The sequence below is a fragment of the Pinus tabuliformis genome, chromosome 4_2 (genome assembly GCF_031772625.1).
Source record: "Pinus tabuliformis cultivar Carrire ecotype Pingquan chromosome 4_2, CPIR1, whole genome shotgun sequence".
Classification (NCBI taxonomy): domain Eukaryota; kingdom Viridiplantae; phylum Streptophyta; class Pinopsida; order Pinales; family Pinaceae; genus Pinus; species Pinus tabuliformis.
This window is the reverse complement of record NC_142304.1, coordinates 393,601,803-393,673,891: the sequence shown is the minus strand read 5'-3', so window position 1 is coordinate 393,673,891 and position 72,089 is coordinate 393,601,803. Positions and strand designations below refer to the sequence as shown.

General features: G+C 36.9%; 1 long non-coding RNA gene and 2 pseudogenes across 2 annotated transcripts; 2 read left to right on the top strand and 1 right to left on the bottom strand.

Moving 5' to 3' along the window:
- The first annotated feature begins 43,245 nt into the window (after window positions 1–43,245).
- On the top strand, window positions 43,246–44,199 carry LOC149169616 (uncharacterized). The gene is made up of 2 exons (XR_016259394.1): window positions 43,246–43,490; window positions 43,592–44,199. It is a non-coding gene; the product is annotated as an uncharacterized LOC149169616 (long non-coding RNA).
- A 4,208-nt stretch (window positions 44,200–48,407) lies between these two features.
- On the top strand, window positions 48,408–49,728 carry LOC149169615 (uncharacterized; annotated as a pseudogene). Its single transcript, XR_016259203.1, has 4 exons — window positions 48,408–48,555; window positions 48,651–48,888; window positions 48,992–49,207; window positions 49,303–49,728. The product of XR_016259203.1 is annotated as an uncharacterized LOC149169615 (transcript).
- A 1,219-nt stretch (window positions 49,729–50,947) lies between these two features.
- LOC149169614 (glycosyltransferase family 92 protein RCOM_0530710-like) lies at window positions 50,948–52,703 on the bottom strand (annotated as a pseudogene).
- Window positions 52,704–72,089: the final 19,386 nt, after the last annotated feature.

The window sequence follows — 72,089 nt, the reverse complement described above, 5'->3', positions numbered from 1 at the left end:
TTGTTGGTCTCTACTAAGAATTATCTAGTGTTTTAAAGGAAAGGGAATTCCATTTTCATCCTTTCCATTTAATTTTTTGTTCCCTAACTCTTTTCCTAGTTCTTTCTGTAGAGTTTCATTTGGTTTTTTCACATTAGTTTTCTTACTCATTCCCAATTTGTGCACTTGGTTGGCCTCTTTGCAAGCATCGTTCATCGAGTACATTCAAGAGGTAAAAGAGGAATAAGATGTAATTTTACTCCCTCTTGCTCATATGCCATGTTATTGGCATAAGGGTTAGTGATTGTATATTTTCATTTTACCCCTCATCATATTTTCCAAGAAATTGCAGATGCAAAATGAGAAGCTAGAATTAAGTGATGATTCATTGCTAATGTTCATAGAGAAGAAGAAGTGAGGTGATAGATGCCAAACACTAGGAATATCAAGAGAAAAGAGACAAGATGCATGATGCCAAACACTAGGAATATCAAGAGAAAGGAGACAAGAAGCATGCAAAGTATGGAAATTTATTGATAGTTGAAAACCATTGTGGGAAAATATTTAGTAAAGTTTTCTTGTCATACCCATGGTGTAATTTATTTTGCAAACATTGTTCTTTATATTTACTTGTAAATATTTTGGAAGTATTAGTCGTGGGGCCAAAACTAAAGCTGTCTGACAGATGTGACAGATGCAAATATTAATTTTAAAGAATGAATATTATTTGTTTTAATTTTTATTCAAAAAAAGAAGAGTCAGAACATGAATAGGAAAACTTCTTAATTGCCAAGAAGCAATTGTGAATTAGTTATAGTCCAAGAAAGCACAATTTCAAAGTAACATTTGTCACAGTTAAAAAAAATAAGAAATCCTTCATATTTAATAAGAATCATACCACCATAACTAACATGACGAGAGAGAATGGCCTTAGCTAGAAATATAGAAAAATATCATGGGAGAAAAAGGAAATCAAGGTAATGATGTTTCAGTGGGAGAGAAACACTATACTTGTACAAAATAAAATATTATAACTTCAGATTTAGCACAACGTTGTTAAGGCTTGACGAGGAAAGATATGAAATTAGTCGATTTGTTTCCAACTAGAAGATCAAAAGCATGAAACAGTCTTGCCTGATATTAAAAGCTTTAGTCTTCCTAAAGCTCAACATGATCTGACAGCAAAGATTAATGAAATATATTTAGAGCCTGCAAACTCTAGAAGAACTTTCAACAATGGTACTCTAAAGTCAGATTTCCAATGGATACAGATGAAAAACATGTCAGATGCGGATCAGAGTGAAACAGAGAAAATGCATAATTATACAAACTATCAGATTCTTTGTATGCTACAAAACATAGATAACATAGCCAAAGATGTGCTAGAAATTAAAGAACATATAAAGAGAATGCACAGTGGTTATAATGAGTGTTTGGGAATACAGAATGAGCATACACAGAAATTGAATGATATCAATTCCAACATGGGAATTATTTCCAGGTCCCTTGAACATTTAAGAGATGCATTACCACAACCTACTTCTCCACCTCATTATAGAGAAGTAGATCTTTCAAGTTCAAAATTAAAGTTTTCCTCCAGTTCAAATGAACCAAAAGATGGTCTTAGAAGTATTTTGTTGAAAATCATTGATAACATAGATACTGCTAAGATTAAGAAAGTACAAAAAGGAATAATGTTGGCCAGGGAAAAAACTGACTTGATGAGAGATAGGTTAATCACTTTTCCTACTGTTTCAAGCTTGAGATTACCAAAAGGTTATGTCATTCTTAAAACCCTTGTAGAAAATGACCAACCATATTCTCCACAAATTTTGGCTATGTCTGGTGTTACCTTTCATACTACGAGAACTCCTAGAGAACCCACTCAAGGAGATACTAGTTCTAAAAGAGATAGAGGTGATACATTTACATTACCACATAAAGGAATCAAAGGTAACAACGATACTTTTGCACATGAAGCATCTGCAGATAGTCCTTTTTCTAGATATAGAGACAATTTGGAAAGTGTCCCTACCAAATTTTAAAATCCATCAGCTAAAGGATTTGGCAATACACTTTTGGTAAATATTGATTGCATGGAAAGTGAAGAAGTTATAACAGTTTTGCATAATGTCCATGCATGGGCACTACAATGAAAAGTTGAAACTAAAGCATCATGGTCTGATATAGTCACACAAATTGTTTGGTCTTTTACTAGTATTTTAAAACAATGGTGGGATAAGTTCTCTGAAGAAGAAATGCACAATATCATTGAACATCCAACAGATCCCCTGAAAGCTATTTTTGATGCCTTAAAACATGAGTTTGTGGGGGTAGTACCAGAAGATTCAGTACATCATGGTCAACTCTTTTTATCTCAAAGATTGTGTAACATAGATTATCTGCATGATTATTATTGTGTTATGCAAAAACTTCTTTATCAAGCAGCAGATCCTCACAATGTTGCTTATTTGAGGTATTACATAGCTTCAATGCCAGGAAAAATTCCAGATTTGATTAATCAGTATATTGAGACCAACAAAGTAAAAATTGAGAATTCTTCATTTGCTGCAGTACATCAGATGATAGTTTCTGTTTTGCAAAGAGAATGTGCATCAGAAAAAGCTAAAAAGAATTTTAAGAAGCAGATGCATTTCAGTACAAAGTTGTGTAATAATTTTGCAGAAACTTATGATTTTGGATGTAGTAGCAAATCTAAAAAGAAAGTGTCAAAAGTTTCATGCTCATGCAAGACAAAGAAATATACTCCTAAGAGAACATATTATCCTTCTAAATTTTCAAAAAAGAAAAGGATAGTATTCAGAAAAAGAGTAAAGCCTTCTAAAAGGGTAACATGTTTTATATGTGGTAAAGAAGGCCATTATGCTAATACTTGCAAAGAGAAAAAGAATAAGAAATAGTTGAAGATCATGGATGTTTTTACTACAGTCCATAATCCAGAAGATTGGGATCTCATTTCCCACTCAGATGGCGAATATTTTGAAATTTCTAGTGATTCCTATACTTCAGATAGTGATGATTTACCTAATATCAAAAGGATAAGTTTGGAATCTGATTCTTCTCACTCTGATGAAACTTTTATTGCTGATATTAAAATGTTTTATTTCAACAAAACAGACAATTTGCAGAATCAGATTGATGAGATCAAGACACAGCTAGCACAGCTTGAACCATCCCAGTTAACAACTAGAAGAAGATTGAAAGAAAAGCTGGAAAGTTTGGAAAAACAATTACCTTCCAAAAGAATAATTGATGATGATGATTTTATCGAAAGAGAGTTTGATTCAATGTTCAAACCATTGCATATTACAAAAGCTTCTCAATGTACAGGTATGGATGAAATCAATACTCTCAAGAAGAAAATTAGCAGTTTGGAATCATCTATTAAACTAACAAGATCAGAAATATTGCAATTATCAGCTAAACTTCAAAGCCTTATTTCTGATTATGATGATGCTAATTCCAAATTGACAAGAATTATAATGAAGGATATTCCAGAAGAAATGCCCATGAAATCTAAGGAAGTAGATTTGGTAAATATCATGGGAATAGGAGATAAAGTGGTAATTCCTTTGAAAATAAAATTGCCAAATTTAAAGGAATACACTTTAGATGCACAAATTGATTATGGAGCTATGTGTAGTTGCTGCAAATTTGGTGCAATTCCTTCTTATTATTGGCAGCCTACTAAATTATCCTTTAGAGCTATGAATAAAGAATTAATGGAGATTAACCATATATCTCCTGATTTTCCAGTTTATTTGAACCATGTACAGACATATGTTACTTTGTATAGTTTTGACACGGGATCAGATGTCCTATTGGGACAATTTTTTTTGAAGAGATTCCTTCCAGCCACCTTTGGCAAAGACTCAATCACATTCACTACTGTTGAAGGACTATTTATGATTCGTGCAAGGAATGATTACCAGCTTAAAGTCAAGCCCAGTGATGAAGGCAATTTGCAGGAAACCATGTAAGATCTTACCAAAATCCAAAAGATTGTCAAGAATGCAGAAATACATGGCCAAAAGATATTGCAAGCAATCTCAGATAAGCTGCACCAAGATTGCACAGCAAGCAAGCCAGACGCTTTCTGGACCAGGGAGAAATATTTTGTAGCATTACCTTATAAAGAAGAGTATGTTCCTAAACCACAGAAAGCAAGTGCTAATCATTTGTGACCTACTGAACAGGCTTTGTGCAAATAGGAGATACAGCAGTTGCTTGAACAGAACCTGATTGAGTCATGCAAAAGCCCTTGGGCATGTCCGGTCTTTTATGTCAACAAACATAGTGAGCAGAAACGTGGAAAGATGTTATGAAACCAGCTCAAGAAAAGATAGAAAAGATAGATCAACGCCTTAGAATTCAGCCTCTTTGAGGGGGCAACCTCCTTTACATTACATAAATGAAAAATTCTTGGATGATACAAATGAAAAGACCTCCTTTCTATATATAGGAGTCTAAGGGGTCATAACATAATCAAAGCCAACATAACAATAATAATGTAGGGGCACAATAATAACACTAGTGGGCTTCTATGGGGCACAATAGTAATAATATGGGCACTACATGGGTACATCAATATAATAAGTGGGTTGTAATAATAACAATAAGGGGTTACACTAGTAGTATAGGGGTCTAACATGCCCCTCTCCTTCAAAAAGCGTTGTCCTCAATGCTTGAGTAGTTCTTGATGCTTCTGTATAAAATTCGTGTCCTCCCATGTGGAATCTTCAGCGGGTAAGTTCTTCCACTTGATGAGATACTATGAAATTGATCGATTTCTTAGCTGTCGGGTTCTTGTTTCTGTGACTGCTCCACGTTCCAATATGATTTTTCCTTCCTTCAATTTCTGGCAATATTGTTTGAATTGGGATCTTTTGCAACTTTTGAATAAGTGGCCATACTTCTTCGTCCTTCTTCCATTCATCCCTTGCTTCCTTTATCCAATCTGGTTGGATAATAGAAATAGCACAAAACAATGCTTCCACATCCTCATCCTTGAAGAGTCTTCCCATTCGATAAGGTCGCCATTTTTTAAGTGCATGTAGTATTGCCAACATTTCCTTCTGATAAATAGCTTGCTTGAGATGTAGCAATAAAAATACCCAATCACCTACATCAAAACATTTTTCACTATGATGTTGATCTACCTGTTGTTTTGTTTGATTTTGCACCGAAGTGGTGTTTTCCTTTAAAAGTTGGAGAACTTGTTGTTAATGCTCGATGTGATCTTTCAGTGCTTGAACGTTTTTCTTCTTGATATGTCCTTCTATCTCTAGAGTTTGAGGAGTGGTAATTTCTTCCAATCCGTTACAAGATAGGGTTGGATTCATTTCTTGATGCTCGATGTGATCTTTCACTTCTTGAACATTTTTCTTCTTGATATGTCCTTCTATCTTGATAGTTTGAGGAGTGGTAATTTTGACCAATGAATTACAAGATATGGTTGGATTCACTTCTTCTTTCTCGATGTAATCTTTCACTTCTTGCACCTTTTTCTTCTTGATATGTCCTTCTATCTTGAGAGTTTAAGGAGTGGTAATTCTTGCCAATGCTTTACAAGATATGGTCTGATTCATTTCTTCTTTCTCTGGGGTGGGGTCCTAGTGTATATCTTCTTCTTTTGATGTTTCTTGATCCTTTTCTTCCTCCTCTTCATAACCTATGTAAAATAATTTCTTCTCAACACACTTATGACCTTTAGTGCATTTGCTATCACAATTGTAACAAAGCCCTTTTTCTCTTTTTTCTTCCAATTGTTGTGGTGTAACCCTTGTAGGTTGCGGAAGGCTAGGAGAAAAACACTTCCATCTTTATAGTTGTCAGGGGTATGCTTCCTGGTTTCCATAATTTTGCTTCCCACTATGTCACAAATCCCTTTTACTCTTTCGAATTGTTGTGGTGTTGCTCTAAAGAGGGTGTTGCTCTTTGTATCCTCATAATGTGTTATCATTTCCTCCGTGAAAATTGACCACGCAAAAAGTTGTTTACGAGAACAAAGCCCTTCATACCATAAAAATTGATCCCATTCTAAATATGAAGATGCAATACATACCTTTTGTAACAGTGTTACACCATGTAGATCAAAATATTGCTCCATCTGAAGTATCCAATTTACCAGATCCTTGCCATCAAACTTCCTCATCTTGCTTTTTCTTGATTTTAGGAGCTCGATCTTGAAACGACTGTAACTCTGTACTTTTCGATCTTTAAGTTCTGAAATTCTAGCTTGTAGTAGCCCTCTGTGTCCTCTTTCCAATCCCACAAGTCTGACCCAAATTAGATTCTCCAAGAAAGAGTTATACACAATCTCCCAAGATGACCTGATTATAGACCTTTCCAGAAGAACGAACTTGTATTAAGTGCCACGTGTCACTGTTTCAACCTTTGGCTTTGAACAATATCTACAAGAAACTAGATTCCGTCCCCTTTCTATAACTTCTTACGAAATTTCAATCCGATGCTTAGAGAGAAAGTTATGACGATTTTCCCCAGGTCACCTGTTTGGAATGTAATTTAGGAGTCTGCAAAAAGACCAACTTCCTCAGATCATATCTCCGCAAATATAGCGTGAAAAGCTCTAAAATTTAGACCCAAGGTTCAGCGTGATTTCTTCTCAAATGGGTTCTTTTTGCAACTTCTGAAACATCACAGAAAAAAAGTTATAGCAAAAATTCCACGATGACCTGTTTGAAGCAGCGAAACCCTAGAATCCAAAGCTCTGATAGCAAATGTTATGAAACCAGCTCAAGGAAATATATGAAAGATAGATCAACGCCTTAGAATTCAGCCTCTTTCAGGGGGCAACCTCCTTTAAATTACATAAATGAACAATTCTTGGATAATACAAATGAAAAGACCTCCTTTCTATATATAGGAGTCTAAGGGGTCATAACATAATCAGAGCCGACATAACAATAATAATGTAAGGGCACAATAATAACACTAGTGGGCTTCTATGGGGCACAATAGTAACAATATGGGCACTACATGGGTACATCAATATAATAAGTGGGTTGTAATAATAACAATAAGGGGTTACACTAGTAGTATAGGGGCCTAACAAAAGAAGAGGTTGGTAATTAACTACAAAGCTTTGAATGAGGCTTTAATGCCTATCAGGTATCCCCTTCCCAATAAAGAATTGTTGCTTGCTAAAATTGCCAATGCCAATGTTTTCAGCAAATTTGATCTTAAAAGCGGTTTCTGGAAAATTGGTATCATTCCAGATGACAGATATAAAACAGCCTTCACAGTTCCACATGGCCAATACCAATGGACAATAATGCCATTTGGTTTGAAGAATGCTCCTTCTGAGTTTCAAAAGCGGATGGAAGATATTTTTGGAGGGGTAGAGTATGTGATTGTATATATTGATGATCTTCTTGTATTTAGTAAGGATGTAAATACTCATAAGCTGCATTTAGAAAAATTCTATGAAATAGTGTACAAGCATGGTTTAGTTCTATCTGACTCAGAGGAAAAGTTCCAAATTGGAAAAGTCAGAATAGACTATTTAGGATTACATATTGAACAGGGTCACATAGAGCTTCAACCTCATATCCTTCTTCATCTTTTGAAATTTCTTGATATTTTCCTTGATGTAAAGATGCTTCAGAGATTTTTAGGTTGCTTGAATTACATCCGTCAGTTCTATGAAAAGCAATCTGAAGATACTAAGATTTTGCAGAAAACGTTGAAGAAAGAAAAAGTTGAATGGTCTAATGGTATGACTATGGCAGTAAAGAACAAGAAAGTAAAATCAAAGAGCTTCCCAAGTTAAGACTACCTGACACTGATCTCCCATTTATTCTTGAAACATATGCATCTAATCATACATGGGTTGTGGTGTTATTACAAAAATATGGAGGGAAGGAACTTGTTTTTGCATATGCCTCTGGTACTTTTGATGACACAGAAGCCAAGTATCCATCTTCCCACAAAGATATACTGGTTGTCAAAAGAGGAATTCAAAGACTCTGATTGTTCTTAAGGAGAGTTAGATTTTTAGTTAGAACTGATCTGAAACATATGAAAGGTATTTTGTCCAACAAGAAATTGTTAGAACAAGGAAATACCAGGGTTCTAAGATGGGCTCTCTGGCTAGAAGGTTTTGATTTTGATATTGTCTATAAATCAGGTGCAGAAAATTATTTAGCAGACATGTTGACAAGAGAAGGAGCTCTAGAAATCAAAGACATCAAGATGTTCAGACCCCTGTACAAAGGAGAAAGTTCTTCAAGTAAAAGTCTAGTCCAGTCTAGTGTCTGTCAGTCTAGAAATTGTTCAGTATTAGTCTGTAGTCAGTGTAAATATGAATTCTATTGGGATTGTTTTGTTTTAAGAGTCAAGTCATTACCTATAGAAGTATTACAAATTGTGTTGCAGAAATGGTTTGATTCAGAGTCATGCATGTTTGCATACAGTAGGGAATTACCTTATAGAGATATGCCATGGAGAGTCTTTTATGCATTATCCCGTGAACCTATTCCCATTTATTTTGGTTTTGTCCAAAGTACAAATTGGACTTGGAAGCATTATTTTACCATTCATCAAAGTGCTAGGATACATGGTTATGTCAGAGTCATTTTTTATGCTACACAGGTAGATAGTGTTGTAAATTGGTGGAGTCCTTGGTTTAAATTGTTTCTGTTCAAATATATGCCTAGAGTCACCTGAATGTGTGAAAGTGGTTTTCCACTTTAAGACTGTAATCTGCTGTAATCTGACTTCTGATGTAATATTTTGAAATCTTGAGAAAATGGTATCAGAGCCATCTGGTTCTTTGTCCAAGTAATTTTCATAATTATCTGGTTCTCCCATTGAGTTGTATTTGTCCCTGCCTTTGTTTACGAGTTGAAGTTGGAGATAAGGCTTTGGTAGAGAGCATTTGAGGCAACGGACTGCTGTGTTTTCTTTCCTGGAGCACAAAGACTTTTTCTCCTCTTTTCAGGTGCATAGTTATATTTAATCTAAATGGATGGTTCTTTGAATGAATTTGTTCTTCAAACACCCAAGGATAAGAAAATTGGTAGGCAAAAGAGATGGTCTTTTCTGAATAAGTATTTGAACAAAACTTCTAAAGAAAAATTATATGATGAAAAAGTTTTAGTTCAGGAATTTGAGCCACAGCCAAATTGGACATTGCCAAAGATAGAAGTAGACAAGTTATATAAGATCCCTGCTTTTCAGTTCAGAGCAACTCAGTTATTTCAATTTACTTCTGTAAACATTCCTATTTCTATTGGTCAGAAAGTCTACCAGGTTCCTTTAATTAAAAGAGAAGATATTGAATGGAGCTTAGAACACGGATTCAAATATATTCATATAGGCATGATTCAGTTCGGGATTAATCCTCTTGTCAGACCAGGATTAAATACTTCTTGCTTAACTTGTGTTTTGGATACCCGTATGAATGATTTTAATGATGCATTGTTGGGAGGCTTTTAGAGTCCTCTTAATAACGGTCCTGTCTGGTCCTCTGTAATTGCCAGATATCAAGTTTCTCTGAATGACCCATATATAAATGAGTTCCTGAATTCCTATATTCAGTTCAATGGTTTCAATTTTGCCCCACAAACTTTAATCTCTCAGCTTCATTCTTCTATTTGCCTTCGATTTGTTTCCAGTACAATGCCTCCACTCAATCCAAAATTGTGTTCAAAATCTTTGAAAGAAGGAGTAATAGTTGGTCCCGAAAATACTATCCCCTTACAAATAGGATTTGCAGAATGCACTATACCTGATAAATGGAATAGTACTTACATTCCATTATCACATAAATATCCTCAACTAAAAACATCAATAGAACCTAGACAATTTTCTATTGTCAAACAGTCTGATGGTTCTTCTGGTCTCAAATTCACAAGCGCCCATCTTGTCAGATCTATGACTATCTTAGATAGATCTTCATTTTCAGGAAGTAGAGACAGTACAAAAGCAGTAATACCTCCTCCAGTTATGCCTTCTCCTACTTCTTTATCTGTTCCAGTTCTACCAATATATTCTGTTCCCAAAAGAAATCAAAAGAAACCTTTTTCCCATAAATCTAATGATTGTCAATTCTGTGTATCAGGTCCATCCTCCATTTTCCAACTAGAAGATCAAAAGCATGAAATAGTCTTGCCTGATATTAAAAGCTTTAGTCTTCCCAAAGCTCATCATGATCTGACAGCAAAGATTAATGAAAGATATTTAGAGCCTGCAAACTCTAGAAGAACTTTCAAGAATGGTACTCTAAAGTTAGATTTCCAATGGATACAGATGAAAAACATGTCATATGTGGATCAGAGTGAAACAGAGAAAATGCATAATTATACAAACTGTCATATTGTTTGTATGCTGCAAAACATAGATGACATAGCCAAATATGTGCTAGAAATTAAAGAACATATAAAAAGAATGCACAGTGGTTATAATGAGTGTTTGGGAATACAGAATGAGCATACACAGAAATTGAGTGATATCAATTCCAACATGGGAATTATTTACAGGTCCCTTGAACATTTAAGAGATGCATTACCACAACCTACTTCTCCACCTCATTATAGAGAAGTAGATCTTTCAAGTTCAAAATTCAAGTTTTCCTCCAGTTCAGATGAACCAAAAGATGGTCTTAGAAGCATTTTGTTCAAAAGCATTGATAACATAGATACTGCTAAGATTGAGAAAGTACAAAAAGGAATAATGTTGGCCAGGGAAAAAACAAATTTGATGATAGAGAGGTTAACCACTTTTCCTACTGTTTCAAGCTTGAGATTACCAAAAGGTTATGTCAGTCTTAAAACCCTTGTAGAAAATGGCCAACCATCTGCTCCACAAATTTTGGCTATGTCTGGTGTTACCTCTGAGATTACCAGATCTCCTGGAGAACCCACTCAAGGAGATACTAGTTCTAAAAGAGATAGATGTGACACATTTACATTCCCACATAAAGGAATGAAAGGTGACAACGATACTTTTGCACACGAAGCATCTGCAGATAGTCCTTTTTCTAGATATAGAGACAATTTGGAAAGTGTCCCTGCCAAATTTGAAAATCCATCAGCTAAAGGATTTGGAAATACACTTTTGGTAAATATTGATTGCATGGAAATGGAAGAAGTTATAACAGTTTTGCATAATGTCCATGCATGGGCACTACAGCGAAAAGATGAAACTAAAGCATCATGGTCTGATATAGTCACACAAATTGTTTGGTCTTTTACTAGTATTTTAAAACAATGGTGGGATAAGTTTTCTGAAGAAGAAATGCACAATATCATTCAACATCCAACAGATCCCCTGAAAGCTATTTTTTATGCCTTAAAACATGAGTTTGTGGGGTTAGTACCAGAAGATTCAGTGCATCATGGCCAACTCTTTTTATCTCAAAGATTGTGTAACATAGATTATCTGCATGATTATTATTGTGTTATGCAAAATCTTCCTTATCAAGCAACAGATCCTCACAATGTTGCTTATTTGAGGTATTACATAGCTTCAATGCTAGGAAAAATTCCCGATTTGATTAATCAGTATATTGAGACCAACAAAGTAAAAATTGAGAATTCTTCATTTGCTGCAGTGCATCAGATGATAGTTTTTGTTTTGCAAAGAGAATGTGCATCAGAAAAAGCTAAAAAGAATTTTAAGAAGCACATGCATTTCAGTACAAAGTTGTGTAATAATTTTTGATAAAATTATGATTTTGGATGTAGTAGAAAATCTAAAAGGAAAGTTTCAAAAGTTTCATGCTCATGCAAGACAAATAAATATACTCCTAAGGGAAAATATTATCCTTCTAAATTTTCCAAAAAGAAAAGGATAATATTCAGAAAGAGAGGAAAGCCTTCTAAAAAGGTAACATGTTTTATATGTGGTAAAGAAGGCCCTTATGCTAATACTTGCAAAGAGAAAAAGAATAAGAAACAGTTGAAGATCATGGATGCTTTTACTATAGTCCATAATCCAGAGTATTGGGATCTCATTTCCCACTCAGATGGCAAATATTTTGAAATTTCTAGTGATTTCTCTGCTTCAGATAGTGATGATTTACCTAATATAAGAAGGATAAGTTTGGAATCTGATTCTTCTAACTCTGATGAAACTTTTATTGCTGATATTAAAATGTTTTATTTCAACAAAACAAACAATTTGCAGAATCAGATTGATGAGATCAAGACACAGCTAGCACAGCTTGAACCGTCCCAGTTAACAACTAGAAGAAGATTGAAAGAAAAGCTGGAAAGTTTGGAAAAACAATTACCTTCCAAAAGAATAATTGATGATGATGATTTTATTGAAAGAGAGTTTGATTCAATGTTCAAACCATTGCATATTATAGAAGCTTCTCAATGTACAGGTATGGATGAAATCAATACTCTCAAGAAGAAAATTAGCAGTTATCAGAAATATTGCAATTATCAGCTAAACTTCAAAGTCTTATTTCTGATTATGATGATGCTAATTCCAAATTGACAAGAATTCTGATGAAGGATATTCCAGAAGAAATGCCCATGAAATCTAAAGAAGTAGATTTGGTAAATATCATGGGAATAGGAGATAAAGTGGTAATTCCTTTGAAAATAAAATTGCCAAATTTAAAGGAATACACTTTAGATGCACAAATTGATTCTGGAGCTATGTGTAGTTGCTGCAAATTTGGTGCAATTCCTTCTTATTATTGGCAGCCTACTAAATTATCCTTCAGAGCTGTGAATAAAGAATTAATGGAGATTAACCATATATCTCCTGATTTTCCAGTTTATTTGAACCATGTACAGACATATGTTACTTTGTATAGTTTTGACACAAGATCAGATGTACTATTGGGAAAAGATTTTTTGAACAGATTCCTTCCAATCACCTTTGGCAAAGACTCAGTCACATTCACTACTGTTGAAGGACCAGTTATGATTCCTGCAAAGAATGATTACCAGCTTAAAGTCAAGCCCAGTGATGAAGACAATCTGCAGGATACCATGCAAGATCTTACCAAAATCCAAAAGATTGTCAAGAATGCAGAAATACATGGCCAAAAGACATTGCAAGCAATCTCAGATAAGCTGCACCAAGATTGCACAGCAAGCAGGCCAGACGCTTTCTGGACCAGGGAGAAATATTTTGTAGCATTACCTTATAAAGAAGGGTATGTTCCTAAACCACAGAAAGCAAGTGCTAATCATATGTCACCTACTGAACAGGCTTTGTGCAAACAGGAGATCCAACAGTTGCTTGAATAGAACCTGATTGAGCCGTGCAAAAGCCCTTGGGCATGTCCGGCCTTTTATGTCAACAAACATAGTGAGCAGAAACGTGGAAAGAAGAGGTTGGTAATTAACTACAAAGCTTTGAATGAGGCTCTAATGCCTATCAGGTATCCCCTTCCCAATAAAGAATTGTTGCTTGCTAAAATCGCCAATGCCAATGTTTTCAGCAAATTTGATCTTAAAAGTGGTTTCTGGAAAATTGGTATCATTCCAGATGACAGATATAAAACAGCCTTCACAGTTCCACATGGCCAATACCAATGGACAGTAATGCCATTTGGTTTGAAGAATGCTCCTTCTGAGTTTCAAAAGCGGATGGAAGATATTTTTGGAGGGGTAGAGTATGTGATTGTATATATTGATGATCTTCTTGTATTTAGTAAGGATGTAAATACTCATAAGCTGCATTTAGAAAAATTCTATGAAATAGTCTATAAGCATGGTTTAGTTCTATCTGACTCAAAGGAAAAGTTCCAAATTGGAAATGTCAGAATAGACTATTTAGGATTACATATTGAACAGGGTCACATAGAGCTTCAACCTCATATCCTTCTTCATCTTCTGAAATTTCTTGATATTTTCCTTGATGTAAAGATGCTTCAGAGGGTTTTAGGTTGCTTGAATTACATCCATAATGACAACAATCACCATGGACTAGAATTTAAATTGTTTATCAGTTTTCGAGGAGAAATTTTTGTGGATCCAAGGCACTGGCCTTCAAATGTTTTCTCATTCCCTTTCTGTTGTTGCTTCCAAGAAGAAGAACCACCATGGTTAGATGATTCATCAGCACCAGAAATATTTTCTCCTGACATTGAGCAATTATTAGAAAGAGAACAGATAGCTAGATATGAACAAGATCATGATGGTTCTGATGAAGAATGGAATAACAGTGACTAATGTATATGATCACTCTTTTGATATCATATGCACTTTATGTAAATATTTAAGTTTTCGTGGGTTTTCTTAAAATATCCACTTTTTAATTATGAGTCGATGTCCTAGATTCCGGCCATCTCATCTTTAGATTGCATTATCTTGCTTTTTAGATTGTGTCGGATTTGGTCCCCATATGGCTCTGCCTTTAAGGGACGAGATAACAAGTGGTAGTACCCACTTGCCCAAATCCTTTTCTTTTAGGTACATATACTTTTAATATTTGTCCTTTTGATAAGACTTCTTGCATGATGTTCTTACCGAAAGTAGATTCTCTCTGTTTCAAGTTACCGATAAAATTTTTGACTGGTTAATTGGCTAAGATATTATAAATACTAGATTTGTAAAGATGAAGAGGCATTCAGAGTTGGAGAGTCATTTGTGTGTTTGAGTCAAGTCTGAGTCTGATCTCCTTGCTCTGCATCTACGAGAAATTTCTCGATCTGCTTGCATCACGGAGATCTAACTCTCAGTTCTTGTGAGTTGCATATTCTGGTAAATGCCACTACAGTCCTTAAGACTGTAATCTGCTGTAATCTGACTTCTGATGTAATTTTTTGAAATCTTGAGAAAATGGTATCAGAGCCATCTGGTTCTTTGTCTAAGTAATTTTCATAAATATCTGGTACTCCCATTGAGTTGTATTTGTCCTTTCCTTTGTTTACGAGTTGAAGTTGGAGATAAGGCTTTGGTAGAGAGTGTATGAGGCAACGGACTGCCGTGTTTTGCTTTCCTGGAGCACAAAGACTTTTTCTCCTCTGTTCAAGTGCATACTTATATTTAATCTCAATGGATGGCTCTTTGAATGAATTTGTTCTTCAAACACCTGAGGATAAGAAAATTGGTAGGCAAAAGAGATGGTATTTTCTGAAAAAAGTATTTGAACAAAACTTCTGAAGAAAAATTATATGATGAAAAAGATTTAGTTCAAGAATTTGAGCCACAGCCAAATTGGACATTACCGGAGATAGAAGTTGACAAGTTATATAAGATCCCTGCTTTTTAGTTCAGAGCAACTCAATTATTTCGATTTACTTCTGTAAACATTGCTATTTCTACTGGTCAGAAAGTCTACCAGGTTCCTTTAATTAAAAGAGAAGATATTGAATGGGGCTGAGAACATGGATTCGAATATATTCATATACGCATGATTCAGTTCGGGATTAATCCTCTTGTCAGACCAGGATTAAATACTTCTTGCTTAACTTGTGTTTTGGATACCCGTATGAATGATTTTAATGATGCATTGTTGGGAGGTTTTTAGAGTCCTCTTAATAATGGTCCTGTATGGTCCTCTGTAATTCCCAGATATCAAGTTTCTCTGAATGACCGATATATAATGAGTTCTTGAATGCCTATATTCAGTTCAATGGTTTCAATGTCGCCCCACAAACTTTAATCGCTCAGCTTCATTCTTCTATTTTCCTTTGACTTGTTTCCAGCACAATGCCTCCACTCAATCCAAAATTGTGTTCAAGAGCTTTGAAAGGAGTAATAGTTGGTCCCGGAAATACTGCCCCCTTATAGATAGGATTTGCAGAATGCACTCTACCTGACAAATGGAATAGTACTTACATTCCATTATCACAGAAATATACTCAAATGCAAACATCAACAGAACCTAGACAATTGTCTATTGTCAAACATTCTGATGGTTCTTCTGGTCTCAAATTCACAAGCCCCCGTCTTGTCAGATCTATGACTATCTTAGATAGATCTTCATTTTTGGGAAGTAGAGACAGTACAAAAGCAGTAATACCTCCTCCAGTTATGCCTTCTCCTGCTTCTTTATCAGTTCCAGTTCCACCAATATATTCTGTTCCCAAAAGAAATCAAAAGAAACCTCTGTCCCATAAATCTAATGATTGCCAATTCTGTGTATCGGGTCCATCTTCCAGTTTCCAACTAGAAGATCAAAAGCATGAAACAGTCTTGCCTGATATTAAAAGCTTTAGTCTTCCCAGAGCTCAACATGATCTAACAGCAAAGATTAATGAAAGATATCTAGAGCCTGCAAACTCTATAAGAACTTTTAAGAATGGTACTTTGAGTCAGATAGAACTAAACCATGATTGTACACTATTTCATAGAATTTTTCTAAATGCATCTTATGAGTATCTACATCCTTACTAAATACAAGAAGATCATCAATATATACAATCACATACTCTACCCCTCCAAAAATATCTTCCATCCACTTTTGAAACTCAGAAGGAGCATTCTTCAAACCAAATGGCATTACTGTCCATTGGTATTGGCCATGTGGAACTGTGAAGGTTGTTTTATATCTGTCATCTGGAATGATACCAATTTGCCAGAAACCACTTTTAAGATCAAATTTGTTGAAAACATTAGCATTGGTGATTTTAGAAAGCAACAATTCTTTATTGGGAAGGGGATACCTGATAGGCATTAGAGCCTCATTCAAAGCTTTGTAGTTAATTACCAACCTCTTCTTTCCACGTTTCTGCTCACTATGTTTGTTGACATAAAAGGCTGGACATGCCCAAGGGCTTTTGCATGGCTCAATCAAGTTCCATTCAAGCAACTGCTAGATCTCCTACTTGCACAAATCCTATTCAGTAGGTGACATATGATTAGCACTTGCTTTCTGTGGTTTAGGAACATACCCTTCTTTATAAGGTAATGCTACAAAATATTTCTCCCTAGTCCAGAAAGCGTCTGGCCTGCTTGCTGTGCAATCTTGGTGCAGCTTATCTGAGATTGCTTGCAATGTCTTTTGGCCATGTATTTCTTCATTCTTGACAATCTTTTGGATTTTGGTAATTTCTTGCATGGTATCCTGCAAATTGTCTTCATCACTAGGCTTGACTTTAAGCTGGTAATCATTCTTTGCAGGAATCATAACCAGTCCTTCAACAGTAGTGAATGTGACTGAGTCTTTGCCAAAGGTGACTGGAAGGAATCTCTTCAAAAAATCTTGTCCCAATAGGACATCTGATCCTATGTCAAAACTATACAAAGTAACATATGTCTGTACATGATTCAAATAAACTGGAAAATCAAGAGATATATGGTTAATCTTCATTAATTCTTTATTCACATCTCTGAAGGATAATTTAGTAGGCTGCCAATAATAAGAAGGAATTTCACCAAATTTGCAGCAACTACAAATAGCTCCAGAATCAATTTGTCAATCTAAAGTGTATTCCTTTAAATTTGGAAATTTTATTTTCAAAGGAATTACCACTTTATCTCCTATTCCAATGATATTTACCAAAGCTACTTCCTTAGATTTCATGGGCATTTCTTCTGGAATATCCTTCATTAGAATTCTTGTCAATTTGGAATTAGCATCATCATAATCAGAAATAAGACTTTGAAGTTTAGCTGATAATTGCAATATTTCTGATCTTGTTAGTTTAATAGATGATTCCAAACTGCTAATTTTCTTCTTGAGAGTATTGATTTCATCCATACCTGTACATTGAGAAGCTTCTGTAATATGCAATGGTTTGAACATTGAATCAAACTCTCTTTCGATAAAATCATCATCATCAATTATTCTTTTGGAAGGTAATTGTTTTTCCAAACTTTCCAGCTTTTCTTTCAATCTTCTTCTAGCTGTTAACTGGGACGGTTCAAGCTGTGCTAGCTGTGTCTTGATCTTATCAATCTAATTCTAAAAATTGTTTGCTTTGTTGAAATAAAACATTTTAATATCAGCAATAAAAGTTTCATCAGAGTCAAAAGAATCAGATTCTAAACTTATCCTTCTGATATTAGGTAAATCATCATTATCTGAAGCAGAGGAATCAGTGGAAATTTCAAAATATTCACCATCTGAGTGGGAAATGAAATCCCAATCTTCTAGATTATGGACTATAGTAAAAACGTCCATGATCTTCAACTGTTTCTTATTCTTTTTCTCTTTGCAAGTATTAGCATAATGGCCTTATTTTACCACATATAAAACATGTTACCTTTTTAGAAGGCTTTGCTCTTTTTCTGAATACTATTCTTTTCTTTTTGGAAAATTTAGAAGGATAATATTTTCTCTTAGGAGTATATTTATTTGTCTTGCATGAGCATGAAAATTTTGACACGTTCTTTTTAGATTTGCTACTACATCCAAAATCATAAGTTTCTGCAAAATTATTACACAACTTTGTACTGAAATGCATCTGCTTCTTAAAATTCTCTTTAGCTTTTTTCTGATGCACATTCTCTTTGAAAAATAGAAACTATCATCTGATGTACTGCAGCAAATGAATAATTCTCAATTTTTACTTTGTTGGTCTCAATATACTGATTAATCAAATCTGGAATTTTTCCTGGCACTGAAGCTATGTAATACCTCAAATAAGCAACATTGTGAGGATCTGCTGCTTGATAAAGAAGTTTTTGCATAAGACAATAATATTCATGCAGATAATCTATGTTACATAATCTTTGAGATAAAAAGAGTTAGCCATGATGTACTGAATCTTCCGGTACTACCCCCACAAACTCATGTTTTAAGGCATCAAAAATAGCTTTTAGGGGATCTGTTGGATGTTCAATGATATTGTGCATTTATTCTTTAGACAACTTATCCCACCATTGTTTTAAAATACCAGTAAAAGACCAGATAATTTGTGTGACTATATCAGACCATGATGCTTTAGTTTTAGTTTTTCGTTGTAGTGCCCATGCATGGAAATTATGCAAAACTGTTATAACTTCTTCACTTTCCATGCAATCAATATTTACAAAAAGTGTATTTCCAAATCCTTTAGCTGATGGATTTTCAAATTTGGTAGGGACACTTTCCAAATTGTCTCTATATCTAGAAAAAGGACTATTTGCAGATGCTTCATGTGAAAAAGTATCGTTGTCACCTTTCATTCCTTTATGTGGGAATGTAAATGTATCACCTCTATCTATTTTAGAACTAGTATCTACTTGAGTGGGTTCTCCAGGTGTTCTGGTAGTATGAGAGGTAACACTAGACATAGCCAAAATTTGTGGAGTAGATGGTTGGCCATTTTCTAAAAGGGTTTTAAGACTGACATATCCTTTTGGTAATCTCAATGGCTAGTTCTTTGAATGAATTTGTTCTTCAAACACCTGAGGATAGGAAAATTGGTAGGCAAAAGAGATGGTCTTTTCTGAAAAAGTATTTGAACAAAACTTCTGAAGAAAAATTATATGATGAAAAAGTTTTAGTTCAGGAATTTTAGCCACAACCAAATTGGACATTTCCAGAGATATAAGTAGACAAGTTATATAAGATCCCTGCTTTTCAGTTCAGAGCAACTCAGTTATTTCGATTTACTTCTGTAAACATTCCTATTTCTACTGGTTAGAAAGTCTACCAGGTTCCTTTAATTAAAAGAGAAGATATTGAATGGGGCTTAGAACATGGATTCAAATATATTCATATAGGCATGATTCAGTTCAGGATTAATCCTCCTTTCAGACCAGGATTAAATACTTCTTGCTTAACTTGTGTTTTGGATACCCGTATGAATGAATTTAATGATGCATTGTTGGGAGGCTTTCAGAGTCCTCTTAATAATGGTCATGTCTGGTCCTTTGTAATTCCTAGATATCAAGTTTCTCTAAATGACCCATATATAAATGAGTTCCTGAATGCCTATATTCAATTCAATGGTTTCAATGTTGCCCCACAAACTTTAATCGCTCAGCTTCACTCTTCTATTTGCCTTCGATTTTTTTCCAGCACAATGCCTCCACTCAATCCAAAATTGTGTTCAAGAGCATTGAAAGAAGGAGTAATAGTTGGTCCCGAAAATACTGCCCCCTTACAGATAGGATTTGCAGAATGCACTCTACCTGACAAATGGAATAGTACTTACATTCCATTATCATAGAAATATCCTCAACTGCAAACATAAAGAGAACCTAGACATTTGTCTATTGCCAAACATTCTGATGGTTCTTCTGGTCTCAAATTCACAAGCCCCCGTCTTGTCAGATCTATGGCTATCTTAGATAGATCTTCGTTTTTGGAAAGTAGAAACAGTACAAAAGCAGTAATACCTCCTCCATTTATGCCTTCTCCTACTTCTTTATCAGTTCCAGTTCCACCAATATATTCTGTTCCCAAAAGAAATCAAATGAAACCTCTATCCCATAAATCTAATGATTGCCAATTCTGTGTATCAGGTCCATCCTCCAGTTTCCAACTAGAAGATCAAAAGCATGAAACATTCTTGCCTGATATTAAAAGCTTTAGTCTTCCCAGAGATCAACTTGATCTGACAGCAAATATTAATGAAAGATATTTAGAGCCTGCAAACTCTAGAAGAACTTTCAAGAATGGTACTCTACAGTCAGATTTCCAATGGATATAGATGAAAAACATGTCAGATGTGGATCAGAGTGAAATTGAGAAAATGCATAATTATGCAAACTATCATATTGTTTGTATGCTGCAAAACATAGATCACATAGCCAAATATGTGCTAGAAATTAAAGAACATATAAAGAGAATGCACAGTGGTTATAATGAGTGTTTGGGAATACAGAATGAGCATACACAGAAATTGAATGATATCAATTCCAACATGGGAATTATTTCCAGGTCCCTTGAACATTTAAGAGATGCCTTACCACAACCTACTTCTCCACCTCATTATAGAGAAGTAGATCTTTCAAGTTCAAAATTAAAGTTTTCCTCCAGTTCAGATGAACCAAAAGATGGTCTTAGAAGTATTTTGTTCAAAATCATTGATAACATAGATACTGCTCAGATTAAGAAAGTACAAAAAGGAATAATGTTGGCCAGGGAGAAAATAGATTTGTTGAGAGATAGGTTAACCACTTTTCCTAGTGTTTCAAGCTTGAGAATACCAAAAGGTTATGTCAATCTTAAAACCCTTGTAGAAAATGGCCAACCATCTTCCACAAATTTTGGCTATGTCTGGTGTTACCTTTCATACTACCAGAACTCCTGGAGAACCCACTCAAGGAGATACTAGTTCTAAAAGAGATAGAGGTGATACATTTACATTCCCACATAAATGAATGAAAGGTGACAACGATACTTTTGCACATGAAACTTCTGGAGATAGTCCTTTTCCTAAATATAGAGGCAATTTGGAAAGTGTCCCTGCCAAGTTTTAAAATCCATCAGCTAAAGGATTTGGCAATACACTTTTGGTAAATATTGATTGCATGGAAAGTGAAGAAGTTATAACAGTTTTGCATAATGTCCGTGCATGGGCACTACAGCGAAAAGCTGAAAAAAGCATCATGGTCTGATATAGTCACACAAATAGTTTGGTCTTTTACTAGTATTTTAAAACAATGGTGGGATAAGTTGTCTGAAGAAGAAATGCACAATATCATTGAACATCCAACAGATCCCCTGAAAGTTATTTTTGATTCCTTAAAGCATCAGTTTGTGGGGGTAGTACTAGAAGATTCAGTACATCATGGACAACTCTTTTTATCTCAAAGATTGTGTAACATAGATTATCTGCCTGATTATTATTGTGTTATGCAAAAACTTCTTTATCAAGCAGCAGATCCTCACAATGTTGCTTATTTGAGGTATTACATAGCTTCAATGCCAGGAAAAATTCTAGATTTGATTAATCAGTATATTGATACCAACAAAGTAAAAATTGAGAATTCTTCACTTGCTGCGGTACATCAGATGATAGTTTTTGTTTTGCAAAGAGAATGTGCATCAGAAAAAGCTAAAAATAATTTTAAGAAGCAGATGCAGAGCCGGAAGCTCAGACTCAGACTTGACTCAAACACACAAATGACTCTCCAACTTCGAATGCCTCTTCATCTTTACAAAGCTAGTATTTATAATATCCTAGCCAGTTAACCGGTCAAAACTTTTACCAGTAACTTGAAACAGAGAGAATCTACTTTCAGTAAGAACATCATGCAAGAAGTCTTATCGAAAGGACAAATAGTAAAAGTATATGTACCTGAAAGAAAAGGATTTGGGAAAGTGGGTACTACCACTTGTTATCTCGTCCCTTAAAGGTAGAGCCATGTGGGGACCAAATCCCACACAATCTAAAAAGCAAGATAATGTAATCTAAAGATGAGATGGTCGGAATCTAGGAAATCGGCTCATAATCACAAAGTGGATATTTTAAGAAAACCCACGAAAACTTAAATATTTACATAAAGTGTATATGATATCAAAAGAGTGATCATATACATTACTCACTGTTATTCCATTATTCATCAGAACCATCATGATCTTGTTCATATCTGTTTATCTTTTCTCTTTCTAATAATTGTTCAATGTCAGGAGAAAATATTTCTTGTGCTAATGAATCATCTAACCATGGTGGTGCTTCTTCTCGAAAGCAATAGCAGAAAGGGAATGAGAAAACATTTGAAGGCCGGTGCCTTGGATCCACAGAAATTTCTCTCTCTCTCTCTCTCTCTCTCTCTCTCTCTCTCTCTCTATATATATATATATATATATATATATATATATATATATATATATATATATATATATATATATATATATATATATATATATATATAGAGAGAGAGAGAGAGAGAGAGAGAGAGAGAGAGAGATATGTATATGTATATGTGTGTGTGTGTGTGTGTGTGTATCTATAAGTGAATGGACTAAAATGCCAGAAATATTTAGAGAGTTTATGTTTTTTGTTATTTATATAATTCGATGCTATGATCAGGTTGATTGGAAAGCCTATGATTTCATAAATTAATTTCTTCCTTGGATGGATGTTTAATACCATTTAAGAGGTGATATAAGTTATCATATTTTCTTTAAAAGGAGAAAATAATTAAATTTGTATGTGTTAATGTTGGAAACAATGTTAATACTAAGATGGGGGGTGAATAAATATTAAGGCTAGTTTAAAAATTTAATGTCAATTTATAGTTTCTCATTCAACAATGATAGTCATTCATGTGACCAATGAAACCACATAGTTAAAGAAACACAAATCACCATATGAACACAATATTATGATCAACGTACACATGGGAGACATAGGTTTAATGTGGAAACACTTACAGGAGAAAAACCACCAAAGCTTGTTTGTTATTTGGTGTAAGTATGAGCTCTTACTCTATTATACATCAATTTGTTTGTGAGCCACCCTCAGAGGGACAACCAACTCCCTATGATTATTTTCTAGCACCCACTAGTAGGAAGCACCAACTCCCTTCATTTGTAGAGACCTAATATAATTACTAGAAGCACCAATTGAAGCATCGATTTCATGGATTTGTTGCAAGCAGCAACTTGCATCTCCTTATATTTGTAAAAGAACCAATTTGTAGGAGGAAACAACCCCAATGTTTACTTAGATATACACTTAGATGGAAGAACCAACTCTCTATTTTGTAGGCTCCAACCCACACTCAATAAAGAACTAATCTTCATTATCCTTGGTACTCGTTCTTCCTTCTTTCAACTCTCTATTCTTCTTTGCAGCCTCCTCTTTTATCAACCCACACAATAATTTTTCCATTGTTCACTCTACAGTAGTACAATATTCTCAACCCTCTACTCTTCAGTAGCATATACTCAACTCTCAGCCCCTCTTCAACAACCTCTCTTGGCCTCTTACAACAACACAACTAGACTCTCGGCTTCTCTCTTCTTTAGTAGCATATACTCAACTCTCAACCCCTTTACCACAGGCTCTCTTGACCTCTCATAGGAGCACAACCACAGTCTTGGCTTCTCTCTACAACATCAACACCCTTATATTTTCTCCTCAGTGTCACTCACCCATAGATCTCTCCACACTTCTAGCTCAACTATGTTACAATCCCACTTTGCACAATTTCAATTTATAGTTTTATTCCTGTGCTACACAAGGAATGGTGCAATCCCTATTTTCCTCCATACCACTTGAAAGTGTCACCATCGTGGCTACCCATGTTGTTACATCAAATTATATGACCTCTACAACCATATTAAACATTGGGAATGGGCTTTATTTACTCAACTTTGCAGCTACATTAAATCAAATAATGGGCACATGTGTGGTTCTCCATATTGAGGATTAATTCTCAGTTAAATATGCATATAGGAAGGCTTTCCATGGTTATTAATTTGATTGTAGTTCTCATATTGTACTCCTGGCATATCTCTTATTCCTATTGTAGAATCTGCTATATAAACATTGCATATGCAATATTCCATTAGAGACCTTAGAGTTTGGATTGCATATTTGTGCATGGATCTCCTAGACTATGACCAGATTTTCTACACCTAGCCACCTTTTCCATTTAATTATCCCTAGCATGCAAGGAAGATCATATGGCGTTCTTCAATTCATGGCAAGCTCCATAATTCATCTTATGCAACTTTAGTCCTTATTACCTTAAGATCTTAACTAACTATCGACTCATCCATGCGTTGAACCATATTCCCATGGTGTCATTTCTTTTGTTACTATCATATGCCACTCGATCACCAAAACATGTGAAATCACTACAAAAATATGTCTTGAGCGCACCTTTCCCTATTTTCCTCCACTGGATTAGGTGTTTTGACATTTTGCTAAGCGTTTAGGCATTAGACTTCTTTGCTATCTTATGGGGGCTAAATTCTGTTGGGTCCCTATAATACTAGTAATTACCCCATTACTATTGTAGTTATACCCCTTATTTATATTTTTGTACCCATGTAGTGCCCATATTGTTACTATTGTGCCACATAGAAGCCCACTATTGTTATTATTGTGCCCTTACATTATTATTGTTATGTCGGCTCTGATTATGTTATAACCCCTTAGACTCCTATATATAGAAAGGAGGTCTTTTCATTTGTATCATCAAAGAATTGTTCATTTATGTAATGTAAAGGAGGTTTCCCCCTCGAAGAGGCTGAATTCTAAGGCGTGGATCTCTCTTTTCTATCTTTTTGTGAGCTGGTTTCATAACATTTGGTATCAGAGCTTTGGATTCTAGGGTTTCGCTGCTCCAAACAGGTCATCGTGGAATTTTCGCTATAAATTTTTTTCTGTGACGTTTCAGAAGTCACAAAAAAAACCCATTTGAGAAGAAATCGCGCTGAACCTTGGGTCCAAATTTCAGAGCTTTTCGCGCGATATGTTCGGAGATATGATCTGCGGAAGTTGGTCTTTTTGCAGACTCCTGAATTACACTCAAAACAGGTGACCTGGGGAAAATCATCATAACTTTCTTTCTGAGCATCGGATTGAAATTTTGTAAGAAGGTACAGAAAGAGGACGGACTGTAGTTTTCTTTTATATATCTTTCAGAGTCAAAGGTTGAAACAGTGACACGTGGCACTTCATACAAGTTCGCTCTACTGAACTAGTCTATAATTAGGTCACTGTGGGAGATTGTGCATAACTCTTTCTTGGAGAATCCAATTTGGATCAGACTAGTGGCATTGGAAAGAGGACATAGAAGGCTACTACAGGTCACAATTTCAGAACTGGATGATTCGAAATTACAGAGATACATCAGATTCAATATTAGGCTTCTACAAAGTAAAAAAAAGGTGTGTAGTTTTTTTTTTAATTTTTGCATAAGCTTGGTTTGAAGGAATTCAAAGGGCATAGTAAAGCATTATTATCGGTAACTGATGCCCCGAGGAAAGAAAATGCAAACACCTAGTAAGGAACCTGAAAGCTCTAGCATGACTCATGAAGAAGAGGAAGAAATGCTACATGATATATCAAAATTACAAGAACAAGTGCAACAAATGTCACGCTCACAAAAGCTAACAGAAGCTAAGATAAGTGGCGTGGAATCTAAGATAAATGGCGTGGAATCTAAGATAAAGGGCATGGAAGCTAAGATGGAGGATTCGATGGAAAAATTGAAGAAGTTGCTACAAGAAAGGGTCACTAATGGTGAAAAGGTAGTAAAGGAAACTCATGATGAGAACAAAAGAAATGTTAATCATGATTCCATAGACTCTAATGTTGGATCGAAGACTCACCATGTTCCAAAAATCGATATGAGGAAGTTTGATGGCAAGGATCCCGCCACATGGATATTACAGATGGAGAAATTCTTCGATCTCAATAATGTGCAAAACACACAAAAGGTACGTATGGCAATTTTATATTTGGAACCAAATCAGTTTGTATGGTATCAATGGCTTTGTTCTCGTAAACAATTTATCACTTGGGCAATTTTTACGGAAGAATTGATAGCACATTATGAGGATACAAAAAGCAACAGTTTTTTTAGCCAATTGTTAAGTCTCAAACAAAAGGGTTCAATAATGGAGCACATTGAGGAGTTCCAAAAATTGAACATAAGGGTAAAAGATATTCCAGAGGAGCATAGGATTGATGTGTTCATAGGGTCTTTAAAGGATAATATCCAACATGATGTGCACCTTTGGAAACCTGATTCATTAGAGAAGGCATTCAGGTTAGCAAGAAAAATGGAAAGCAAAATTATGGCAACTAGGAAGCATACCATTCACAACTATAAAGACGGAAGTGTTGTTGCCCATAGTCTTCCACAACCTACAAGGTTGACACCACAACAATTGGAAGAAAAAAAGAGCAAAAGGGCTTTGTTACAATTGTGATAGCAAATACACAAAGGGTCATAAGTGTGGTGAGAAGAAATTATTCTACATAGATTGTGAAGAGGAAGAAGAAAAGGAGCAAGAAAGGTCAAAAGAAGAGGATATATTCCAGGAGCAAAGCCTAGATGAAGAACAAATAAATCCGACCATATCTTGTAATGCATTGGCGGGAATTACCACTCCTCAAACCATCAAGATAGAAGGACAAATCAAGAAGAGAAAGGTAATAGTGTTGATTGATTCAGGAAGCACCCACAATTTTATTCATTGTAGGGTAGCAAAAGAATTGAATTGTTTCCTATATCCAGCACCAGAGTGTCAAGTGATGATTGCAAATGGAGGAACAATAAATTGTTCTGGAAAGTGCCATAATATCAAGCTATCCATGGGAGAATATGTATTGACTAGCCCAATGCTTTCCATTCCAATGGGAGGTGTTGATGTTGTACTAGGAGTCCAATGGCTACAATCCTTGGGTACAATAGCTTTTAATTTTCAAGAACTTTTCATGAAATTCTCTGTGGAAGGAAAGGAAGTTGAATTAAGGGGTATTGCAGGGAAACCAGGAAAGATAATCAGCTCTAATGGCATGACAAAGCTTCTAAAAAAGGAGCAAAGAGGTGTAATTGCACAATTATGTTCGCTAGATGTTTCCACATTGGAATCATCTATTTCTCCAGATCTCCAAAAAGTCCTGGAAAATCATTCCAAGGTATTTGAGACTCCCAAAGGTCTCCCACCTATGCGTGATCATGATCATGCTATTCATCTGATTCCAGGAAGTGTTCCTCCAAACATCAGGCCGTACAGATATCCATATGTCCAAAAAAGTGAAATTGAACGTATGGTTGCAGAAATGCTAGAGGCTGGTATAATTCAACCGAGTCAAAGTTCTTTCTCAGCTCCAGTAGTATTGGTGCACAAGAAGGATGGATCATGGCGCATGTGTCCAGATTATATGGAGCTCAACAAGCTCACTATTAAAGATAAGTTCCCCATTCCTGTCATTGATGAATTACTGGATGAATTGCATGGATCAATTTACTTCACCAAGTTGGATCTTCGTTCGGGATATCATCAAATCAGAATGAAGATTGAAGACATTCCGAAAACGGCATTTAGAACTCATGAGGGTCATTATGAATTTTTGGTCATGCCTTTTGGCCTTACCAATGCACCTTCAACATTTCAAGGTTTGATGAATTCAATTTTCAAACCATTCCTTAGAAAATTTGTGTTGGTATTTTTTGATGTTATACTAATCTACAGCAAGTCTTGGAAGGATCATGTTGAACATGTTGACAAGGTGCTACAACTATTGGAGGAGAAACAATTATATGCAAAAAGATCCAAATGTTTCTTTGGAGTCCAGGAGGTGGAATATTTGGGTCATATTGTATCTCATGAAGGAGTTAAGGTAGACCCTAGCAAAATTAAAGCCATTAAGGAATGGAAAATCCCCACATCCATAAAGCATCTGCGAGGATTTCTTGGGTTGACAGGGTATTATCACAAGTTCGTTAAGAATTATGGGAGAATAGCAGCACCTCTAACAACATTATTGAAGAAAGATTCATTTTCATGGACTCCAGAAGCAACAAAGGCCTTTAAACATCTTAAAGAGGCAATGTGCCAAGCACCGGTCTTAGCTACACCAGACTTCACAAAAACCTTTATTGTGGAATGTGATGCTTCAGGAAATGGAATTGGTGCTGTTCTAATGCAAGATGAAAGACCCATTGCTTTTGAAAGTCGTCCAATCAAGGGAAAGTTTTTAAGCAAAGCTATTTATGAGAAGGAAATGTTGGCAATACTCCATGCACTTAAGAAATGGTGACCCTACCTAATGGGAAGACACTTCAAGGTAAAAACGGATCATGATAGCCTTAAATACTTTTTAGAACAAAGATTATCCTCTGAAGAGCAACAAAAGTGGGTCACAAAGATGTTGGGTTATGACTTTGAAATCATCTACAAAAAAGGGAAGCAAAATGTGGTGGCAGATGCACTCTCAAGAAAGGATGAGGATATGGAAGCATTGTTGTGTGCCATTTCTATTATCCAACCAGATTGGATAAACGAAGCAAAGGAGGAATGGAAGAATGACAAAGAAGTGTGGGCACTTATTCGAAAGCTACAACAAGATTCCAGTACTTCTGATACATTTAGCTGGAAAAATGATTCGTTATGGTACAAAGATCGCTTATACCTCTGTAAGAATTCCCAGCTAAAACAAAAGATTCTTATGGAATTGCACACTTCTCCCTTAGGAGGGCACTCAGGATTTTTAAAAACTTACCACAGGGTTAAGAAGGAATTTTTTTGGGATGGCCTTAAATCAGATATTCAAAAGTTTTTGGCGGAATGTTTGGTTTGCCAACAAAATAAAGTTGAAACCATTAAGACACCGGGTCTATTACAACCTTTATCCATTCCAAGCCAACGTTGGGAGGAGGTTTCAATGGATTTTATCACAGGTTTACCCAAGTCTGAGGGAAAGAGTGTCATCATGGTGGTAGTTGACAGACTTACCAAGTATGCACACTTTTGTGCATTATCACATCCATTTAAATCCAGTACAGTTTCTACTGCATTTATGGAAACAGTTCAAAAGCTACATGGAAACCCAAAGATTATTGTAAGTGACAGAGATCCCATTTTCACTGGAAATTTTTGGACAGAACTGTTTTCTTGTCTTGGTACTCAGTTAGCTCATAGCTCATCTTATCATCCTCAATCTGATGGGCAAACTGAGATAGTAAACAAATGTTTGGAAGGATATCTTCGTTGCTTTGTATCTGATAAACAGACACAATGGGTCAAATGGTTGCCTCTGGCTGAATGGTGGTATAACACTTCCTTCCATACAGCAACAAAAATGACCCCATTTATGGCACTTTATGGGTACCAACCACCATCAATCACATCATATTTAAGAGAAAATTCTAAGGTTCAGGCAGTGGAACATCACATCAAACATCAACAACAAGTCCTCCAACTCTTAAAGGATAACCTCGTGTTGGCACAAAATAGAATGAAACAACAGGCAGATCAACATCGCAGTGAAAGAAGTTTTGATGTAGGTGATTGGGTATTCCTACGGCTACAACCATATAAGAAAATGTCCCTAAAGCAAGCTAAGAAGGATAATAAATTATCACCAAAGTATTATGGTCCGTACAAGGTGTTGGAAAAGATTGGTACTATGGCATACAAATTGGAGCTTCCTGCAGCTTCTCGATTGCACCCGGTTTTCCATGTTTCATGTTTAAAGAAGGTCATAGGCGACAAGCTCCCAGTTCAAACAATATTGCCAGAACTTGATGAGGAAGGAAAAATTATATTGGAACCGGAAGCAGTCACAGAAACAAGAACTCGACAGCTACGAAATCGATCAATTTCAGAGTATCTTATCAAGTGGAAGAACTTATCCGCTGAAGATTCCACATGGGAGGATGAGAATTTTATGCAGAAGTACCCAGAACTGCTCAAGCATTGAGGACAACACTTTTTTGAAGGAGAGGGGCATGTTGGGTCCCTATAATACTAGTAATTACCCCATTACTATTGTAGTTATACCCCTTATTTATATTGTTGTACCCATGTAGTGCCCATATTATTACTATTGTGCCACATAGAAGCCCACTATTGTTATTATTGTGCCCTTACATTATTATTGTTATGTCGGCTCTGATTATGTTATAACCCCTTAGACTCCTATATATAGAAAGGAGGTCTTTTCATTTGTATCATCGAAGAATTGTTCATTTATGTAATGTAAAGGAGGTTGCCCCCTCGAAGAGGCTGAATTCTAAGGCATGGATCTCTCTTTTCTATCTTTTTGTGAGCTGGTTTCATAACAAATTCCCTTTATAAAAATTTGTACACCCTTCGTCTTCCGTTGCATGAATCACTATGTTGGCACTTAGCCCATAGCTCGACCCCACTCATATATATATATATATATATATATATATATATATATAATGCTACCGATTTGGAGCCTAGATTACCATATGCGTGTAGCTTATTTCAAATGAATTCCATACATCTTATGGGCTCCTATGCTAGCCCACATGTATTCCCCACTGAAAATGGCCACTCCTCTTCCTTTATGCATTTTTATTGGAGGTTCCAGCTTTGGCCCACTTTCCACTATCAACATCTAAATACCTCCACTTGTCAGCCCCATTTCTTTTGGGAAATTTAATTTATGACTTTGATCTATTGATGATCATTAAACTATCATCCCCCATTACCTCAAATCTTTGCCATTGTGGATCACCTTCTAATAAAGTTACAGGCTTCCGGGTTTCTAGGCTATTGGGCTTTAGGAAACCTTTGGTTATTGTCAACTAGATTACGGGCTTCTAGGCTTCCTAGAATTGTTCCTACTATCCTGGCTCAATGTTATCCAAGATCTCTTTTAAATAAGGTTACGGGTTTCTGGGCTTCCAGGAACTACAACTTTGGCCATGGAGATCTTGATTTTTGACTTGCCATAAATTTTGATCCCACGAACTATTTATGGACTTTCACATACTGTTGGAAAGATTTTTTAAAGAACTATCCAACTATGCCATAATCGTGAGAATATGAGATAAACACATTTGGTAGAAATTCCTCCAAAGTATGGGAATCCAAACCATCATAGTCATATTTTTATGGCCTCTCCACTAAGCCTGCTACTATTATGATTCTCTACAAGTGATTCTAACAACCATATAACTCTCCCTTGAGTGCCTCTGAGGCTTAAGAATCTAACCATCATAGTCATAGTATTGCAACTTCTTCAATAATATTGCTACTATGATGGTTCTCTATTAGGGAGTACAACAACCATGGAACTCCCCTTGATCTCAACACACCATGTGCACCAATTCCAACATATTCTACCATCAACTTCACTTCTAGTATGGTTGATGTGAATTCATGCACACTTACTGAAAAATCCATCCAGCAAACGGAAATCATCAAACAATCTCCTCCTTTGGCCTTGATGGAAACATATCATCATTTCTCCACATTGATTACTAACCCCCATGCTACTTCCAAACTTCTCATTGCATGAGCCACCAATGGCTTTCTCTCCTCTGCATGTGCCATCACAACTTCTCCACTGAGCTTCTCTCCTTGTTTGAAATCAATGACACATGTCTACAAGGTACTTATTCTCCCTCTTTCAATTAATGAACAATGGTTAAGTTGTTAATTTGAATTATGATTTTGCAAACTTCTCTTGAAGGGATGATAACTTCATGATGGGACACTTGAAGTTTTTTATTTGTGCTTAGCTACAAACATCATAAATAATTACATCTGCAAGAATCAACATATTAGCATAAACATGTCTTTGTATCTTCATGCAAGTGTTATGACTGCTCTGGGAATTGGACATATGTGATATGCTTCCCCAGAACATATACTTCCTATTCTTTGAATTCCCATCGAATTATAATCACCTTATGACTATTGCAAGATTACTCTTTCTACCACTGCATATTTTGTATCAATTAAAAGAAACTAATACCAATTAAAATTTCTCATGGTATTGTTGTTGCATGCAAATACGAACCATTATTGATGCATTTTAGGCTTAGTCTTCACTATTGTTGTTGTGACTAAAACTATGTTCACTCCAGTTGAGCATCCTCTTGAACCAATGCTTCTCCCATTGAGATCATACTCATACAAATAGAGATTTTTTTGTCACTAATACTAATTGCACCAAAAAGTTTATAAAAATTGGACAATGTACCACGAATACTGGCATGGTGGTTTCTCAAAATGATATGCTCACTTGCACAAGAGGGTTACTCCATATGAACCAAAGACCACTAATTGACATAATGATACTAATTGGAAGCTAAGATGCAAATCTTGTGCCAATTGTGTTTCATGAACATAACACTGCTAGGCATAATAAAACTCATAATCTTAAATGAAATAAGGGTATTTCACCCAAGATGAAAACATTTCATTTACACAACAATATTTCTTTCTGGGGATGAAAATCATTACCTACTACTATTTACTAAAGTATCTCCCTCTGAACTAATTCCCTCTAATCTATTGCATTTTCTTACTTGCTTCCACATGGGGAATAATCCTATGGACTTGACTTAACTATGGGATTCTTTTCATTCCACACTTTATGCAACAACTCATTCTTTTCTCACAAAATGAAATGTTGTGAACTCCTCGTGAAACCATGTTTCTACTGACTTTCCTATTTCTTACAATGTTGATATACTTGAAGTAAACCAATTTATTATTATAATCAGCAAGGTGAACTCGGTCATACCTACAACATTTAGATGCATCTCTCTATCTGTTCCTTATAGTTTCCTGCATTTGACTTATTTGGCCTCCCTTAAGGTCATTTTCATCCTTCAATGAAGATAAACAAAGGATCTACTCCTCCTCAGTAATGTCCTCTTTCCCTTTCCAAACATTCAATGACTGAGTTCTGAAAGAGGCATTGCCTTCTAGTTTCTTATTTTCCCATGTTCGCGCTTTCTCTTGGTTGCACATGGTTGGATAGCATTCCTCCTTTTTTTCCTCCACCAAAATTTTGTTGTAGCCTCTTTGTTTTTCTTGAAAAAGAGAAGTAGTTGGGTTGTTGTTGCTCTTTCTTTCCTACAATTTATGTTGAACACAACTAATACTAACAGAGGGCTCCACAATAGGGATAAGATGGTCATTCTTCTTGTTTTCCTATTAATTTCTTTCCCCTCTTTTCTGCTTGCTCCTAGGACATAGAGAGCTAAAAATAATCATGTATTCCTTTTCTCTATTCTTCCTTTTTGTCTTCATGTGCATGCATATGTTAAGAAGCATGCTTTTTCTTCTCATCCCAACAACTAGCTACCTTGTGCCCAAAGTTGCAATAACTCTAACATTCAACATGGATTAAGAATGGGACAAAGGAATTACCATGTTTTCCAACATTCTTTTCAAGGCCTCTACTACTACCAACATGCCTTCTCTTGGCCATTTTTTTCATTCTTGGGTTGTTGCTACCTAAGACATATTTTTTCTTGCATGCCATATATAACATATGGATTTATGTTCAAAATTATTGCAAGAAAAATAATATCCATAGAAATGATTTGAGGACCAAAGACACTTTTTCTTTGAGTGCTTTGTCCTTGAGAGGGAAAGGACCTATGCTAGTTCTTCATGTTCCTTCCATGATAGTTTGGATTATTTCCTTTCATTTTTCCTTGTTATTGCTTGGCTGTCATGTGCTTCTCTCCTAGATGTTGCCTCTTACCATTATGTTTCTCTCCTCATTGTTGTTTCCTTTTCTTCTCTTGTTGTTTTTGCTTTCCATTCTACTAATGTTGTCCAAAAAATCCATTTCCTTTGCTGTTTTTGGAATTTTTAACTATCCTTACCAGGGTGGTTGACCCCTCCACCTTTTCCTTCTTGTGGCTTGGTTCTCCTATGAAACCTATACCAGCCTTAATGAGAGGGCATATTTTCTTAACGAGCATCCCATCCAAAGCCTTCCAACTCTCCTCAAGCTTCATATACTGAGACAACTCTTTACTTGCCCTTTCTAGGTCACATCTCAATGAGACAACTTCAACTTATAGATTCTTACAAAGGGCTTCTCCTCCATTCAGTTGGTTGGTTAACATCCCATTCAACCTACTAGCATCTTCTTGTTGAGCATTTAAATCATCAACTCCATTTGGTTTTTTACTAGAACCCACTAGTAGGAAGAACCAACTCCCTTCATTTGTAGACACCTGGTTTGCTTACCAAAAACACAAATTGAAGCACCAACTTTATGGATTTGTTGCAACCACCAACTTGCATCTTGTTAGATTTATGCCAGAACCAACATGCATGGGGTACCAACCCTAAGCTTTACTTAGATATCCACTTAGATGGAAGCAACAAGTCCCTATTTTATGGGATCCAACCTGCACTCAATAAGGAACTAATGTTCATTATCCTTAGCACTCATTCTACCCTGTTTCATCTCTTTGTTCTTCTCTATATCCTCCTCTTTTCTCAACCCACACAATACTATGTCCTATACTCACCCTACAAAAGCACATTTATCTTAAACCTATGCTCTTCAGCAACATATACTCAACTCTCATCATGTCTTTCTCTCTTGGCCTCCCACAGTAGCAAAGCCACACTCTCGGCTTTTCTCTTCTTCAGTAGCATGTACTCAACTTTTAGCCCCTCTTCCACAAGCTCACTTGGCCTCTCACAGTAGTACAATCACATTCTCAGCTTCTCTCTATAGCACCACCACCCTTGGCCTTTCTCCTTTGTAGCTCACCCACAAAGCTCTCCACACTACTAGGTCAACTATGTTACAATCCCACTTTGTACAAATGCAATCCACAATTTAGTTCCTCTATTGCATAAAGAATGGTGTAGCCTCTATCGTCCTCCATATTGCTTGAAATTTTTCACCATCATGGCTACCCATGTTGATGTTACATCAAGTTGTCTAACCTCTACAACCATATTAAATAATGGGGATGGGTTATGTTCACTCAACAATTGGAACTGCATTAAATCACAGAATCGGCACATGTGTGACTCTCGATACTGAGAATTAAATATCGGTCAAATGTGAATACAGAGGTTATCCATGTTTAAAATAACAATAAGAAATGTTAAAAATACTAGCAAGAAAAAAATCCTAATTTAATTTTTCCTTGAATTAAATTGGGAATAAAATTGTAACTCCACATCTAATGACAACTTGTAATAGTTAACTAAGTTAATTTAACCTAGTTAGCTCAGTTAATTCAAGTTGAGGGTATAACTAGAGTCATGTGGAGTGTCTCCTAAAATTATGAGCATTATTTGAGTTTATTTTGAGTTGTAATTATTTAATTCAGTTTAACTAAGTTAAAGTTAGTTAAACTAGTTCCAATTGATGGAAGAATTAGTGGGAGGTCTAGCAGTCGAGTGTTTCCTAAAGTGTAGTGTGGTGTTTGCTACAGTGATCAACCATTACATTGAATATTCACTCATAATTAACTCATGCATGTCATATCGAATATAGACCTAGTTGAGTTTGGAGTTCAGTGATAGTGTACTATCAGTTGTAAAGTCATCTAAATAAATAGATGGTTCATGCAGTTAGAAGAAATCCTAAAATAAATCATTCCTTAATTAGAAAACTCATTAATTTTAACCATTGGAATTGAATTTAAAATGAGGAGTGAAGGCACAAATTTAATTGTTGTTTTGGTGAGCACTAGTTGGTGAGACCAATTAATAGGAAGCACAATTTTTTGCATGGACCTTGTGAGAGAAAGGTATGCCAAGAGAATATTACCCACATGTTGTTAGTGAGATAGATAGATATAGTGTAGAGTTTTCTTGGGCTTGAGAAAAAACATTGTAATCTTCTCGTATTTTCTTACTAATGTAATATACAGATAGCATGGGTTTTTAGTTGTGGCTTTCCCTAGAAAATCATTGTGATGTGTGTGATTGGATTTTTTCTCTTATATGCTTCATGATTTCATCGATCATTTATTTTTTTCAATGATGAATTGAGTAGATTCAAGTCAATTGTTTTAGCATATTACAATCTACAGTTTGACACTACAAGGAATTTCTGCATGGTATCAAAACTAGATTTGTATAAATCTCTACATGGCATAAAAGATATATTTATATAAATTTCTACAAGGTATCGAAGCTTAAATCAAAATAGAAGAGAATAATTTGAATTTTTCCTTGTATATTGATGGAGCTCTAGTTCAAGTCAAATCCAGAAGACCTTATGTATAGACTTCTTAATGGAGCTAGAAGGCTCTTAGTGGGCAGATCAACGAGAAAATGTTTAATGACATAAAAAGGAATAGTGATAATTGATATTGGTGGATTAAGGAGTAGTTAGATTCCTTGCAGTGAGATCGAGACTCATAGGAAGTCTAGTTTCAGAGGGAGCAACCTTATGGAAGTTAGTACTTCAGGATCTGGGAATATTATACTATTATTGTAGTGGTTGTAGAAGCAGCGTAGATGTATCAATAGAGAAGTAGCAACAATAGTATGAGTAGATTAGATTTAACTGATGCATGCAAATCCTTGAGGAGCATGGAAAAGCTTAGAGATTTGGTGGTTGAGAGGAAGCATGAATTATCTCTCAACGTGTAGCCTAAGAAGCAACCTCAGAGGCAACCTCAACAAGTTGTAGAGCAGTCACAATTGGAGAAGCAGAGAGGAGACATGGTGGAACCATCCACTGAAGCAAAGACCTCCAAGAGGGGGGAATTTTGAGCCAAGTGGGCAGAGAGAGAACATGCAGCCATACCTTCAAGTGAGAGGTTGGGTGATGTGAAACAATAGTCCTAAAAGTGCTAACATTAGGCAGGATCCATTGAGTTGTTTTTGTCTCATGGATCATTACCTTGCTACGGGGGCCCATAGTATTTAGTAGTAGGAGGATGAATGTTAGTTAGATATTGAGGAGTGTAGAGCAGTGTTGACAAAAAAACATGAGGCTTAGTAGTTGAATTAGCAGCAGCACAACATTTTCCCAGTAGATAATTGCAAACATAGTTGACTTAGTTATTTTACTTAGATCCTTTTTTGTTGCATACGTTGCAGTAGTAATAAAAACAGTGACAAGAGTTACATGTAGAACATTCCAAAGGTACTGGATTGTTATAGATGTGAATCCATTTCTTGTTGAGAGGGAGTGTTGAAAATAGCAACAAGAAATGCTAAAAATAGCATCAAGAAAAAAATCATAATTTAATTTTCCCTTGAATTAAATTGGGAATAAAATTGTAACTCCACATTTCATGACAACTTGTAACAGTTAACTAAGTTAATTCGGCTTAGTTAGCTCAGTTAATTCAACTTTAGGGCCTAACTAGAGTCATGCAGAGTGTCTCCGACAATTAGGATCACTAGTTGAGTTCATTTTGAGTTGTAATTATTTAATTCAGTGTAACTGAGTTAAAGTCATTTAAATTAGTTCCAACTGATACAAGAATTAGTGGGAGGTCTAGTAGTTGGGTGTAACCTGCAGTAGTGGGGTGAAACTTGTAGTAGAGGGGTGCAACCTGCAGTAGTGGGGTGTTTTATATCGAACAATTGGGTACTGCCCGAAGTGCAGTGTGGTGCTGCCTGCAGTGATCAACAGGTAAACTGAAGATTCACTCATAATTAACTCATGCATTTCGGATCAGAGAGAGACCCAGTTGAGATTGGATTTCAGGGGCAATGTATTATCAATTGTAAAGTCATCTAAATTAAATAGATGGTGCATGTAGTGAGAAGAATGCATAAAATAAATCATTCCTTAATTGGAAAAATCACTAATTTTAACCATTCAAAATTTCTTTAAAAGGAGGAATGAAGGCACACGTTTAATCATTATTTTGGTGAGCACGAGTTGGTGAGACCAAGCAATAAGAAGCACAATTTTTTTCATGGAGCTTGTGAGAGAAATGCGTGCCAAGAGAAGGTTCTGCACAGGTTGGTAGTGAGATAGATGTAGGTAGTGCAAGGTTGTTTGGGCTTGAGAAAAGCATTGTAATCTTCTCATATTTTCTAACTAATGCAATACACAAATAGAAAGGTTTTTAGTTGTGGATTTCCCCAGAAAATCATTGTGTTATGTGTGATTTAGTTCTTTCTCTTATATGCTTCATTATTTCATTAATCATTTATTGTTTCCACTGATGAGTAGAGTAGATTCAAAAAAATTGTTTTACCATATTACAATCTACAAGGAATGTCTATAATCCATGCTTCTTAATTTGATCACAGTGCTCAGCACGTACTCCTAGCATGTCTCTTCTTCTCGTTGTCGCGTCCATTGTATGAAAGTTATGTCTACAACATCCCATAAAATTCCTTAGAGCTTGGATTGTACATTCTCACATGACCCTCCTAGACTATGATCAAAGCTTCTACACCTAGCCATCTTTTCCATTTAATTCTCCATAATGTGTAAAGAAGATGAGATGGCTATCTTTAGTTCAAGACAGGCTCCATAACTCATCCTATGCAACCATGGTCCTTACTACCTTAAGCTCTTAACCAGTTACTGACTCATCCATTCCTTAAACCATATGCCCACGATGTCATTTCTTTTGAAATGACCATACAACCCTTGGTCACCAAAACATGAAAAATCACCTCAAAACCAAGTCTTGAGGGTTACTTTCCCTATTTTCCTCCATTGTACAAGGTGTTGTGACCTTTAGCTAGGCCTCTAGGCACTACACTTCTTTATTGGCCTAATCAGTCTAAATTCCCTTTATAAAAATCTCTACACCATTGGTTTTTTGTTGCATGATTCTCTATGTCGGCGCTCAGCATGTAGTTGAGCCCCACTCATATATATATATATATATATATATATATATATATATATATATATATATATATATAGATATATTTACTGTGTTGGAGCCTGCACGCCTGTAAATTCTTCTAAATGAATTCCATGCACCTTATGGGCTTTCGGGCTCCCAACCTGGCCCACTTGTATGCGCAAATGATAACGATAGCTCCTCTTCCTTTACAAGCTATTATTGGAGGTTCCAATATTATCCAACTTTCCACTTGTCAGAACCTAAAGACCTCCACCTATCGACCTCCTTGTTTCTAGGAATTATCAGTAATGAGTTTCGTTTATTAAGAGTATGCCAACTGTCATCCCCTACCATCCCATCTCCTTGCCATCATGGATCACCTTTTAATAATGTTACAACTTTTCAGGTTTTTAGGTTTTTGGCCTTCAGGGCTTCTGGTAAACCTCTACCTATTTTCAATTGTCTTTTGGGCTTCCATGTTTCTAAGCGTCTAGGCTTCTAGGCATTTATCTTACTACCCTAGCTCAATGCTATGTCATATCTCTTTTAAATAAGTCTATGGGATTTCTGGTTGCTAGACGCTAGACCTTTGACCATGGAGATCTCGATTTTGACTTGTCATAATGTTTGATCCCAAGGACCATTTATGGACTTCCACATATCGTTGGAAATATTTTTCAAATAATTATGCAACTATCCCATAATAAGAGTGTTTAAGCTAAACACATGAGGTAGAAATGCCTCCAAATATTGGGAATCACAACCATCATAGTCATCCTTTTATGGCTTCTCCACTAAACCCACTATATGATGATTCTCTATGAGTGACTATAGAATCCATAGAACTCCCCTTAAGTGCATCCAAGGCCTAATACTCCCAACCAGCATATTCATAGTATTATAACTTGTTCAATAATCCTACTACTATGATGGTTCTCTACTAGGGCTTGCAACAACCATGGAACTCCCCCTGAGATACACACATCATGCACACCAATGCCAACATCTGTTGTGACTAACTTCAATTCTGTTCTGGTTGAAACCAATCCCAACACACTTTTTGACAAAGCCATCTAGGAAATGCCAATTGTCTAATAGTTAAATGTAAGAAGACAAGATGAATATCAAGATTAAGAATAAGTAAAATGGATTAGCCATATGCTCTTCATCATGGTAAGAACCCAAAGAGTTATGAAAATAATTGTTACAAAGAGTCAACTACTTAATGTAATAAGAAAACAAAGGTATATTAATCGATTCTATAGAATGGAACTTTATATAGTGGGGAAACAAGAATAATATAACTATCTATATAACACAAGAAATTTTAAATTTAAGCAACTTTTCAAGCATGTGATCGCAATACTTTATTTAAATGAAAAATACGACTTGTTAAGAATATAAATTGTTATAGATATAAACATATTTATAGTTTTGAATCTTCTATTATATTAAGCCATTAAGTCAATATCTCGTAAACATAGTTCAGAGATAAATAACATCTCAATGAATTTTATGGAAATATGAAATATACAATTTGTGGGGAAAAAACCACAAATAAACCTAGGATGGTTCAACTTCTGAAAAGAAGTTTAAAAGGAATAACAAGGAAATGTAGAGGGTCAAAATACAACCATGGCCATTCTAGGTCAGTACATAATATGCATAACTAAGATGTCAAACCCGCTGAAAGAAATGGGGAGTTAGGGTTAGTGAGCTCTAAGTACATTGAGAGGTGTGAATGAAAAATGAGACTTTCAAAACCTAGACAAAGAAGGAATAAACTTGTATCAAACAGAAGGAGTTGTATTAGAAGACTATATATATATGAAACAAAAACTAAACTTCATGCTTAATCAAGAGGGAAAATTGTTAATATTCTTATTGGAAAATAAATCACCTCAATATGAATCCTTTCCACTTGAAACCTCACCCTAGCATAAATATTTGTAACATGTGGTGAGGGCCAAATGAGTTGTAAATAAATGAAACAAAACAAATATTTTTTTTGAAAAATAGTAGAATTTGGGACAATGAATATCTATAGCCAGAATGCTTGTAAGTCAAGTCATGAGGGAACTAACCTAAGCAATAAAAACCCAAATCACGAAGAGTAGTGGTTAATGGACTGTTAACCCAAATCCACTAAGCAACATCCAAAGGAACACTGGACTTGAGACTCAAGCAAGGTTCTAGTCTCAACTAGAACACTTGTAGATATCATCTGAGAATATAAACCATATCCAAACTTCAACAAGGAGGTAGGATGTTTTTTCTTAAGAAACCCCTTAAAATTTTACCTAAGAAATTAAGGTTAAGGCTGAAATTTAGTCTGTAACCTAATCAACCGCCCAAGGAAATGAATGCAATGAGTATTTTTGAGGAACAATTCCTAATCTTTTCAAGGTATATTTCAAGTGGACTCACTACAAGGCTACACCCTATAAAATACTAGGAGATTGGGATCTTTTTTACTAAAAACTAAAGGAAAATCTTAACCCAAAAAACTATATACTTATATTAACTATAGGGTTCACCTTTTAGGTCCCTATACTACTAGTGTAACCCCTTACTGTTATGAGTGCAAGCCCCTTATTATATCGTTGTGCCCATGTAGTCCCCATATTGTTATTATTGTGCCCCATAGAAGCCCAATATTGTTATTATTGTGCCCTTACATTATTATTGTTATCTGAGCTCTCATTGCATTATGACCACTTAGACTCCTATATATAGAAAGGAGGCCTTGTCATTTGTATCATCCAAGAATTTTTCATTTGTGCAATGTAAAGGAGGTTGCCCCCTTGAAGAGGCTGATTTCTAAAGAGTTGATTTATCTTTTCTATCTTTTTGTGAGATGGTTTCATAACATTTGGTATTGGAGCTTTGGATTCTACGATTTCGCTGATCTAAATAGGTCATCATGGAATTTTCGATATAATGTTTTTTATACGAAGTTTCAGAAGATAAAAAAAACCATTTGAGCCAAAATCATTTTGAACCTCAGGTCCTAATTTCAGATCTTGTCTCGCTATATTTTTCAAAGATATTATATGAGAAAGTTAGGTTTTTCGCAAGCTCCAAAACTCCATCTCAAACAGGTCATCGTGGAATTTTTGCTATAATTTGTTTTCTATGAAGGTTCAGACTCTAAAATTAAAAAATGTTTGAGCCGAAATCTTGGTGAAGCTCGGGCCCAAATTTTAGATCTTGTTTCACTATATTTTCAGAGATACAGTCCAAGACATTTAGGTTTTCTGCAAGCTCCTGAATTACATCCCAATCATGTGAGCTAGGGAAAATCGTCATAACTCTCACTTTGAGAGTCTGATTCAAATTTCATAAAAAGTGACAGAAATTAGACGAAATCTTGTTTGTTGAGTATCAGTTTCAGAACCTAAGATCGAAACAATGACATGTGGCATGTCATACAAGTTCGCTCCACTGAACAAGTCTATAATTAGGTCATCTTAGGAGATTGGGCATAACTCTTTCTTTGGGAATTCAATCGTGATCAGACTTTCATGGTTAGAAAGAAGACTCAAAGGGCTATCACAAACCGAAATTACAAAGTTACAGTCATTTCAAGATCGAAGTCATAAATCAAGAAAAAGCGATATGTGGAAGTTTGATGGCAAGGATCCAGTAAAGTGGATACTACAGATGGAGAAATATTTTGATCTACATGAGGTGAAATTGTTACGAAAGGTATGTATTACATCTTTATATTTACGCTGTAAGGCGTTTCCCTTTGAAAGGAATAGCCCCAGCCGACTCCGTGTCTTATTGTTGATCGTCGATTTATGGTGTTAGACGATTAAACAAAATCTGATCGTTGATCGTAGGAAGCCGAACGATTAATTTGTTGTATTTCTACAAGCCAAGTTTGAGGGTTCAGAAGGGCCAAATTTGTGACGGCTGCGTCCATTAATTGTTGAGACCAAGTCTGCCATTCACTGGAGCCGAATCCGTGATACTCGCAGTGGCCGAATTCGTGGGTTTTTGGAGGCTGAATAGCTGTGCAAATTCACGGATTTTTGGAGGCCGAGCCACTGTGCACATTCATGGGTTTTTGGAGGCCAAATCGCTATACAAATTTGTGAGTTTTAAGGGGTTGAATCAATGTGAAAATTCGTGGGTTTTTGGAGGCTGAATCACTGTACAAATACGTGGGTCTTTGGAGGCCGAATCGCTGTACAAATGCGTAGGTGGAGGCTGAATCACTGTCCAAATTCTTGGGTTTTTGGAGGCTGAATCACTGGACAAATTCGTGGGTCTTTGGAGTCTGAATCATTGTACAAATTCATGGGTTTTAGACGCCGAATCATTGTGAAAATTCATGGGTTTTTTAAGGCCGAATCTTTGGAGAAAATTGAGGTTGAATCGTTGTAAGAAATTGAGGGTTGTGGAGGGCCAAACCACTATGCGCATTGGAGCGAATTTGTTGTGCGTGTTATTGGCCAGGTGAGGTGATTGACCAGGCTTCATTATGTGTTGCTGGAGACAATGATTCCTATGAAAGGGTCACTGAGTTTGGTTATGATGTTGTCATTGCTATGTCAAAGATATTTGGTATTCGAAATGCATCAATGAAGGGCACGCCTGAGGATTCACTGAGGAGCTTTCAGTACCTGTCTGTAGATTCAGGACAGAAGCAGTGATAAGTAATTTGTCCAATTTTATGATTTTTTGGGGAATTAAAAAGGTTTGTTCTAGCTTGGTATATCTATTTGGCCAATTCCGTTGTCATTTGTTCTTGCAGTTTGAGATTAAGCGCATACAAGAGGAATATATTTAAAATTAATCATAGGCTGGCCTTGATAGGGAAAGAAAATTCATAGGTTTCGTGCATCTACATCGAGGAAATTCATAGGTTTCGTGCATCTACATCGAGGATGAGCAGTTAAAAGACGAAGGAAAGCAGCCAAAGAGAGTGCATGATTGACCAAACATTGTCTCAATGGGCCCTATTTTAAATTGTTGCTTGCCATTCATCATTTCTTGGGCATGTAATACGTAGTCAACTCAAACAGCAACAACAAAACCAGCATACAACAAAACCCCAAGCTTCTATCCTGATTAGCTGTTTGGTTTCTCTATTTTACATAAATATGTATCAAGCTCTCATTTATCTCAATTTGGTTCTATCGAATTTAAAATAGAAGTTATTGTATGGTTAAATATCGTTGAAATCACTGCCTGTCCATGCAGAATCGAAAAAAATGTTCTCTGTACTTTCCAGGCAACTGCCAATCTATTGAGTTTAATGTATTTGTACCTGTCTTGCTCAGAATGCTTGCATATGTCCATCTCTGACTTGGCCTTCCAAATCAGATTATTGTGAGATAAAGTCTGAAGTAAGAGGAGACAGAATGGAATAGTGGCTTGTTGTAAAGAGAAATATCTATTTCTTTTTCATTTGTCATTCAGATTACGAGCTGCTGAGGAAACGTGATCTCATTGATCTGTTTTTCAATGCTTGAGTCTACAATCCTATAGAGATCACCTTGCTAGTTCCACTTAATTTCATGGGAGGTGCATCATAAACAGAAATGACCGTGCATCTCTTAGGGAATTTAAACGCAACAAAACATAGCATGTCTGCCTCTCAGGGATACTTCATGCTTTGCCCAAATCATGGGGTGTATGGGGCCTTAAACATCTTTCTATCTTTTCAAAAACCTTTTCGTCAAAAGTGAGTTGGAGACTTCTCTCCACAGAGAGCCTGTGGACATCGGTAGTTTTCAGGAAATACATTTCCCCCTCTAGCTTGATGAATGGATCAGAAAACTGAATAAAATGGTGCCAAACTCTTCAACTATCTGGAAAGTTGTTATAGCTTCATTTAAATTATTGGAGGTGGCCTCACTTGGAAGGTGGGCAATGGGCAGAAAGTTAATATCAGTTTGGAACCATGGGTTGGCTGCCAAGCCAATTTTAGACTGCCTTTGGATCTTGTGGCTTTCCTGAATGAGCACGACAAAGTTTTCCACAATCAGGTTTGTGGATGAGGATTGGACTACTTTCTGGTGGCAAGGTTGGCAGAATGTGGCTCATTTGGGCCTTTAAGGAGAGCATGCCGATATGTGGTAGGATTATATTGTCTCTCTCAGAAGGTTAAATGTCAGAAAAAGAGATAGGGTGGACCCTTTAAAGAGATAGGGTGGACCCTTTGTGTTGGGTTCACTCTCCTTCTCGGGTATGGGGAATGTGCAAATTCGTGGGTTTTTGGAGGCTGAATCACAGTACAAATACGTGGGTCTTTGGAGGCTGAATCGCTATACAAATGCGTAGGTGGAGGCTGAATCACTGTCCAAATTCTTGGGTTTTTGGAGGCTGAATCAGTGGACAAATTCGTGGGTCTTTGGAGTCTGAATCATTGTACAAATTCATGGGTTTTAGACGCCGAATCATTGTGAAAATTCATGGGTTTTTGAAGGCCGAATCTTTGGAGAAAATTGAGGTTGAATCGTTGTAAGAAATTGAGGGTTGTGGAGGGCCAAACCACTATGCGCATTGGAGCGAATTTGTTGTGCGTGTTATTGGCCAGGTGAGGTGATTGACCCGGCTTCATTATGTGTTGCTGGAGACAATGATTCCTATGAAAGGGTCACTGAGTTTGGTTATGATGTTGTCATTGCTATGTCAAAGATATTTGGTATTCGAAATGCATCAATGAAGGGCACGCCTGAGGATTCACTGAGGAGCTTTCAGTACCTGTCTGTAGATTCAGGACAGAAGCAGTGATAAGTAATTTGTCCAATTTTATGATTTTTTGGGGAATTAAAAAGGTTTGTTCTAGCTTGGTATATCTATTTGGCCAATTCCGTTGTCATTTGTTCTTGCAGTTTGAGATTAAGCCCATACAAGAGGAATATATTTAAAATTAATCATAGGTTGGCCTTGATATGGAAAGAAAATTCATAGGTTTCGTGCATCTACATCGAGGAAATTCATAGGTTTCATGCATCTACATCGAGGATGAGCAGTTAAAAGACGAAGGAAAGCAGCCAAAGAGAGTGCATGATTGACCAAACATTGTCTCAATGGGCCCTATTTTAAATTGTTGCTTGCCATTCATCATTTCTTGGGCATGTAATACGTAGTCAACTCAAACAGCAACAACAAAACCAACATACAACAAAACCCCAAGCTTCTATCCTGATTAGCTGTTTGGTTTCTCTATTTTACATAAATATGTATCAAGCTCTCATTTATCTCAATTTGGTTCTATCGAATTTAAAATAGAAGTTATTGTATGGTTGAATATCGTTGAAATCACTGCTTGTCCATGCAGAATCGAAAAAAAAGTTCTCTGTACTTTCCAGGCAACTGCCAATCTGTTGAGTTTAATGTATTTGTACCTGTCTTGCTCAGAATGCTTGCATATGTCCATCTCTGACTTGGCCTTCCAAATCAGATTACTGTGAGATAAAGTCTGAAGTAAGAGGAGACAGAATGGAATAGTGGCTTGTTGTAAAGAGAAATATCTATTTCTTTTTCATTTGTCATTCAGATTACGAGCTGCTGAGGAAACGTGATCTCATTGATCTGTTTTTCAATGCTTGAGTCTACAATCCTATAGAGATCACCTTGCTAGTTCCACTTAATTTCATGGGAGGTGTATCATAAACAGAAATGACCGTGCATCTCTTAGGGAATTTAAACGCAACAAAACATAGCATGTCTGCCTCTCAGGGATACTTCATGCTTTGCCCAAATCATGGGGTGTATGGGGCCTTAAACATCTTTCTATCTTTTCAAAATCCTTTTCGTCAAAAGTGAGTTGGATACTTCTCTCCACAGAGAGCCTGTGGACATTGGTAGTTTTCAGGAAATACATTTCCCCCTCTAGCTTGATGAATGGATCAGAAAACTAAATAAAATGGTGCCAAACTCTTCAATTATCTGGAAAGTTGTTATAGCTTCATTTAAATTATTGGAGGTGGCCTCACTTGGAAGGTGGGCAATGGGCAGAAAGTTAATATCAGTTTGGAACCATGGGTTGGCTGCCAAGCCAATTTTAGATTTCCTTTGGATCTTGTGGCTTTCCTGAATGAGCACGACAAAGTTTTCCACAATCAGGTTTGTGGATGAGGATTGGACTACTTTCTGGTGGCAAGGTTGGCAGAATGTGGCTCATTTGGGCCTTTAAGGAGAGCATGCCGATATGTGGTAGGATTATAATGTCTCTCTCAGAAGGTTAAATGTCAGAAAAAGAGATAGGGTGGACCCTTTAAAGAGATATGGTGGACCCTTTGTGTTGGGTTCACTCTCCTTCTCGGGTATATACCCCAAAATTAGGATACAGTCACCAGATAGTAGAAGTCAAGACTTTCTCTATGGTGTTTATTAAAAAGCAAAGTGACAACTTGGGACAAATTACAAAAAATATAAAAAGAAGGTCCCAACATGTGTAATTTATGTAAAAACGTTGAAGAGTCTATCTCACACTTGTTTCTGGAGAGGAAACAATAGCTTGATTGAGGCTTGGAAGTCGCGGTGGGATTCGTTAAACAACGAGACCCTCAGAAACATCTCTCCCCTCATTTGTTGGGGGCTAGCTTGCCAAGAACAAAGCAACTTTTAGGGACTCCTCATCCGCACCCAATCTTATTGAGCTGAAGTGTGTGCAATTTATGCTCTCCTTCCATCAAAAGACTTTATTCACGTGCCTCGCAATATCATTGAAGAAGAGATCAATCAACACATTCCTTGGTGTTATTTTGACGGTGCTTCAAAGTGAGGACAGTAGTTGTGGTGGTGGTCTCGTTCTTTTCATAAATGAACATCATTTCATGAAGTCAAAAATTGGTCTAGGCACAGGATCTAATAATTTTTCTGAACTTCTATCTTTAAAGATTCTACTCTGCTAGGCTCTAGAATATGATTGTTTCTCTCTTCTAGTCTTTGGGGATTCTTTAACTGTGATTAATTGGTTTAATGAAGTTCAAAGATGTCACAACCACGCACCTTCCCATTCTAGAAGAAATTCTTCAGATTAAACAAGCTTTTAATAATATATTCTACTGTCATATCTATAGGGAAAGGAACCATGAAGCAAATTTTCTATCCAAAGAAGGTGCTAGAAAGGCTATGAGCATTGGCAGGTCACAGAACATATGAATGGGACAGTCCAAATTTTCCAGCACCACTCTTTTATAGATATGTGATGCTTTGTGTTTCTCCTCTGTGTCAAGCTACAACTTATATTTCTCTACCCTTATTTTAACAGTTTGTAAGATATTTGATTTTTTGATGTAAATATTTCGGTTACAAAGGTCAGTTATTGATTTTTATTTACTGCTAGATAGGACTTATTATGAACAGATCAGTATATATCAGTTCTGCTCCCACGTTGTGTGGACATAACAATTTTGATGCTTGGGTTCTGTTAAATCTGTCAAGTACCCTTCAGGAAAGCTTTATGCCATAAACCTGTCACCTGGTGGCCATGAAGCAAACCAATGTAAACACTGGCTTCTCCAGAGATATCAAAATCATCGATTCTTGCCCTACTGATGATCAGGTGAGTATATATACCCTTCAACTCTTTTGGGTAATGGTTTCTGTGGGATTTTTAAGAGTGTGTTCTTAGAACAAAATCTTTGTTTCTTGAAATAGGAAGATGTAGAGTCTGATGAAGAAGATGAATTAGTCACATTCTCTCGTCCTGTTAAAGTTGAAGTGATTAACCAGAGAAGGGAGTCTGATAAGATTGTCAAGATGGTTCCTTCTGTCACTGTAGACCTTGAGAAATTGACTTCTCAATGCCTCCTGGAGGATGAGTGCAATTTGGTTCTAAAGCTTCCCAGGGCTGCAGCTGCCCAATCGGATCGCATCAATTCCCTCAGCAAAAAAGGTGTGCATTCATAGATTATGAAACTTTATGATTCAGAAAGCTTGAATTCATTTTTTGTTTTAATTATTTGGGCTAAGTAACATAAAAAACTTTGGAGTTACAGACTCTGGAGTTGCTGCTAGAGAAACTTACTAGCATAGTAGCAAGGACTTTATAAACAATGTGGTAAGGCATAAAATGCAGAGCAGAGGCTCTGAGTTGGTGTGGAAGGTCTGTCCCTGTCAATCATATGTCATAGGCCGAGTGGACAGCCCCTCCATATATGGTCCTTTTCTTACCCAACTTTGCAAGATGGCAGAGGATGATCCCCTCTTTGTAGGTAAGGAGGATTGAATACTATCCATGATTCCTGCAATATGTTGGCATATGACCAGATATCCAATTGTTACTGAATTTCGCTGGTGTTAATTGCAGATCATCTTTACAGCATAGCAGAGAAAGGTTTTAGTACAGAAGGTGATTCTGTTGAGTACTTGTTTAACAACGGAAGGCGACTTACTAGAGTCTTGCCATTGCCAAGTGAAGGAGGTAGGGTATTTGTATATCTAGCCATAACAAAATCTGTACAGGAGAGAAGGGATATCCCACTGTCCAAAGGCGGTGCATTGCATCTGGCCGAACTAATGTCAGTGGGTCATTCTGGCTATTCCTACTGAGCAATTCCTTTACGAGTATATGGCTAAGGTACTAATTATTTTGCTTTTGGAACATATTAGACACTCTGTAAATTTCAAGTGAACGTAAACGCTTTTTATAAGACTTCTGGAAAGCATGGAAACCAAAGAGAAAGTAGTAAAGGTTAAGTTATGATATGGTTTTGAGTGGATAACTTCCAATAAATAATACAGATGACTAGTGATTTTCTCTCCACGAGTTATGTCCTGTCCATACAAAGTATGTGGGGTTAGATTAGTATACATTCAGATTACTAGTTTTCTCCTGTTCCCTGTTTGAATGGTTTGCTCCGAATTAGTTTAATTATGCTGTAGGGGTTGCTGGAAAGGTGGTTTATATTTTTGTTTGAATGTTTTGTTCTGAATTACTTTTTTATTTTTGTTTGGATGCTTTGTTCTGAATTAGTTTAATTATGTTCAGGAATTTTGATTTTTAAATAAATGAGTGGACACAGTTTGATTTTAAAAGAATATTTTTCTTTTAATAGATTTTTAGAAGAAAAATGCTGACTTTTATATATATAATTAAAAGTTTATTAGTGAGAACATATCAGAAAAGACTGATTGGCCAAACAGAGAATAAGATGTGCACCAATACATACAACTGAGAGAAGATAGACATATCAATATAAAAACATGCATGCTTGTATGTCTGAATATAACATCTGGTTTAGTCAATCCTTAAAACACAAATCCAAAAATGCAAAAACAGAGCAAAAAACTGTGGCATCTGTCAGCCCATCAGAATGCTGGCTAAAGATCAGAAAACTAGTAAAACAGGATCCATTTTTATGGCAAGTTGATCTCGCCTTCCTCTCTAATGAGATGATCTATTATTAGTTTGTAATACATGATACCATATTGTCCTTGTAGACCCCCATTAGACAGTCTGTCCGCATCCTTGTTGTCCTCTCTGTATACATGTGCCATGGGGTAGGAAGAGAGAGAGGCCAGCACATGTTTAATCCTGTTAATCCATCCAGTTAATAGAGGTGGGTGGAATGCAGAGTGTCCCTGTATTTCTGCTATGGAGGTTTTGGAATCTCCATAAACTTAATAGAGGTGGGTCAAATGCAGAGTGTCCCTGTATTTTTGCTATGGAAGTTTTGAATCTAAATGTTGACGATATGCATATGTTTCTATTTGGCAAACAAAACAACCCCAAAATGCCATGATTTCACCTCTTATATTAGTGCCAAAACCTCCATTTAAATATTTAAATGATGTCAGAGCTTGCGCTATTTTTTTTGTTAAATAAAATATTTGTTTTGTTTTTTGACTAGATGTTGGACTTTCAGATCCACTCAACGAACCGCATACTACATCTATCATTGACAACCTCCTATTGATTTAACCCTATACATACATACAATTGCAGTTGCCCTTCATTGCCACTGTAATTTGGAGTCTGGTTCTTTATTATTCAAAGAAAACGCTCTACCTGTAAACTCCTTCAATGCACTGTCATTCACATGGCAGAACATATTCTCCCATTCATGGGGTTTGATGGCCCTGTTGCCAAGGCCTGGAGCTCGATCTTGGGACACAAGATTCCTAGACTCTTTCCAATCCACAACATACGCAGACACCCTCCTCCGAAACTTAGCCTTGAATTCACTCCAAGCCTGGTACTTGTAGTGATTGATCACTGTCCTCTGGGCCTTCACATACACTGTTCTGTATGCCTTCTTCAACTGAAAGCGGTGTATTACATTGAGCAACTTAGGAGAGGCAGCTTCCAAAAGAAGTATGGATTTGTAGCGCTTCAGCTTCCTTTCCCTGCAAGTGTACCCTTGAGTAACCCCTCTCTGCGGGTGCTCCCGGAGGCCCGAGGGTCCAAAATTTCTGCATCTCAAAGAAATTTGCCCTGTCAATGCAGCCCCTGGTTTACTAAGATTTATTACTAATCGCCTCAGAGCTGCTTTTGATGCAGTATTCTTTAATGGGTACCCAATATTGGCATTGGCCTTGAGTTGCTTTAGCCATGAAGGAGAAAATACAAACTCGTCAACGTCAGTGTACATCATCCATTGACACTTCTGTTTGGCCATGAGAGCACAGTGTGAGAATCCAGATTCCTGTGTCTTGGCCCATGGCCATGGATGCCTGCTTACCTTGTAATTTTCTGACAGTAACCCTTCAACAGTTTCTGCCAGATCGTCTTCAATGTTGTTATCGTACAGAAAGAAGTGTTCCACACCTAGATGAGAATGGTAGATAACCCATTCTCTTATGTATTTTGCAATGTTGAACACAATGGTGCAGGCACATAGTAGTCTCATTTTCTGTGCATTATCTTGAGTACTACTTTTGCTTGAATGATGAGATGGCGGGATTTCATTATAAGCGACGGAAGGAATGGATTTCCCATGGATTCGGAGAATGATTTCGGAGGCAATGAGCTGATAACGAACTGATTCATTGGGATGCTCGCATCTAAAGACTTCTTGTCCAGAGTGTGACCATAGTTTCAATGGTATTGTTGAATATGCAGCGTAGATATTTGGTTTCAATGTTCAGTCCTTGTCTATTGTTAATCCCTTTGGCAAATACAACAATATCCCTCTCTGTGGCCAAGCTCTCATATACCATATAATCCCATTTGATGGGTCTGGAATGATCAAAGTAACCCAATTTTGCTGTGATGATCTCTGGTAAATCTGAGCTATAATTAGCTGTGTCCACTAGGGCAACTGATGTTGCAGACCAGTGGGTTGCAGGGGGAGGAGCCTGGCATCTAACTGCAGCTCGTGGTTGGGTAGAATATCCAAATTGTAAATACTCGATGGCATTCACTGGTGTATGGATTTGTTGCGAGAATGAACAGCTGGGGGATGATTTGTGGGATATCAGATTGGAGTTTGCAGAAGACAGGGGTACTAAGAAGAGGACTTCCTTAGGAAGAAATACAATGTCTTGGATGAAGGAACTCCTGTTGGTTTGATTGGTTAGCAACAGGGGAAAGCTCTTTGTGAATTTTGCAGCCTGTGGTTTATATAGATTGGGTTCTTTCTCCATTAAGCTTTCTTGCAGGCTTCCATATTGAAAAAAAGAAACATTTCTTGACCATGTCTTGGTATTAACCCAGTATGATTTAACTGCAGAGCCAAGAACAAAGTATCTATTAGCTACAAAATCCATTCTGCTATTCAACATTTTACAGACATCTATGCATCAAGAATTAATGCCCAGAAAAATGGGGCTCTGCAACAACCTTGTAAAAATGAGGGTAATAAGTTGTTTCTGGCTGTCTACATCAACATATGCAGCTAAACAAAGCCACCGAAATTCATATTTTACTTGTTCAAGATTATACTGTATAGATCAACATTCAACAAGATAGTAAATATATATACCTTGGAAGATGCGATCTTGGTCATGTACTCACTTTCTGTCTTTTTCTATGGAATAGATGTATGCTTAATAATCAACACTATCAAACCGTCTTAGTGATGTCTGTCATGAATTTACATGTATTCTTAGTCGTAGAATAGGCCTTAAGCCAAGGGCAGACCCTGCGTCCAATTTTGTGCTTTTCATTCTTTGTTGGACAAGCCTTTGTTTTTATACCTGCTTGATTTCTATCAAGTGAAAATAGGAACCTCACAATCAGTATATAAAAGGATGTAATGTCAAATATCTTAATAAAATTGAAGGAATCGTTGCCCATGATATCTGGAATTTATTAAGAAATTTGCTTTTGCTGAGCTAAAGGATCGACGACTGTTCCAATCCTGCAATCATATCTGTTAACCTCAAAATCTCCTTATAAGATGTATTCGAAATTCTCTGTCATCATGGCCCTCCACCCAAGACAACCTATTGATGTCTAGATTGAAGGTTTTCCATGAATTTATGTGGGTCCCTTTAAAGTTAGAATGCCAGGTAATTAAATAAATGTAGAGAAGGAGACGATGTGTCCACGTTGTTCTTACATTGCAAATAATTTCTTGGAAGTTTGGACATATATTAAATAAATGCCCGATAACTGCTTTTGGTCAGTTACAATCAGATGCATATCAAAGTTTCTTTGAGATAATGCATATTAAAGTTTCTTTGAGATATTTATAGTTTTATCTTAGAGTGTGGGTATGCTTGATTGCTAGCTATCTAGGTGGTGAGTTGAATATCTGTGATTAGAGTTTTATTTAACCCAAATGGATTATTTTGATGATTGGGCATTATGTGTCATCTCCAGACATGTGGTTCTCCTTTCAGAAACTGCCAAATTGCTTCCCAAGAACCGACTTCTCAATGAAGTAAGCACCGCATTTTTGTTCTCAAATGCTATTTTCAGTGCAAATGCATATGTTCTGCCAACTTCCCTATGTGGTAATGAGCACCTAGTTTGTTTTCAAATGCCATTTTTAATGCAAATGCATCTGTTTTGCCAACTTCCCAACGTGTAATCAGCACCTAATTTCTTTTCAAATGCCATTTTTAATGCGACAGAGAACAAACTTACTCCAAACACTTAAGCGATAAAAGCAAAACAAGATTTCAAGTATTCAAACCATGTTAATGATGCCTGTCATGAATTAACATGTATTCTTAGTCGTGGAATAGGCCTTAAGCCAGGGGCAGACCTTGCATCCAATTTTGATCTTTTCATTCTTTGTTGGACAAGCCTTTGGTTTTAGGCCTGCGTGATTTTTGTCAAGTGAAAATAAGAACCTCACAGTCAGTATATAAAAGGATGTAATGTCAAATATCTTAATAAAATTGAAGGAATCATTGCCCATGATATCTAGAATTTATTAAGAAATTTGCTTTTGCCGAGCTGAAGGATCGACGACCGTTCCAATCCCACAATCATATTTGTTAACTTCAAAATCTCCTTATAAGATGTATTTGAAATTCTTTGTCATGATGGCCCTCTACCCAAGACAACCTATTGATGTCTAGATTGAAGGTTTTCCATGAATTTTTGTAGGTCCCTTTAAAGTTAGAATGCCAGGTAATTAAATAAATGCAGAGAAGGAGACGATGTGTCCATGTTGTTCTTACATTGCAAATCATTTCCTAGAAGTTTGGACATATATTAAATAAATGCCTGATCACTGCTTTTGGTCAGTTACAATCAGATGCATATTAAAGTTTCTTTGAGATATTTATAGTTTTATCTTTGAGTGTGGGTATGCTTGATTGCTGGTTGTCTAGATGGTGAGTTGAATATCTGTAATTGGGGTTTTATTTCACCCAAATGGATTATTTTGATGATTGGGCGTTATGTGTCATCTCCTGACATGTGGTTCTCCCTCCGGACACTGCCAAATTGCTTCCCAAGAACTGACTTCTCAATGAGGTAAGCACCACATTTTTTTTCTCAAATGCTATTTTTAATGCAAATGCATCTATTTTGCCAACTTCCCAATGTGGTAATCAACACCTAATTTGTTTTCAAATGCCATTTTTAATGCGCTAATTTGTTTGTTTGTTTTATTTTTTATTTTTATTATTATAAACATATTAATAATTTTAACCAAATTGATATTCTTTTTGGTCCATAACAAATGGCGAGCCATTGGAGTTCAACAGTCTCATGGATGGGTGCACTATGCCATTCATCATCTTGAGCCACACATCATGTTATTCGTAAGACCTTTGAATTACCAGCAAAACCAGCAGCAACAGGCTGGGGCTCAATCTCAACCTATGGGTCTGAAAGCCCATTGAGTTCTATTGTGGGCAAAGCGGGGGCTCACTCTCAACCTATGGATCTGAAATCCCAATGAGTTTTATTGTGGGTAAAGCGGATTGGCCTGCCTGATGTGCTCAATTTTGAATGATTGATTGGATTTTATTAAATAAATAATTGAGAGAAACGAAGAATAATAATTTGTATAATTTTGATTAAGGATTTATTTTATTTTAGGCAATTTATTGACTAGGTTTAGTTTGAATGATTGAATTATTATAATATTTATTATTTTGAATCAAAATACAATTCTTTCAATTTAACATTTCTATCGGCCTCTCTTTGCACCTTTTGGGGCAATTGCTAGTTATATTAAGTTACTTGAAAAATCATTCTCCTACAACGTATTTTAGGTATCAGAGGAGGGAAACAGTTATTTCCATTGATTGAGGAATCATTTAGGCAATTTCAGTCTTGTAGAAAAGATTCGTGTTGATTCAGCTTGGGCTCGAAACTTTTTCGTTGTCATCTAATTAATGGATGCATTAGATTGACCATAACAAAATATCCATTTTCAAAGTACACATAACTAACTATTGCAATTGTAACTCATTATCATCCACCCTTGCTTTCAACAATGTCCATTCACATGTCGCTATTCTTCTCCACTCTATGCCTTACGGCATTTCCTTTGCAACATAAGATGTAAATGCTAGTTAGAAACAAATGATTTTTTTATGGTATGAAGGGCTTTTTTCTCAGAAACCACTTGTCACATGGTAAATTTTCATGGAAGAAATGATAGCACATTATGAGGATACAAAGAGGAACACCTTCTTTAGCCAATTGATAAATCTAAAACAAAAGGGTTCAATCGTAGAGCACATTGAGGGCTTTCAAAAATTGAATATGAGGGTAAATGAAATTCGAGAGAAGCAAAGGATTGATGTCTTCATAGGGATTTTAAAGGATAACAATCAACACGAGGTTCATCTTTGGGAACTTGATTCGTTGGAGAAGGTATTCAGGTTGGCAAGACAAATTGAAAGAAAAATTATGGCAACAAGAAATTTTACGACTTACAATTAGAAATATGGAAGTGTTGTTTCTCCTAGCCTTCCACAACCTAGAAGTTTGACACCACAACAATTGGAAGAAGAAGGATAAAACAACCTTTGATACATTTGTGATAGAAAATACACTAAAGGTCATAAGTGTGCTAAGAAGAAATTATTTTGCATTGATTATGAATAGGAGGAAGAAAAGGATCAAGAAACATCAAAAGAAGAGGATTTAGACTAGGAACCAACCGCAGAGAAAGAAGAAATGAATCTAACCATATCTTGTAATGCATTGGCAAGAATTACCACTCCTCAAACTCTCAAGATAGAAGGGCATATCAAGAAGAAAAAGGTAATAGTGTTGATTGATTCAGGTAGTACCTATTAGCTTTGTTCGCGTTTGGCCCAAAAATGGATCCAAAACACTCCCAAAGTCTCCAAAGTTTGCTTAAAATCATGCAAATGGATCCAAACATGCTCCAAAGCACTCCTTAAGTCTTCAAAAGTGCTTAAGATCATCCAAAGATCGAAACAAGAAAAGGAGGACAACCCTTGGAAGGGTGGAAATACATTATCGGGAGGTATAAAACCAAAGAAAACAATGAAAATCAAGTATCACAGGCTTAAGCATAGGAATGAACAGAAGCCATCAAATCTAGCCAATTAATGGTCCAAATCTGATCAGCAGGAGGCAATGGGTGCAAGACACTGCCGATCAGTGATCGTCAATGATCGAATCGGCAGGTCGCAATCGGCAGAGGCGAGTCGGCGGTATTCTGCGTGGGCCCAAGGGAACTTGCGATGGTGATCAACGATCACTATCGGGGATTACCACAAGCACTAACCATGGACCTCTGGCTCAGGCGATATGCGATTACGATTGATCGCATCGGCGATCACCATGGAGCAGGGCCTTTGCATATATGTGCGCGATGCGATGAGACCCAGACCCAATGGGTTTCAGAAGAAAAATATATATATTTTCAAGTCCGCAAAAGCCCCTTTTTTAATGTATTTTTGTGTTTTATTTGTTTAAACGAAATACAAAGGAACCTTAGGGCAGTGCGATAGCAAAGAAACCTAGACTCGATGGGTTTTCAGAATGAAATCACATATTATTTCACGTCCAAAGGGAGCCATTTTCAATGTATTTTTGTGTTTTCGTTGTTTAACAAAATACGAAGGGAACCATATGACAGGCCGAGTGCAACAGGTGATAGCAACCCAAGGGTAGACCCCATAGATAAAGAAAGCCATGTTTGAGGACTTTTGAAGTCCGAAAGAAGCAGAATGGGCATGATTTCTCAGTATTACAGTGTTTTCTATATACAACAGAAAACAATCATTATTAAACATTTTCAAGAGATCACATAGGCCCGAATAGTCATTCCATCACCTAAAAATGCCGAGAGATAGAGACAGAAGGCTGGAAGTGGAAAGACAACAACACAGCATGATGCAGCCTGGAATAGAATCGATCATGGAGAGCACAGCCCAGCACAGCTCATCAAAACCAACATTATGGGGCATCTCTGGTACGAGAGAGCTCCTAGATAGTGCAAAAAACTATCAAAAATATCTAAATGTGGTTATTCTTATGTTAGAAGAAGAAACCTCCAAACCATGCTTTCCTATTGAGGGAATCAATCAGTTAACAAGACAGATCAGACATATTAAGACTTTGAGCCTCTTAGAGCTTAGGAGTATTGTAAATAGGCTATAAATAGTTGAAAGTAAGATGTAATATAGGTTCAACTTCTGGAGATTGTTCCTCCTCTGTTCCTTTAAGCTTCTCATCTTCATTCTAGCCATATAAGCTTCTTTTACTGTTATATGTTCAATATTCCATTTTTTTCTTTTGTTCTAAGCTTGCACTTGAACAGTTTGTTCATGTTTTCTTCTGTGTCTAAGGCCAGATAAATGCCATCTTATCTCTGCTTTGATAAATTAGATTTGCAAGGTTCTTTTACTACCTGTAGCTAGCCATCCATATGTGGTCATATATGCATTTGGCGGTACAGTCAGTATTCTCTTTTGTTGCCTATAGCTAGCAATTCATTTATGTTTATGTATGCAATCTGCTGGTATAGTCAGTATTCTCCATATATCCATGAATCTATAAATTATTGAGCATTAGTGGTCTAAAGCCTTGTATTGGTGATAGTGTTCATGCATGTCTTGAGTGAGAATAGAGCTGAAATGGTTATCTGACTTGATCCAAACCATCATCCATTCCAATAGTTCTGAGAACAATATTGAAGATTATATGTTACCAGGCATCTCTGAGCTGCAATCTAGGAGAGTTTCCTGGAGTGATAACATAATTGGCACTGCTGCCGGGGACGGGAAATTTGAAGCTCAACTTCCTTGGAAAATGACATAGATCCAGCATTGATGATAGACAAAGTCTGGGCACTTTTTGGTTGTAATCATCTATTTGGCGACTCTACTGGAAGTCGAACCTCTTGGCGACTCCACTTCATAGTTCTGGCTCAGTTTGTGAGGCATACTTGGAGAAATCCTTAGAAGCTACAAGCTGACCTGGTACCTAACCCTGAAAAAATCATCATAGATAGAAAGGTATTGTAGAAAGGAGCATCAGGTTCAAGTAAACCTAAACAATATCCTATATCTCTTCAAGAATGGCCGGTAATAAAACAAATACATGTTGAGAGTATAGCATCTAATACTAGCAGCGAATAAAAACTTTGAGAGATTCATAGAGCTCCTTATTCTTTAGGTTCTCCTTTTGCTTAAAGCCCAAAGGAAACCTCACCTCCTATCCATCATACTCCTTTAGTCTTATCAATCACTCCTCAGCCCTCTATCATTCAGACTGCCAGTACTCTTTTAGCCACCACAGCTATGGCAGGTCCACAAGCACCTACCAAAATGGAAAAAATCATAGCTGCTAGGTATGGACCTATAATACTGCCCAATCCTTTGAATGCTATGCCTACTAGAGAGTAGAAAAAGTATATGCCTAAGTTCACTGGGACTGAAGGTGTTTCAGCTGAAGAACATCTTGAGTCATTCTATAGCTATGCTGATAACCTGGACATTAGTGAAGATGATGTCTGGATGAGAGTCTTTGTCCAAAGCCTAGATGGAGAGGCTAGAAAATGGTTCAGGGAACTGACCCCAAGATCTATAGCAGATATTGAGGCCTTATATGATGCATTCCTAAAGCATTTGGGGGATAAGAAGGATCTCCTTTACTACCACACTCAGTTTGGGAACTTAAAGAGGGAAAATGGTGAGTTGTTGTCTGATTTTAATAAGAGATTTAACCACATGTACAACAAGATACCAGTTGAAGTGAAACCCACCACTACCTCTGCTAAACTCATCTATGCCAATTACTTTGATTCTGACTTATGTTTATTGTTGAGTGAGAGGTGATGTGCTTCTTTGGCTGATATGCAAGATGCAGCCCTAGAAGTATAATCAAACATCATGGCTGCAGAAAAGCTCAAAGGTAATGTTGATAGAAGGAAACAGAGGGGTGAGCCTTCATCATCTTTAGATCCCAAGATTGATAAAATGGCCAAGATGATAGATTCATTAGCCTCTGAAGTTTCCAAATTAAAGTTTGAGCAGCATTCTAGGAAAGGAAGGGTTCCTAATACCTTTTCTCCTCCAAATCCAAATACTATAGGATCAAGAAAGAATTTTTTGGGAAGGTCTCAAATAATATGTGCAAATATTTTTGGCAAAATGTGTGGTATACCAACAAAATAAAGGAGATACTATCAAGACCCCATGGTTCCTTCAACCTTTAGCCATACCAAGCCAACATTAGGAAGAAGTTTCAATTGATTTTATCATAGGTTTACCCCAATCATAAGGAAACAGTGTCATTATGATAGTGGTATATTCATTGAAAAAGTATGCCCGCTATTTCTCTCTTTCTCATCCTCTTAAATAAAGTATTTTCATAGAAGAATTTATGGAAACAATCCAAAATCCAGATGGAATACTAAATATTATTGTGAGTGATAAAGATCCAATTTTCACTAGAAATTTTTGGACTGAATTATTTTCTTGTTCGGGAACTCAATTGGCTCACAACTCATAGTACTATCCTCAATATGATGGGAAAACTAAGACTGTGAATAAATTTTAGAAGGATATATACATTTCTTTGCATCTAATTAACATACCAAATGGATCAAATGGTTTCTGTTGGAAGAATGGTGGTACAACACATCCTTCAATGCTTCGTAAAAAATGTCACCATTTATGGAACTTTATGGATATAATCCTCCATCCATAACATCACCCTTGAAAGGGACTATAAAGTCCCAAGCAATAGAGGACCACATCCAACATTAAAAAGAGGTTCTTAAATTATTGAAGGACAACTTGGTTATGGCACAAAATAAGATGAAACAACAAGCATATCAACATCACAAAGAAAGGGAATTTGAAGTGGGGGATTGTGTATTTGTGAGACTATTTTAAATATATTTTCCCTCTACAAAAAATATAATAAACTACTCACAACGGTTAGATATTGATTTGGTCAATATTATTTTTTTATTCTCCATTTTCAATATTAACTCAATATCGTGTTATAAATAAGAGGGTTTTCCATTCATTCTTCACCATGATCATTATCATTGTCACCATTATTGTCTCTTTTCTTTTGAGCTCCCATTTGACTTCTTCACACTGTTTTGAGTTTTTCACACATTAAGAGAGAATATCGATTATTGAAGCATCAAGGACATCAAAGGACAAACCCCACGGAGGGGGATTTGTAGACACTTTCTTAGGTCTCCTTCACTAGGTGTTTTCAATAAATAATTTATTTAATTTGAGTCCTTCCATTTGGGTTATTGCATTGGATATATTTACTGTTGTTTGTTATTCTGGATCGTATATGTTTTTGTTGCAAATTTTTCATTTTTTATTGTAGATCTAAATTATAAGTAGCCATCAAATTGTTGTTAGGGTCACTTGTCACCTAGTGAATTAAGTGAAGTGTTTTTGGAACAACTTCCAAAAAAATTCACACTAACAAATGGTAACTCCACTAGGTTTTTAGTTACATTTTTTGTCAACAAATGGTGACTCCAGTAGTGTAATAACAAGTTCCTTGGGTGACTAAAGTTTCCATAAATTTCAGGGTTTTTTACAACCATTTTTAGCCTCTCAATTTATATTTATAATATTATTTCATTTTTTGTCAAATTTTCGAATTTTGGTGGTTTTCTGGTTCTTTTCACAAGATATAGGTACCAGTCAAGCAGGAGATAGAAAAATCTATGCATGATTTGTCGACCGAGAATCCTGAGGGAAAAACACAATTTTCATCCCCTGATCTGCATTCCAGATAGCACTATTTGGCACAAAAACTATGCTTTCCACTGTTCCAAGTCGGTACCTGTGTTTTGGTATTTTTCTGAATTTTTTTCAAAAAAATTCCATATTTCTTGATATTGTTGTCTGCAGTCTAAGACGGGTACTACACCTCTATTTTCAGTCTCCCCTAGGTCTATATACACTTAATTTGTCTCTTTTAGGAAGGAAAAATCCCCTTATGGTTTAGAGTACACTTCCACATTTTAGAGATTGTCTGAGTTAGGAGTCTATGGTTTCAACATTTTCAACCACTAATTTTAAGATTCTAATCCATTAACTTTGAATACTTTTGAATAGTCTTATTTTACTTTTTCTCCCTTTAGATTTTGGTTTATCCTTTTCCCCCTTAAGTTCCCCTTGATCATCCTAGGTTTTAGAGCTTCACTCCTATCCTTTATAGTATTTTTCACCTCTGATTTTTATTGTTTGTCTACCCTATTTACAACAGATTAGTGCCTCTAGATGTTAATCCCTTGAAATTAGATATTTTAGGACTTTTTATGAGTCTTTGAGTAGCTTTTTTTTCCCTCTCTTGCTTTACTACTTGATAGATTTTGTGGGTGGGGTTTTGTGTGCTTTATTTTAGCAGCACATGGCATCATAAAACTTTCTCAATTAACTCATCCACTTGACACATTATTTTCACACACTTACACCCTAAATGAACGTGAGATTGGTTAACACTGTCAAGCCAAGACTTGAAACATTACACCTTAATAACTCAACACACATATTGAGCTCACTTGGGCACCAGGGCCAAACAAGCTTTGTAGTGTAGGTGTAGGATTGATGGGATAGGCTTCCATAACACCCATCGAACACTTTCATTAACAGACATACAATTTGACATATTAGGGAGCTTAAAATCCTTCACCGTCCCACGGTCCAAAGCCAAAGTGCATTAGAAAATTGATTCAAAGGGGGTTAGGCTACGTCATCATGTGAGCAATTCTCCTTGGGGATACCCAACCCATGGAAGGGAATCCCTTGTCATGGATGAACACCAAGAAGCTCAATACTCAACCACCCCTATGGGATGAAGTTAACTGTAATGACCAATCTTAGGAAAACACATTATAAGACTAGTTGTGGGAAGCAATTGGTTCTCTACCCTTCCTTTCTTTGGACAACTTTGCTTGTGGGGATGTGACTCTGTCAATTAAGAAGTTCTTTGGAAGGCCATTTGAAATAGTATATTTAGGATTTTTTGAGGCTTTAGATCACCTATAGGCTATAGTTCTTTTTCTTTGAAAGGACATGTTTGTATTAGAGTAACATCATTAATATAATTAGTTTACACTTAGCACCACTGCAGTAGGTGTTTTCTTGTTGTTTGTTGCTATTTTATTCCTATCATCACCCTTTAGTACTTAGAGTCATCATTTTCTTGACATTGTTGTTACCCCTAAGCATTTGTCATAGAGACTTCAAGGTCTTCACAGTCAATTCCCATTAGTACATATTACTCATCCCCGTCAAGTTAGGGTACATCCTCCCAGTCATTTATCGAGTCATCATTCTAATTCCAATTCTACTGATTCTTCCAATTCCTCCTTTGATTATGCTTCTTATCAACCCCATGCATCTACCATGTCATGAAACAAGGTGGGTGTGGGAAACCAGGGTAATCCCACCAGCGGAACCGCCACCAGTGCAGTCACTCCTCCTCCATTGCTTTGTTTTATGTCTGGTTTGACTCTCCCTAATTTCAACCATCTCATCAACAATCCTATTCTCCATGATCCCTCTTGGCCATCTATGCCTACTAAACTCCCTTCAGACATCCCAATTTTTGAAGGTAATCCTGGAGAAGATCCCACTAATCATGTTCACGCATTCCACATGTGGTGTTCATCAAATTCCATCACTGAAGACTCCATTCATCTTCGTATCTTCCAATGCATGCTTACTGGAGTTGCTACTAAGTGGTATGTTAATCAACCCATATCCATTGATTCCACTTCTGCGACTCTCGCTAAAGCTTTTCTTGCTTATTTCAAGTTACGTCTCCATTATCACACTCGTATCGAACTATTGAATTCTTTCCATCAAACTTCTGCCACTTGTCTATCTGAGCATGTTTAAGAATGGCATAGAAGGAGGATCATCTGTAGATCTCCTGAATTTGAAGATAGTGTCTATGTGGATTGGTTTCTTAGATCAATTTTGGCCCCCATTACTAAATATGTCGTGTCACACTTCCCCTAGTATGAGGAAGATGCGCTCCAAGTAGCCTTAAAATTTGATCTGATCTACACCTAGTTAGGTTATGTTTACACTGTCATCCTCAATCTGCCTCAGCCTAGTGTTGCTAATGCATCAGGGGCATCTCATGCATGAATGGCATAGTTGGAACCATTTCACACCCTCAACCATATCCTCCACCTCCGATGAGTTATGGTCCACCTCAGGGAGGGATATGTTTCTCTTACATTTATCCTACCCCGAATATTCCATATGGAAACTCTTATCCAAGTCCCAGCACACCATATGGATATCCCTATCCACATCAACAGATGCCAAGGCCAACTGTTCCATCACCTGTTTATGCCAATGCTGCCAAATCTCCTTATTATTAATATGTACCACCTAACTCTCCAACCCCTCTGATGCCAACTTCCCAGCTCCCCATGCCTACTCCCCCTATGCCACAATAGGAACCCCCTCCACAAGGTCAAGTGTATGCTTAGCAGAGCAAACCTAATCCCCCTAACCCCAAGAAAAGGAACAAGGGGAAGGGAAATCAGAACAAATAATCTTAAGGTAATCAAGGCAACCAGGGTCCTCCACCTAATGCACCTCAGGGCCCAAAGTCTATTCCTGTAACCTAGCAACAGGGAAGACGACCCAAGAAAAATAAGGATCTTCACACGAAGAAACCTTGTGCCTATTGTGACATATATGGTGATTATTCTCATGACTGTCCCCTTTTACCTCAGATGCGTCAAGTATGGGAATCTCAAGAAGATGCTTCTCAAGGACCATAGCCCATCATTCCTCATCCCCCTCCTGCTTCATCCGAACCGGTAGTGCTCACCAATCCTCTTCCTGTTGTAGCAGCTACAACCACCCTCCAAATCTTTGGCTCACATGCAAATTTTGGAATGTACCATGGATCCTGTGATCAATCATTCCTTGGTAACTTATTGGTAAGTTGTTGATCTAGAGCCCCACTCCTTGATCTTAAGAGTTCTTCATCTTTATGAATCATGTGTCATCTTTGGGCATGGGGATTATCATTTTTCATGCAAAGGGAAGTTTATTCTACTTCAAGGGGAAATCTTTGTGTGTATGAGTTATTCTTGTTACATAGACATGTTTCACACTCATTTCACACACTCTTGTCACAAAGGTTGTTGCATCAAGTAGATATGTTTTATATTTTGTGGATGGTCTAAGTTGTATCACTAAGTGTTCAAGTGTGTGATCATAGTTAATTTCTATCGCTATTCACATCAGTTCCACTGATCCCACACTTAGCCAGATTCTGGAGTTTCCTGAGCAACCTAGCCTCATCCAGCTTTCTAAAATTGAACACTTTGCTTCTGTAACCCTCAAACTTTTTCCCTTTCCTATTGGAACTCCGTAATGCATAGAGAACCCAGCCTCCCTTGGCATCCAAAACTGCGCAATGGTTTCCTCCAGTTTCCTTCCCTCAGTTGGAACCCATTGTCTCCAAAAATTGTGTAGTATGGTCCCTCAACTACATAGTCTGCCTTGCACTGAGAATCTACACAAAGGTTTCCTCCCAGGACCCCATCCCAAAGCAGTGTCCTACATCCAAAAACTACACAGTTTTCCCCATCTGCCCAGTCTTTCTTGCAACTTGAAACTGCAAAGAGGTGAACTATTAGGACGCCATCCCACAACAGTGTCTTGCATTCAAAAACTTCATAGTGTTTTCCTCAATTGTCCAGTCTGCCTTACATCCAAAAATTGTGCAGAGGTGTCCTCCCAAGACGTCATCCTAGCAGCAGTCACTACTCACTAAAAATTCACAGATGTATCTGTCAGTGATTACAAGGAATGATGACTTACGAGATGACTCTCAAGGAGTTGAGAAGAAGGACCAAGGAACCGAAGTTATTATAGAAGATCAGGACTACATGAAAACTATGTCAAATGCATAACCATCTAGAGGGTAAGTATGGTAGGAAAATATCATCTTTGGAAATACATCTCTTAGTATATCATGAAGTACTAATATCATTATATCTTCAATGACATGCATGAAATTCACTCCATGTGTTTCCTCTATGTGTCTTTCTCCCTATCACTTCTTGGACCAACAATCTTCTTTTAGCATATTGATTTCTTTGTCACACTCGCGATCTTGTTCTGGTGATTTTGAAGGTTTGTCTCTGTGTGAATGAGTTGTATTCACTTTGTAAACATCGATCGCACTCACACATAAATTTTTAAGCATAGTTGCACAAGTGTCATCACCATCGTCCGAAGGTCTATCTCAAGTGTCGCACTTGTCACTCTTAGCTTTAAGACAGTCTCACTGAGCACATGTTTTATCTTATTTGTCTATGTTGTCTTGTCATCAAAATATGTTAAGTGTATGATGACATTGTTAGTCTACACAAATTCACTTGCATTTGACACTTAGCCATTTTCCTGAAAATATCCTCGATAGGAGAACCTCCTTTAGCCGGACCTCGATGGAGCTACACAGTCTCAACCCTCATTTTTTGCCTTGCATCCAGAAACTATGCAGAGGTGTCCACCCAGGAAATCAGCCAGGTAGCAATCACTTCCTGCTGAAACTACATAGATGTATCTCTCAGTGATCCCAAGGAAGGATGAAATGCTAGATGAATCTTAAGGACTTGAGGAGAAGGACCAAGCAACCCAGGTTATGATAGAAGATTGTGATCGCATGAAAACTCCGTCGAATGCATAACCCTCTCGAGGGTAAGTATGGTAAGCAAAGCTCATATTTTGAAATAAATATCTTAATGTAGCTTAAAATACTGATATCATTATGTCTTCAATGACATGCATGAAATTCATTCCATGTGTTTCCTCTATGTGTCTTCCTCCTTGTCGCTTGTGGACCAACGGTCATGTTTTAGCATATTGATTGCTTTGTCGTGCTTGCAATCTTGTTCTGGTGATTTTGAAGGTTTGTCTTTGTGTGCATTATTTGTCTTTTCTCTGTGAAAAGTGGTCGAACTCACACACAAATTTGTAAGCACAGTTATACAAGTGTCATCATGGTCGTCCGAAGGTCTATCTCAAGTTTCGCACTTGTTGCTCTTAGCTTTAAGATAGTCTCACTGAGCACCTATTTTGTCTTGTTGCTCTATGTTTTCTTGTCATAAAAATATTCTAAGTGTATGATCACATTGTCAGTCTACACAAATTCACTTACTTTCGACACTTAGCCATTTTCCTGAAAATCTGCTCGACCGAACAACCTCCTTCAACCGGACCCCCACTGAGCTGCACTACTCAGTCAAAGCCCTCAGTGACCCAGCTCTGCTACCTGAAAATGCACAATTCTTGAGCCTATTCTCCAAGACAACTACACTACACAATCCCGGAAGTGAGCAACCTGTCTACCTCCCATAAATGTGCATAAATTGTCTCCATGCCTAAACTGAACTACACATTTCTCAAGCACAGTTATTCAGCCTCCTTCTGGTCTACTAGAAACCTACACTACACTGAGACCTAGGGCTTCACTACTCTCCAAGTTTGCAAACACATGCCCGACCGATCCCCTTGCTGCCTGCCCCATACTCGCTTAAGAAATTGTGCATAAATGATCAACAAGGCCTCTGCTGCCTTGCTCTGCACTATCTCCAGCAATTGTGCAGTCCTGTCTGACAGGTCCTCTTCTGGCTTGCTCAGCAATACCTAAGGAAAATATGCATAATTCCCAGCTGGCCTCCCTGTTCCCTGTCTTGTCTTCCTCTTGAGAACTGTGTAGCATTTCCCTTGCACTCTACCTTGTCTTCCTCCCAAGAACTACACAGAACTCACCAACAGTCCCTATGAAGGCTTGTTCTATCTTCACTTTAGAAATTATGTAGAAAGTCCAAGCATCCTTGCTTTGTCATCGCTATGGAAAATGTGAAAAACTACCTAGCAGTTCCTCTATAGCCTCGCTTTGTCCTCTCTTAGGAAACTATGTTGAAATTGTTTCCCTCAAGATCCCATCTTACAGTTGACACTGTGACTATCACTTTCTGATATGGCCTCCAAGTGATCACTGCGTAGTTTTTCCCTATAGTGCAGACTGAGCCTTGGAATCCCTCTTCTTGGCCTATGCTATGCTCTGCTTAGTTTCAGTTTCCTATCCTCCTGCCCGGTCACCTAGACCCAGACACAGAAAACAATGCATCATGCTAGACAAGGATATTTTTGGATTTTATGTCATCCCGTCATGAGTGAATTATAGGAACAAGTGCATCAATGGAGCATGTTGAGATGACCAAAGGGATGAAGAAGGAGGGCATGCTAGAAGAGTTTCTTGCAGCTGGATGGATGTACAAAGCACATCGAGCAACAAGTTTAAAGGAGTACATGTACGCAACCATCTTGCAGAGACCAATACCATTAGAGACCCCACAACACCATCTATGTGGAGGTGAAGAGAAAGCACATCTAAGAACACATCTATCACTCAGCAGCACAACAATTTGATATGGAGACTATAGTCAGCCAATAAATGTCAGCAATGTCATGTCGAGTTGTGTCATGAGTTGTCTCGGCCACCTCACTACTATGAGTTGTATCTATTGTAATAAAATGTAATGTAAACTAAAATTCTAAGTGTCATTAGTGGAATAAAAAAGTCATATGTAATTTAAAGAGTTATATGTAATGAATTTGAAGAGCCATGAGGGTAGTCCAAGAGTTAAAGGGGAATGTCAAGTGTCACCCCACCCTTTCCTACATATAGAACCTCATTACTCATAGAACAGGCTTTTGCGAAGAAAAGCCTTTAGCTAGGCATTTCTTAAAGAAGGCTTGGAGAGTATTATGACAAGCCTTGGCTTCTCCATAGTGCAGAGTGAGTACAACCCTTTGGAGGAGCAGGCAGTGTTGACTATAATGTTCCATTATTAGGGCTAGTGGTTGTTAATGGTGTATGTATGGTTTGAACTTTAGCTTTATATAATATAACAGAGTCAACACATCTTCATGCCTATGTTGTTATTGTAGTTCGACTATTCTGGTTACTTTAGAAATGTATGTTGTTTAACTTACGTATTTATGTATGAACTATTTTGTATACGATTGTATGAATATTGTTGAAGTCATGTTGTTGTTTTAACCCGTCACTTTGGATTATCGAATATTCTACTTTCTAGCTTGTGATGTCATACATCTCGTCTCTTCCTTTTTGGTATTACAATCTTATAAGGGATACACTTAGTTTCCCCCTTTGTGTATTAGAACCCCCCATCCATCTCGCTTGAGTCACTGCAAGGTCACACACTTGCTTCCGACAAAGATATCTTGCTTACCTCTGCGCGCTATCATAGTCAAGGCATAGCTTTACTACCCACTGTTGGGACTTCTTCTCCAGACAGTCTGAAGTCTATTTGGGACATCTTGCCGAAGAGATCCGCTTGACATTTTGGCAGGTCTAGCACCGTCAACATTTTTGGCACTAGAAGGAGGGCCAGATGACAAGCTAAGGCCTCAAAGTCTATTTTTTAATTTCTCTACATCTTTCATGACTTATGCTACAGTTAATCCTCTGAGGTGTTTGTCTTATGGAAATGGTTTTAAAGTATCAAAGGAGCTTTGGAATGACTTGTCACGTAACACATATGATGGTGAAGGCAGAGCAACCTTGCTTAGAAAAAAGGATGCCTTCACAGGCTTCTGTGAAAAGAATTAAATCCATGAGGATGACATTGCCTGATCATTGTTGACGTTCACGCTTCATGGGCACCCAATGATGTGGTGTGTCACACTGCCTAATGCCTCTATTCACTCTTTTTACCAGTTTGCTGGAGAGTTGACACATGCTTTCTATCAGTATTATTATAAAGAACTCAATAAGAAAATTCTGGAAATACAAAAAGCACCTGATGAATCCCTTGTGCAATTTTGGGAACTCTTTCGTAATCTCGCATATCAAATCCCTGAAGATGAAATTGATTGGGAATTTCTTCGTGAAATATTTCAGTATCTTCTTCACATATCTGAAAATTGGTATATCTTAGAATCATTTGAACCCCTCCTGGCATACCTCAGTGTTAGAGCTATCAAATTCAAGACGGATAAGGTTACTATCATAAGTGACCGTTCGTCCTCCTCTCATCAAGTAACTCTAGCTCCGCAGTGTGAGGTGGGAGAAGGTGTGCACACATCTATAGAACTATCACATCCTCCCACCCCACGTGCTATGGATATCTCCACAAATTTGGTTGGCAAGCCTAATGGTTGTTACATGGACTCATTTTCTCAACCTTCATCTTCTGGTTCTATTGATACTCTAGATTGTACTGTGTTGTGTTCTCTCGTTCTAGACTCCACATCTTGTGTTCACAAGGATCAAGTTGTCGATGTAGTTGATGTTGTGTATCCAACATGCACTGTCATTTATGATGATTGTGTACGGGAATATAAAGAAGAACCCATGGTGAATGATGACTTCCTTTCATCCACGCCTCATCCACTCTATCCTGACATCTCTTGTGATTCTGCCAATTTTGGTTTTCCTTGTGAAAACTCATCACCGGATGTTACTACTTCTAATCATTCATAGAACACACCAGATGTCAGTCTGTCATTGCATTGTAGAGAGGACACATCTTTCTCTCAAAATCCATTCAATCTTTCATTTTTCATTTCTAGAAACACGGAGGGTGAGCATCCTTGTTTCTCATCAACCCCTTTGCATGATTTGTCAGATCATGAGGATGTCGATGAACATCTCAAATTTTCTTATCTTGGTTGTCATGATCTCTTTACTCCTTCATTTGATCATGATGATGATTCACTCATTGTTGAGATTTCTAAGCCATTAGTCTTTGACGATCTACCCACTGGTGAAGTGGAAACCCCTCAAACTGTCGAGGCACTTCAGGTTTTGCTAATGGTTATGTTAGGCCCTCACCATCTTGAGGTAATTTCCACTTCTGATAAAAAATATATTGAACCAACTCAGGCTCCTCATCACTCTCCTATTTGCATTGAAGATCAATCTAGTTCACAGATTTCACTCCCTCGACCAGCATCACATGATCATATTGCCCATGCACTGGAGGAGTCTTAAACAATGAGCACTTTGACGAAACATAAGTTGTATTTCTTTTTCATGTTTTCTCATTTGTCATGATCAAAAGAGTGTACAAGCTCATCATTTGCGCACAGGGTGTTGCATCACCATGGTACGTCCACAAGATGTGTGTCTTGCACATTTACTCTTTTCTTTTTAGTGGACACTTTTAAAATTTGAGCATGTTGGTCTTCACTATCTTATCCTTTTTGTTTTCTGGTTTACATGGTTATCTTTCTTGTCTACCATGCCTTCACCAACATGGGTCAACCAATGCGCTGGTGGCTACATTGGAAATATCACTTTACATGAGTAGACACATGCACTTTTTAGCGTAGGAGTAGTAGTGTTTTCTTTTTTTTTGCTCTTCCTTCTAGCTTTGTTTTTCTTGCATGTTTTTCTTTGTGTGCTTGTTTTGTTTTCGCTTTACTTCTGCCCTTTTCTTTCTTGTTTGTTTTATTTTTTGCGCCAGTAGGTTAGTTTCACATGAAACCATGTTTAGTTCCTGATGGTTATCTTTCTATTACCTCTATTTATGAAGAGCTTGTTGTCTTCATTTGATGATACCTTGATGGAAAATACGTTCTGTTTAGAGTAAGTCTTGGTGAAAACACAACGCTTGCACTTTTAACTATCACCGCCTACTCTAATCGATTTTTTGGGTTAACCCTTGTCAACTCAATCAAGTAGAGTAAGGTGAGGGTGAAAACCTTAACAAGTATGTCAAATTTATACATAACATGCTTCTCTGAAGGGACAACCTCTTCTTCTCTTAATAAGTTGGGATCCCTCTTTTGCCTCTGAAATAAATAAGTGCCTATGCACAGTTCTTTGAAAAATAAAAAATATATGAAAATGAAAAATAAATCAGGTGAAAGAAGAGAAAGGCTTCTTGTGCAGAGAGGTGATGCAAGTAAATCCGTCAGGGTGCTAACCAAGATCACTGGAAGTGGAGCGGTGCTTGTGTCCCTGCGTGACTTCATCGGGGTATTGTCCAAGCCTACTCGCAGGAGAGAAACTCCAGAGATGAAACTAAATTTATAATGGCCATATTAATTGTGCATCAATATACCCCTCATCCCCAATCAAAACAATTCAGTTGACTTGGCTTGGTATGTGTGCTGATTGATCAAGAGAATGGTAGTGACTACATCTTTCACTCAAGCTAGTGAGGAAGCCCTGATGATCAAAGAATCAAACAATACTTCTGG